We start from the raw sequence: 72,089 nt of genomic DNA on the forward strand, positions 1-72,089 counted from the left end.
AGTGGATATTAGATGTAAATCAAAGGGTAACCAGGCTGCCATCCAGAGCTCCAGAGAAGCTAGGTAACAAGGAAGCCCCAAGGAGGGATGCATGGATCGCCCTGGGAAGGGGAATTAGATGAAATCCCCTGGGTAAACTGGGGGTGAGGCCGTGGTGAAGGAGAGGCAATGGGGAAGGAGAACATGAGGGAACAGGATGGTCATAGAGAATGGAGTGGGAAAGCAATGAAAGAGGGAACTTGATAGAGAGAGTCACTATGGTTTTAGGGAGAAACCTGGTGCTAGGGAAATTCCCATGAATCCACAAGGATGAGCCCAGCTAAGATTCCTAGCAGTAGTGGAGAGGGTTCCTGAAGCGGCCTTCCCCTATTATCAGATTGGTGACTACCCCAACTATCATTATAGAGGCTTCTCCAGTAATTGATGGACTCAGATGTGCCTTCTGTATGTGGAGAGATAGTTGTGAAGTTTGGACTATCTGAGGTAATACTGGCAGTGGGATCAGGATCTATCCTTGGTGCTCAGCCTTGTTTGTTGGTGCCCATTCTCTGTGTTGAGATGTGATGCTATCCTTAATGCAGGGAAGAGGGACTTGGTCCCGTCCCAAATTAATGTGCCCTTACCCTTAGGAGGAGTAGAAGAGATGTGCGCTGCTGTGGGGAGGCATGGGGAGTGTGAGCAGAGGTGGGAGGGAGAACTGTGGTTGGAATGTAAAATGAAATTTTAAAAAACAAATTGATCAATTTAAAAAGCAATAGAACCCACCCCCCAAATCCTCTTAGTCAAGGCTGGTGGGCCATGCCTACAATCTCAGCACTTAGCACGTGGAGAAAATAGAATGCAAGACAAAATAATAAACATTATTCTTTTTATATGATAAATGAAATTCAAATATACAAGAATATTCCTTACATAAATATGATAATAATTCACCACTGTTGCAACACTCCATTTTATTGTTTTTATTGAGCTATACATTTTCTCTGCTCCATCTCTTCCTCCTCTCTCCCCTTCTACCTTCTCCTATGAACCCCACACTCCCAATTTACTCAGGAGATCCTATCTCTTTCACCTTCCTGTGTAGATTCATGTATGTTTCTTTAGGGTCCTTTGATTTATGTCTAAAAGCCACATATAAGTGAATACATATTATATTTTACTCACTGAGTCTGGGTGACCTCAATATGTTTTTTCTAGATCCATCCATTTTCCTACAAATTTCAAGATTCCATCATTTTGTACCAGATTTTCTTTATCCATTCTTCAATCTAGGTTGCATCTAGGTTGTTTCCACGTTCTGACTATGACAAATAATGCTTCTATGAACATAGTTGAGCACATGTCCTTGAGGAATGATTGAGCATTCTTTTGGTATATTCCCTAAAGTGGTATTGCTGGGTCTTGTGGTAGGTTGTTTCCTAATTTTCTGAAAAATCACCATACGGATTTCCAAAGCAGCTATATCAGTTTGCACTCCCACCAGCAATGGAGGAGTGTTCATTTTACCCCACATCTTCTCCAGCATAAGTTGTCATCAGTGTTTTTTATCTTGGCCATTCTTACAGGCATAAGATGGAATCTCAGAGTTGTTTTGATTTGCATTTCTCTGATGACTAAAGATATTGAACATTTCCTTAAATGTCTTTCAGTCATTTTAGATTCCCCTATTGACAGTTCTCTGTTTAGGTCTGTACTCCATTTTTTAGTGGATTATTTGTTCTTTTGATGACCAATTTCTTGAGTTCTTTGTATATTTTGGATATCAGCCCTCTGTTGATGGAGGAAGGTCATTGGCTAATAAAGGCACTGCCCTGGCCCATTTTATTGGCTAGAGGATAGGTGGGAGGAGTAAACAGAACAAAATGCTGGGAGGAAGAGGAAGTGAGGTCAGAGACTCCACAGCTCTCTCGGGAGCAGACGCCTGAGAGAGACGCCATGCCCCGCTCCGGGCATGAAGCTCCGACCCAGGATGGACTAGGCTAGAATCTTCCCGGTAAGACCGGTTCTCACAGATTATTAGAGATGGGTTGATTGGGATGTGAGAATTAGCCTGTAAGTGCTAGAGCTAAAGGGCCAAGCAGTGCTTAAAAGAATACAGTGTCTGTGTAATTATTTTGGGGCATAAGCTAGCCAAGCAGGCGGCCGGGGTGCTGGGAACGCAACCCCGTCGCCCCCACTACTTCAGTTGGCGCCCCACGTGATGGACTAAACCCACTTAAAAAACCTGAGAAGGCTTAAAAATAAGGGAGAGAGAGTTTAACACAGATTTTTGCCGTTTGTTGGTGGCATGCTGTAGAGAGATTTCCTGATTTGGCAACAGTAGCAGAAAAAACGCTGTGTCATTTTAATGCGCGACTTCCTGGGGCTGTGCCGCCATTGTGATCTCTGTCTGGCTCCTGCGGGAGACAGAGCTTTTGAATAGAGCATAAATGGAGTAAAGTGCTACAATTAGTTTGATGGCAACTAGACTCGCTGTGTTCTCGGGTCTGCTCTGCTTGCCAGAGGCAAGCAAGCACCTCATCTAAGAGAGGCTTCCTGACTCAGCTTTAGCTGCAAAGCCTGCAGCTCATTAAGAGGTCCTGCCACTAAATACTTAAAGGATGTTGACGAAAACCTGAACGCATGCTTTTCGGTTTTCAGCCGTAGCAGGAAAAAAGCTGCGCCGTTTAAAAATGCTGGCTTTCTGGGCCATCCTGCCAGGGCAAACTCTGACTGTTTGAGGCAGGCGGGCCGGCTACCAAGAGAGGACATGAGTGTTGTCTGTTGTAGCTCACTTGCTGGCAGGGACCTTCAAATGCCATCATACAGTTGTTGCAGTAAACATGGCTACAGCCTGTATATCAGCCATGAGGCTGAAAAGCTAAGGAATGGACCGGATCTAGCTGGCAAAGCCACACCTTTAATCCTACCCATATTGCTCAGTAATTTAAAGGCTTGTGTGGTCAGAAAAAGAGAGATATACAGTAAAGAGAGATTCAAAGACAAAGAAAATTTCTGAATGGTTTAAAATGTGTTAAAAATATATGCAAACTAAAAGTTGAAGTTCTTAAAATAAAAAACAAAAAAAGGAAGAGAGTTGTTGTGTGTAGTAACACACGCCTTTAATCCCAGTGCCTAGAAGGCAGAGACAAACAGATCTCTGTGAGTTCAAGGTGTAGTAGTGTACACCTTTAATCCCGAATGCCTGGGAGGCAGAGACAGGCGGATCTCTGAGAGTTCAAAGACAGCCTGGTCTACAGAGTTACTTCAGGTCAAAGATACAGAGAACCTGTCTCAAAAAGCAAAAAGTTAAAAATAAAAATAAATGAAATAGAGGTTAAAACAAAGCTGTACAAAGATGGAAAATAAACAGAGAATTTTGATACTGTGTGCTATTATGCTCTCTTTAAATTGTTTGAATGCTGAGGAAAGAGCAAAAGCTACTAAAAGATATTTATTTATAAAAACTGATGAACTAATCCAACATAGATATTATGAATTTGGATCTAAGGATATGATACTTTGGAAAGGAGTTTCTTATTTTGTTTTCACAGAGGATGAGACGCTGTTCATTTCTTCTATTCCGATTTGGTATGATGGACCACGCCCTCCTGAAGGGTTGGTGTGAACACCTTCAGAAAATTGCTTCGCTCAACTGCCAACTGAGATGAAGCTAGCACAAAGGTTATACCGTGAAAGACCTAATTAACGACGCCCCCATTCAGCAGGAAGCAGTTTGGAGAGAAATAACTGCGCCCATATTCCCAAATATGTTTTATAAATGTTCTTTTACATTTAAAGGGGGATATGATATAGATATGAATAATTTGCATTAGTATAGATTTTGCTTTATTGATAGAGATTTAAGGTCAATTTTGTAATATGTATAAGTGTTTCTGATTTTGATTAAGGTATTGTGATTGTGTAGTTCATTTAAATATGTAATGTATAATTAAGAAATATAGGTTGTTAATGGATAATCATCGATAATAGTAAAGCTGTAGTCATGTTAATTAGATTTTCTAGATATATAGAGATATATTTTAGATAGACATTCTTCATGTCTTTCAAAGATTACAGAATAGGACATTTAATGTTTTAATAACTGAGGACTTTTCATGACAATGAGACACTCTGCTCCTGGCAGCACCAATCTACTTCAAGAGGAAGATGGGCATCGAAGAGGCTTGTTATGGAGTTTGATAGCCATTTGGGCAAGAAACTGCTCTTGCCTGGACTATTGCATAAACTGGACACAGAGAACCCACAGAGAGAGGACTACTGAACTTGCCTAAGGTGAGATGATCTTTCGGGGTTCCTGATTCATGAAAGAGTCTGCGAGACATTCTGCAGGACACAACAGATAGTGACTGAACTGACTTTGAATTTTCCTGCTATATGGAAATGTCTGCTGGATACCATGGGCCTGAAGGCTGAAGATGGATGCCCCAACGGTACAGAGGAACTTTGGGTGACTGTCCAGGCAGCGAGATGTCTCTGTCATTTCTATAGTTTAAAAGTTGCTTTTTTCTTGTTTGCTTAGGTAGTATTGTATCTTTCTGGAGTCTTTGATGGAGTTAAGAATAGTTAGTTATAGTTATAGTTTTCCTTAGTTATGATAAAGATTATTGTAACTTTTACTTGATAACTGTTTTGTTATATGTAATTTTGCTATGTTAAAGCCTTTTTTTTTTGTTTAAACCGAAAAAGGGGAAATGATGGATGAAGGTCATTGGCTAATAAAGGCACTGCCCTGGCCCATTTTATTGGCTAGAGGATAGGTGGGAGGAGTAAACAGAACAAAATGCTGGGAGGAAGAGGAAGTGAGGTCAGAGACTCCACAGCTCTCTCGGGAGCAGACGCCTGAGAGAGACGCCATGCCCCGCTCCGGGCATGAAGCTCCGACCCAGGATGGACTAGGCTAGAATCTTCCCGGTAAGACCGGTTCTCACAGATTATTAGAGATGGGTTGATTGGGATGTGAGAATTAGCCTGTAGGTGCTAGAGCTAAAGGGCCAAGCAGTGCTTAAAAGAATACAGTGTCTGTGTAATTATTTTGGGGCATAAGCTAGCCAAGCAGGCGGCCGGGGTGCTGGGAACGCAACCCCGTCGCCCACACTACTTCACTCTGTCTGATGAAATATCAGAAGAATCAGCCACATAATTGTTGGGGGGAGTGAGCTGCTTGTTGTTTAACGGCTGCTTAGCCCCGAAATAATCACTCAGAAACTGTATTATTTAAATCGCTGCTTGGCCCATTAGCTCTAGCTTCTTATTGGCTAACTCTTACATCTTAATTTAACCCATCTTCATTAATCTGTGCATTACCACGAGGTCGTGGCTTACCAGCAAAGTTTCAGCACATCTGTCTCTAGCACCGGCTCCATGGCTTCTCCCTGACTTTCTATTTTCAGCATTCAGTCTAGCTTTCCCTGCCTTCCTAGGTTCTGTCTTGGTATAGCTCCAAAGTACTTTCTTTTTTCATTAATGGTTATCACAGCACACAGAGGGGACTCCCACATCACATAGTCAGACAATGGATAATTTTCTATAGATGCAAAATAGTCTTGCAGCATGTGGCAGAGATTTCACAAATTTCACAAAATCATGACTTCACTAGGTCTTCAAGTACTATATTCAACAGATACAGAGATTGTGGAAACCTTTTCTTATTTCTGATGTCATTGGAATCGCTTTGTGGTTCTCTTAATTTGATGTTGGCTGTTTCCTTGCTGTATATTGCTTTTCTTATGTTTAGATATGGCCCTTGTATCCTTGATCCTGCCATTCCCAGGGTCTCTATCTTCCTTCTGTTTGTGGGCCAAGATGTTAACTGCTTTTAGCTGTTCCTAGTGCCAAGCCTTTTCCCAGATATCATGGACTGTAACCCTCTGAATGTGTGAGTCCAACACATTGTAAAAACTGTCTTTTTTAATTTGCTTTGTTTGTGGTGTTTTATCTCAGCAGAAAAAGAGTAACTAAGACACCCAGGTCCTTCCTGACAGAAAAATGATGCTCGTTCACCAATACTCTCTAGTCTTAAGTCACTCTGCCTTGTCAGGAACTTCCTGACTAGGAGAAGGAACTAGGAGATGCAAAAGGCCTGTCTGACAAAGCTTCCCTTGATTGAGATGAGAGAGGCCTATCCTCATTGAGGTCAGTTTTGTTTTTTATTAAATCACTGTTGGTGTTCATTGAGTTATGATTGTAAAAATACTTACTACTGTTTATTTCCTATAAGCAAAGATGATAAAGCATGTGCTAACTTAATTGGTAACTGTTGAACTCTCCTTGGTGCCCTGCCTGCCTTGAGGACTGTCAATCAAACAGCTAGGCAGACTACTCAAGTCATCACTAACAGTCTTGAACTCTCCACAGATACCTTGAGAAAACTCCCCCAAGTCCACAATTGATTTGTGCTAGTCAGAGGGTATGACCCTAGCCTGGATGATTTGAAACTGTTTGCATCAGATATACTGTTATCACAGGCCTCAGTACAACTGAGAAGGGTCTGGAATAGTTTACCATAAGCCAGAGGGGAGCCCATTTCGTGATGGCCTAAGGTAGTTGCTGTAGTGTCTGTTGCTAAGATACAAGGCTGTGACTGCTTTCAAAGCAAAGTCTCAGTGACTGCGATTGGTTTTAAGAGGCAAGGCTGCCCTGGGACACAGCACAAACCTGAGTGATACTGGTTGATGCTAAGAGTCAAGATTGTGATTGTTTCTGCCAGATGGTTGGAATTGGTCCCCACATCCATTTTATACTGTATAATCAGGTTGTTCAGGCTTGGCTGGAAGAAGCTTTCCTGTGCTGTGTGATCTGGTGTTGCAGCCTTAGACACCAGACAAGGCTTCTCTTGCTTTGTCTTTCCTTACCAGTTTCAGTAGTGTTGCTGATGGGATGGAGAAAACACCAGCAGAACCAAGTAAGGTGAGTCTCACTTGGAATCACAGCTCTCAGCAAGGGAAGCAGCATGGTCGTGTTTAAATGCTCACCTGGGCTATGTGAGGTTGTGTCTCAAAGAAGGAGCATGAGACAGATGTGGGCAAGGGACAGGGAGACAGGGACAGGCAGACAGAGGACACTGGATTGGCAGTGACAGTGGGGAAGGAAGGCCAAGTAGAAGAAGCATCAAATCAACCAGCTGTCTCACAGCTGAAGAGCAACAGCTGAAAAATCTGAAGGGGCCAGGAAAGAAATAAGGGCAGGGGAAGTAGAAAGGAGTCAAGAGAGCAAGGAGGGTCGATACTGAAAGAGAAGAGCTGTAAGGTGACAGGAAAGATAACATGAAAGTCCTAGTGGGTGGAGGGTTCCACTGGGCTATCTATATATTTCAGGGTCAAGGATATTTCTATTATTTATTCATTTATTCATTCATTTATTTTACATCCCAACCACAGTTTCCCCTCCCTCCTCTCCTCTTTTTTCTTCCCACCCTATCTACTCCCCTCACCCATTTTTCCTCCTTGTCTGTTAAGAAAGGGGCAGGCCTCCAAAGGGAGTCAACAAAGCCTGACACATCAACTTGAAGGGGGACCAAGCTCCTCCCCCTGCCTCAAGGCTGGTTAGGGCAACCAGCATGGGGATAGGTTCTGAGTATCAGAGTCTGCATCAGGTATAGGTCCTGATCCCATTGCTAGGGGTCCCGCAAATAGACCAGGCTACACTCTCACACACAAGAGGGGGCCTAGGTCAGTCACATGTGGGCTCCCTAGCTACAGGTCCAGAGTCCTTGAGCTCCCACCAGCTCAGCTGTGCTGTCTCTGTGAGTGACCTTGACCAAAGTGGCTTGAGCAATCCCTCCTCTCTCTCTCTTCAACAGGACTCCTGGGGCTCGGTCCAGTTCTTGGTTGTGGAGAGGGTCAAGAGTCTTAGAAGCTGGGGCTCAGACTTGCAATGCCATCTTGTATTAAGGGTTAAGTAGCACTGAGCCCTGGACCTACAGAAGAGCTGTACCAATGGTTACTATTAGGGATGGAGGAGCCATGGTACTTGGACTGCCTTGAAGCTGTGGTGCAAGTTGGAACAAAGAACTGGGCAATGTGAACATTCTAGGACCAAAAGTTCCGTACTACTTAAAGGGCCGAGGGACCCTGTTTCCATACTAATGTGCATACAGTCATGGCTGGCAGCTGTCAAGTGCAGTGGGAAGGAAAATCTGACATCTATCAGAACTTGAAGGCCTTCCCATCTACCCACAGGGATTTCTATGCAGGTGAAGCAAATGGCATCCAGCCAGCTGATTGGTAGCATCACCACTGTTTGATCAGTGCGCAATCTCTGAACACTAACACTACAAGGGATTTACTTACATGTGAAAATGCATAAGAATAAAAGGTTTACAACTGTGTTCTTTAACGGGGATAGTAACACAAAAGAAAAGAGTGACATGTGTGTGTATTTGTGGGGAATATAAATGAGAGAAATTAAACCCACACACATTCATAAAGAGACTTAAGAACTAAGAAGAGAAGAGAGATTGACCTCATTACTGATACTCAGATCCCATTACTAAATTACCAGACTTCCTTAACTTTTCTGTGTCAGACAATTATAGATTTTTTAAAAAATAACCAAACGTTTTTATACTATGAGGAGAAACACCCCAAAGAAACAAATAGTTCATCTCATCTTTATTATATATTTTAAGACATATTGACATCTGCCCTGGCGATCGCCACTAATCCCAGCACTGAGGAGGCAGAGGTAGGAAGATCTGTATGAGTTTTAAGCCAGCCTGGTCTACGAAGTGAGTTCCAGGACAGACAAGGCTATTCCTCAGAGAACGCCTGCCTCAAGAAACAAAACCATAAACAATTATTTTAATAATCTATATTGATTCCAGAAAAATGAGCACATCCTCTTGAGGTTCTGGGTCTCATTAATAATGTGATTTTAAAATACTAAATGAATATTTGATGACAATAACAGTTTAGATTTATTTATGCTCTTCTATGTGTATGGGTATTTTGCCTGCATGCACACATGTACAGCCCTTGGGTGGATGGTGCTGGAAGAGGAGAGAAGGGAGTGTTTGATTCCCAGAAACTGCATTTAACAGATGTTTATGATCCTATATTTGGATGCTGAGAACTGACCAAGGGTCTTCTGGAAGATCAAGGGCTCATCAGAAAAAGGCTAATAAAACCAACTCTGAGATTCCTTCTTATACATGTCTGAAGGGCCAAGATCAAAAACAGTGATGACATTTTATGCTGGAGAGGATGTGGGGTAAGGGGAATGGTCCTCCATTGCTGGTGGGAGTGCACACCTTCTACAGCAGCTTTGAAAATCAATATGGGGATTTCTCAGAAAATTAGTAAGCAATTTACCTCAAGACACAACAATATCACTTTTGGGTATATACCCAAAGGATGCTCAACCATACCACAAGGACATGTGCTCTATTATGTTCACAGCAGCATTATTTGTCATAGCCAGAACCTGGAAACAACCTAGATGCTCCTCTACCAAAGAATGGAAAATGAGAATGTGGTACATTTTAAAAATGGAGTACTATTTAGGTGTTAAAAAGAATGACATCTTGAAATTTGCAGACAAATGGATGGATCTAGAAAGAAACCATAGTGAGTGAGGTAACCCAGATCCAGAAAGAGAAATATAGTATGTACACATTCATAAATGGGTTTTAGACATAAAGGAAAGAAAAACCAGTCTACAACTCACAATCCCAGAGAACCTAGAGAAAAAAAGAGGACCCTAAGAGAGACATACATAAACCTTCATAGGAAGGTGAAAAAGATAAGATCTTTAAAAAAAAAACTGGGAGCATGCGGGTCAAAGCACAGGATAGAAGGGGAGAGAGGAGGAAGAATACACGGGAACAGAGAAAATGTAGAGGTCAATAAAAACAATAAAAAAGAGAAAAAAAGATAAAGTGCTCTTAATCACTGAGCGTTCTCTCTAGTTGTTGGATGACGATGTCCTTAGAGTTTAAGAGAGAAACCCTGACGCCTTTACAGCCCTTGTTTTTGCAGAGAACTTGGGTGAGTTTCCCAGCATCCAGCAGGGTGCTCACAACCATTCCAATTCCAGGGTATCAGATGTCTTTTCTAGTCTGCTTGGATAGCAGGCACCTGCATGGTACACAGACATCAATGCAGGCAAAATATTTCAGTGCATAAAAAAAAAACACCTAGAAAAGAGAAGTAAAGTGGCCAGAGTCAAGAGGGTGAGAGACTGCAGCTCTGTGGGAGACTGCTGGAGGGGCAGGGGTATGGTAAGGGAAAGCAGATTACCTCCTGGAAGATGAATCAGTATGGCCCCTTTCTCTTTCTAGTGTGGCTTAAGTGGAAGGAGCCCCATTTTGGAGAAGGGATCCTTTGGTCTTCTGGTTGGCTGACCCAACTGAACCAACTCTTCACCAGGGAGAGAGTGGAATGTCTCCATTCAGAGGGACATTTCGTTCTTTTGGAAGAGAGGCAACAACATCCCATTATTGAGGCTTCAAGGCTACTGAAGCCATCCAAGGCTTAGGTGAAGGGACAGAGGGGCTACCCATGGAAGAACAAATAGAGGCTGCTTGTTTGCAACTTGTTAAATCAACAGAGTCAGACATTTGTGTTCTCCAGAGATTAAAGTGAGAAAGCTTTGTGTTGGAGATATGGAGAGATGGCTCAGTGGTTAAGAGCATTGCCTGCTCTTCCAAAGGTCCTGAGTTCAATTCCCAGCAACCACATGGTGGCTCACAACCATCTGTAAAGAGGTCAGGCGTCCTCTTCTGGCCTTCAGGCATACAGACAGAATATTGTATACATAATAAATAAATAAATATTAAAAAAGTGGGAAAGTTTTAAAAAAAAAAAAAAAAAAAAAAAAAAAAGAATGACATCTTGAAATTTGCAGACAAATGGATGGATCTAGAAAGAAACCATAGTGAGTGAGGTAACCCAGATCCAGAAAGAGAAATATAGTATGTACACATTCATAAATGGGTTTTAGACATAAAGGAAAGAAAAACCAGTCTACAACTCACAATCCCAGAGAACCTAGAGAAAAAAAGAGGACCCTAAGAGAGACATACATAAACCTTCATAGGAAGGTGAAAAAGATAAGATCTTTAAAAAAAAACTGGGAGCATGCGGGTCAAAGCACAGGATAGAAGGGGAGAGAGGAGGAAGAATACACGGGAACAGAGAAAATGTAGAGGTCAATAAAAACAATAAAAAAGAGAAAAAAAGATAAAGTGCTCTTAATCACTGAGCGTTCTCTCTAGTTGTTGGATGACGATGTCCTTAGAGTTTAAGAGAGAAACCCTGACGCCTTTACAGCCCTTGTTTTTGCAGAGAACTTGGGTGAGTTTCCCAGCATCCAGCAGGGTGCTCACAACCATTCCAATTCCAGGGTATCAGATGTCTTTTCTAGTCTGCTTGGATAGCAGGCACCTGCATGGTACACAGACATCAATGCAGGCAAAATATTTCAGTGCATAAAAAAAAAACACCTAGAAAAGAGAAGTAAAGTGGCCAGAGTCAAGAGGGTGAGAGACTGCAGCTCTGTGGGAGACTGCTGGAGGGGCAGGGGTATGGTAAGGGAAAGCAGATTACCTCCTGGAAGATGAATCAGTATGGCCCCTTTCTCTTTCTAGTGTGGCTTAAGTGGAAGGAGCCCCATTTTGGAGAAGGGATCCTTTGGTCTTCTGGTTGGCTGACCCAACTGAACCAACTCTTCACCAGGGAGAGAGTGGAATGTCTCCATTCAGAGGGACATTTCGTTCTTTTGGAAGAGAGGCAACAACATCCCATTATTGAGGCTTCAAGGCTACTGAAGCCATCCAAGGCTTAGGTGAAGGGACAGAGGGGCTACCCATGGAAGAACAAATAGAGGCTGCTTGTTTGCAACTTGTTAAATCAACAGAGTCAGACATTTGTGTTCTCCAGAGATTAAAGTGAGAAAGCTTTGTGTTGGAGATATCTTTTAAAGCACCCAAGACTTTGGGAATTTCTTGAGAAGATGAAGTAGGATCCCAGGCAGCTGGAAGCCTGGCATGGAGTGCCATGGACTAGCCGGCATATTAGATGTATTCAAAGGCAAATTGGTTTGTCCTTCAATCTTGAAGATGATGCGAAGAAGTGTTTTGTTCACTCAATCTGTGCGGTGAAAGAATGACCGATCACAGCGCTATTTTCATCCAGGGTCTGGTCATTGCCTCTTGCATACGCAGTTTCCCATTTAAAATAAATTAATATTCTGTCTCTTAGCCCCAAAACTCAAAAGATCTAATCTCCAAAATATATAAAGAACTCAAGAAACTAGACTGTAAAATGCTAATAAACCCAATTATAAAATGGAACACTGAGCTGAAGAGAGAATTCTCGAGAGCGGAATTTCAAATGGCCAAAAGACCCTTAAGGTCATGTTCAACTTCCTTAACGATCAGCTAAATGCAAATCAAGACAACTTTAAGATATCATCTTACACCTGTCAGAATGGCTAAAATCAAAAACACCAATGATAGCCTTTGCTGGAGAGGTTGTGGAGAAAGGGGTACACTCATCCATTGCTGGTGGGAATGCAAACTTGTGCAATCTCTTTGGAAAGCAGTGTGGCGGTTTCTCAGAAAATTCAGGATCAAATTCCTGGACCCAGCAATACCACTCTTGGGAATATACCCAAGACATACCCTATCAAACAACAAAAGTATATGCTCAACTATGTTCATAGCAGCATTGTTTGTAATAGCCAGAACCTGGAAACAACCTAGATGTCCTTCAATGGAAGAATGGGTGAAGAAAGTATAGAATATATACATATTAGAGTACTACTCAGCAGTAAAAAACAAGGGCTTCTTGAATTTTGCATGCAAATGGACAGAAATAAATATTAAACGTGTAGAAAAAGTAATAGAATAAGAAAAACAAGCCATGTAAAGATGTATGAGGCTGCTTGTTTGTCCCGGCCAACCAGAACCAAAATAAGCACATAGAAACTGTATTAATTAAATCACTGCTTGGCCCAGTAGCTCTGGCTTCTTATCGGTTAACTCCTATATTTTAATTTAAACCATTTCTAGTATTCTGTGTTGCCATGTGGCTCTGGCTTACTGAAAAAGTTTCAGCATGCCTTTCCCTGGTGGCGGCTCCATGTCTTCTCTCTTACTCAGCCTCCTTTTCCCCAGCATTCAGTTTAGTTTTCCCTGCCTACCTGTTCTCTAATCTATCACAGGCCCAAAACAACTTCTTTATTAACCAATGATATTCATAGCCTACAGAGGGGAATCCCACACCATATTTGACGACAACTTATGCTGGAGAGATTGTAGGATAAAGGGAACATTCCTGCATTGCTGGTGGAAGTGCAAGCTGGTACAGCCCCTTTGAATATCAGTATGGAAATTTCTCAGAAAATTAGGAAACAACTTTCCTCAAGACCCAGCAATACCATTTTTGGGTATATATCCAAAGGATGCTCAATCGTGCCACGAGGACATGTGCTCCACTATGTTCATAGCAGTATTTTTTTTGTCATAGCCAGAACCTGGGAACAACCTAAATGCCCCTCAAACAAAGAATGGATGAGGAAAATGTGGTACATTTAAACAATGGAGTACTACACAGCAGAGAAAAATAATGACACCTTGAAATTTGTGGGCAAATGGATGGATCTAGATACATCATATTGAGTGGGGCAACACAGATCCAGAAAGACAATTATCATATGTACTCACTCATAAGTGGTTTTTAAACATAAAGCAAAGAAAACCAACCTACAAATCACAATCCCAGAGAACCTAGACAACAATGAGGACCCAAAGAGAGACTTACATAGATCTAATCTACATGGGTAGTAGTAAAAGACAAGATTTCCTGAGTAAATTGGGAGCAGAATAGGGTTGAACATGAGGAAAGAGAAAGGGAGGGGAGTGGAAAAAATGTATAGCTCAATAAAATCGGTAAAAAAGGAAAAAAAATTTGTTTGAGGCTACATTCTTAACCCAATTAAGATTGTTTACAAGATCACATATGGCAACAATACATTGTCCTTATTCTAAAATGGTTTGAGATATTGCCAAGTTTTTTAAAAGTAGTTATTGTTTTCACAGGATGTAAGCAATAATGTGAAAGATAAGAAGAGATTGTAAAATGACCATCTGTGACTCAGAAATTGGGGATTGTTAAGACTAAAATCTAAAAGCTTTTCTACTCACATGATGACATTTATATGATACTCTAGACTGGGATATACCTTTGCATTTGGTGACATTAAAGCCTTCTTGGTCTGAAATATTCATGAGTCAATGAATAATGAACTTTTGAGTAATTTTTCTGTATAGAAGATCATCCCAAGGTTCATCATTGTGATAGCCCCTGATGGGTTCAGAATATAAAAACAACATATGCTTGTTGTTTGACTTTGGATACTTTCTTCTGTTTTGTGACAGGATCATTTGTCGCCATATAATAGGCTGGCCCAGAACTCATGATCCTCTTGCCTCAGTTCCCTCACAGCTTTTGCTAGCATTATATATTATAGACACTTTCACCACACCCAGAGGAAAATATAGGTCCTTAGTCAAATAATGATCTGAATTTTATTCCAACCTTAGACCTTACTTACTTTTTACATTATAGTAGCCTATTTCTTTAAAATTTATTAATTCTGTAATTTAGTTTCTTCGTCTTTGTCCATATTCTGCTACCTTACTTCTACTTTTTACTTCTTAATATTGAGAATTGGACCCAGGACCTTGGACAGCATGAGCCCACAATCTTTCACTGAGACACAACCCTTTCCTGTCTTTCCAGTTTTTCATCTGACTCACTTGCTCCCAAGCACAGGTATATGACTTTCAGAAAAATCAACTAGAAAAGTCAGTAATTTTTAGTTTACTGTCATTTATGATCTTCTAAAACTGTGCCCACTAATAAATAAATTCTAAAACTTATATTAGAATCCTATTTTAGTATGGTAAAGACAGGTTACATTATGATCAAGAATTATGTTTTTGGTTCCAAGTTTTATTTTTTGTTAAGAATCACAAAAAATAAAAGGAAGAAAGAAAAACATAAGTCAAAAATAACAAAAAAAGAAAGAAAATGTCTAAGTAAGAGTGGCCTGTGTTGTTAGATACCTTAGACATACAGGGCCCACCTCTGTCCCCATTTCCTGACTACCTTGAGGTCCCCATGGCTGATGTAGTTAGTGCACTTGACTTTTCCTCTTCATGATAGATTGCTTTGGGTACTTTGTTGAATCTCAGAAGTCCATAGTTGGTAAAGTAATGACTTCTGGCTACATTCGAGCCTTACCCACACACCTTATCTCTTCTTCCAGGTTAGACGACTTTATAACACCCCAGGCTGACTTGAGATCATGTCTGGATTTCTTTATGTTCAGAGCTTCCTGAGAGTTTAAATGTCTAACTCCTGATGTGGCTGTTATTTCTGCTACTAGCCTCTTCCCTCTCTTTTTATCCATAGCAGAGCCACTGACAGTTCTTCAGCATTTCCCAGAAATGTTCAACAACTTGCGTCTGTCTTGGCCTTAGGGCAAATGGAGGTGACAAGTTTCTGGGCAAAGAGGTGAGTGATGAGGTGTTAGAATAACCCTCAGAGCTCATAACCCTTGAGGCTTCAAGGGCAAGGGGAAACGGGGAGGTGGGCCACACGTCCTTCCTTACCTGACAACCACTAAGAAGAATAGAGTATTCTCACAAGCATGAACTCCAACCAGGTGCCATAACATGGGTTCCAATCCAGTTTCCACACCATCTAAGCCCACATACAGTTGGATCTACTCCCTGTGATACTTTCAGGTCCATCTTGCACAGCAGTGGGACTAGGCTAAGTACAAATCCCTGAGCACAGTGCTTTGCTGATGTCATGCTAAGTCTTTTATGCATTGCATCCATTTCTTTTTGTCACACAAGTATAGTAATACCTTCCTGCCATGTGAAGGTGAGGACAGCACATAGCTTGTCTGGTTGTGAGTGGTTCCTTGCCCCTTTTAGGTTAACTGTGGCCCGAATTCATAACTCTTTGTGTGACTCAGATAGCTGATATACTGCCCCTATCTCTTCTATTCCATCCTGTGGTAGATTGCTTCAGATCAGATGTGATCTATAATCTCAAGAGCCCCCTGCCAGGGACCCACTGTCTCCTCCTAAGGAGTATTAACTCAAATTGTAATCATCTTACTACATGTTCTGGGAAGTTAGGTCCCCTAGAAGCTTTCCTGACCAATACCAGGAGAGGTTAACTCCTTTCCTAGGCCAGGAATAGGATTCTTACAGCAGCTACCCCCAACATAGGAGCTATGCCCAGAAGCTTGTACCTCTCAAGGATCCTTTGTCCTATGGCAAGCACTGAGCAACTCCCACTGCAGGGTCACCTGTACAGGAATGGAGGTTGAACCGAAGCCTCCTCTTTTCCTGGAGGTAAGGTATCCCTTGTCCTCCCACCAAGCTCATACTCTTGGGTTTACCCAGAGGTTCTAGACTCCACCAAGGAAATCCCATATTCCCCATCCTAAATCTTTCTTATAGGTTTAAAAGGGAGCCTTTCTCACCTAGTTTTCTGGAATCTTTCATGTTCCAAGGTTTATTCTTGGAAAAGTTGGGAGAGTCGGGGAAGAGATCCCTGGTGGAGATCAACAGGAACTGGCACAAAGAGGGAGAAACCCAGGAGTCCTCCATCCTACTGCCTGTATATTGGGATGGGACCAAGCTCCAAGACAAGGGATTAGTCTCCTTGAAATTCAGAAAGTGGGGGTTGTGGCTTCAAGAGAAAGATACAAAGGAAGATTCTGTCAAGTCTCTCCACGGAATGGGACGTCCAGGTCTACAACAGGGCTACTTTCACAGTAACTCAGAAGAAGCTCAGGCTCCTTCCTCACATGAGAGCTCTTAACAAAGAGCTTGGACCACCTTCAGACTTAATGAAGCGAGGAACAGAAGTGGGTGTCACTTTCAGACATGGGTTCCCTGAGAACAGAATATCTCATGGCTTTTCATAGGCAGATCCTGCGTCTTCCTTGCTCTCAGAACACGGATTCATACACTCCCATCACTATCCTCTCCAAATCCATACCCTTTTCTAATTCAAGGGACTGATAAATTCACTGGAAAGGAATAGAGACTGACAGCTATGAACTGTTTTAAACTCTTCTTGGGCAGGACTGTAAGGATGTAGGCCTTACTCTTCTTAGAAATAAGTCTGGATGTTACACAGAGATACCCTGTCTCAAACAACAACAACTACAACAACAAACCCTCACACAAACAAATAAATAAAAACAAAAAGAGAAAGAAAGAAAAGAAAAGAAATAGAACTAGGTCTGGAGTCTCAAGAAAATAATCACAAAGCCATTTTAGCAAGGCAAGAAGTTTGACTTGCGCAGAATGGCACATAGCCGTGCCCAATCAAAGTCAAGAACACTGAGCAGAATCCCATTTGGTTTTTGGTTTGGTTTTTATCTCTACCACAAAAGGGAGCCTGTGCCTTAGCCTGAGGGGTCAGAGCTGGGCCTGACATGCTTATCCACTTGGGTAACTTAAATGGCTTAGCTGGTAAGTGAAGCACAAATTCTGAGAATACCATGCATCGTGGAACACACATTTTGATTTGAAGAAGTGCTGGCCCGGGGGAAATTTCAATTTTTTTCAAGTGGATTCTCTATTATTAAAAAAAAAAAAAGACTTTGTCTTATTTAACCCTTTAATAAAGACAATTTGCCTTATTCGCATTTCCCACAATCCCACCAAGCTGTGGTTCCAGTTGCAGAAATGATTGTACTACTCAGAGCTGGAAACCTCAGGCTAGGCAATTCTGAGACCTGAGTCCTGAGCTTCTCTTCAAGAAAAAGGAAGCATTTGTGTAACTAACAAGATTTAAGATCCTTACGCATTATTTATTTATTTATTTATTTATTTATTTATTTTGGTTTTTTTGAGACAGGGTTTCTCTGTGGCTTTGGAGCCTGTTCCTGGAACTAGCTCTGTAGTCCAGGCTGGTCTCGAACTCACAGAGATCCGCCTGCCTCTGCCTCCCGAGTGCTGGGATTAAAGGCATGCGCCACCATCGCCCGGCTCGCATTTTTTTATTTTGACGCAGGCTTTCACGCTGCAGCCCAGATATGCCTTGAACTCGTGCAATCTTTCTGCCTCATCCTCCCATAGTCTGATATTACAAACATAAGCCACCACACTTGGTTTAAGGTCAGGGACCATCTTAAATGCAGAATGCCTAGCATACCCAGTCTTTAATGGGGGGTTCAATAAATTCTAGCAAGAAAAATTAACAGAATAATAGTTATAAGAAATCCTTGATATGATATTCAATGTTAACAACTTGGGCCTTTGGTGTTATATATAGTCAGTCATCACAATGTTTCTTAAATTGTTAGCATAATTACTACCATTTTAGAAGTAAGAACACGGAGATTCAGAGAGGTTGAGTAACTTGCTCACAGTCACACTGCTGTGAAGTGGAAGGGCTGAGATTCAAAGTCATGAAATCTGGCTTTAAAACCTGCCCTCTTAAGCTTGCTACCATAACCAGAGCAATGCAAAACTAAAATTATACCTCCACTGCTTTAGGTCTCAGTTACTATGTTCATCATATGTGAATAACAATGCTACATGCTTGCACAGCATTATGAGACATAGTAGCTAGCATGTAAGAAAGTATCTGTCACATAGTGGGCAATAATGTCATCTGCCTTTCCTTTCACACCAATCAGAACAGGGAGGAATGAGGGGACGTGGAATGAAGGCATAGTGGTAGTGGAGCTAAACACCAAAGTTTCAGGGTCAGATGCTTCTGTTCCAGAAACTAGCCACGAACAGCCTGCAGATAGGTGGTCAGCATTGGGAAGACTCGAGTCATGGCCTCAGCCACCATATTCCACAGTCTAAGGTCGGGGAGGTCCATAGGTAATGACCAGGACTGTTGAGTCAAATCAGAGGATCCAACCCTTTATTCAATTTCTATATCGCTTGGAGCTGATCATCTGACTCTGGATACAATTCCTATAGCTGAGGGGGTGGGTGCCTTGCCTGGTGTCCATGAGCTTTCTTTAGCTGACTATGTATGACTCCAAGTCTCAGAGATGGACTTCAGCTCCTTTCAAGGAAGGATTTCCCAGTAGAAGGGAAGGAGTCTGAATCTGATGGTGAGCTCTCCATTTTTTTTTTAAGTGTGTTCAGGTACTGTTAAACACAGGCAGAGGCCCACTGCCCCGGCAACCTCCTAAATCCACCGCAGCTATTTATTCAGGATCCATTGGCTGAGGCAGAGTGGAGGGCAGTGGAAAGCACGGAGGATTGTCCTAGTCTCCAGAAAGGGCAGGAAAGGATTGGAAGGGAAAGCCTCACTACAGGCCTAAGTCTGCATGGTACCAAGAGGAGGTATGTCTCCCATGTTCTGGAAATGATGCAGACTTGAATGTTGACGTCAGAGACCTAGTTACAGACAATTGAGAAGGGGATTAGCAGCACATTGCTCTGTTGAGGTTAGGTAGAGGAGAAAGAACACCAAGAGAAAGGTGCCACTCCTGCCACAGAAAACTCGGTGGAGAAGGGGCATTTAATCCAAGCAGATCTATAACAAGTGCGGCCAAGAGGAGTTGGTAACATGGAAGACAGCACCTGGCATACAACAGGCACTTAGTAAGAATAAAGACTTAGCAGGGACTCCCCTCCCCAGTCTAAGGAGTGCAAATGGAGGGCCTCACAAAAGAACCATGGGGCAGAGTCCAGGAGCAGATACAACATGGCCCATATCTAGCGTGAGCAGACAGATCGGGGTAGAAGAATAACCTACTCATAAACAAAAGCATAGCCTGCTGAAAAGGGCACTGAGAGCCAAGATTAGAAGGCAGAGTCCCAGTATACAGATGGGCCAACTGAGTTCAGCTAATGGAAAAGGACTGGCCCTGGAAATCTCTGCACATGAAGCTAGAGGAAAATGTAGGCCTGGCTACAATGGAGCTAAAATCAAGAGTGAATACACTCAAAATATGCACCAACAACCCAGATAACCTCTTAGTCCCAAAGGGTTCCCAGGCTGTTTGGTGTGGTAAATTGATTCTAGCTGGAAGCCTGACTCTTCCCATTGTCTCCCTCTCCACACCCCTTCTCTCTCTTTCTCCCTCCCTTCCCCCTTCTCCTCTTTCCCCTCCTTTGCTATCTTCCCAGAACCCTGCCCTGCTAAAGGGAGGAAAGCATCAAAAGTAAATGCCTTATTACAAAGCAGCCTCTGTTCATTGCCTTGGCTGTTGTTAGAGGGGCAGGGAAAGGTTCTGCCTCTGTGCATGCTTGTATGGGCTCAGGAAGGTATGGATGAGGCAAAGTTTGGGACTCAGCTATACATATCGGTCTTCTCTTTGTCTCTTCACATTCAGCATGAAACCTAGAAATAAGAAGTGCACAGTGAGATGCACCATGTTCACCAGCACTGTCAGATAAATAGCAACCGTATTTTCAGGTATGATATATTCCACATGTTGCATGAGATATAGATATATATTTATATGCACTTTATCATTTGGCACAGAAACTTAAATAAGTTTCCTCTAATTTGAAGTCCTACAATGATCTTCTCTTTTTAAAACTTTTCTCCACCCCCTTTATTGAAAACAGATTCTTTTCAAGTTCACTATAATCTGAATACAATTTCTCCTGACTCCCTTTCTCTACTCCTCCCAGCTCCACCCAGTCTCTTTCATCCAGGTCCACTTCCTTTCTGTCTCTCATTTTAAAAAACAGGCTTCTAAGTTATAACAACAAACCACAACAAAATAAAATATAATAAAACAAAAATAAAGAATAATGTTTATTATTGTATCTTGCATTCTATTTTCTCCACATGCTAAGTGCTGAGATTGTAGGCATGAACCACCAGTCTTGGCTAAGAGGATTTGGGGAGTGGGTTCAATTGTTTTTTAAATTGATCAATTTCTTTTTAAATTTCATTTTACATTCCAACCACAGTTCTCCCTCCCACCTCTGCTCACACTCCCCATGCCTCCCCACAGCAGCCCACACCTTCTCTACTCCTCCCGAGGGGTAAGGACACATTAATTTGGGGCAGTACCAAGTCCCTCTTTCCTGCATTAAGGATAGCATCACATCTCAACACAGAGAATGGGCACCAACAAACAAGGCTGAGCACCAAGGATAGATCCTGATCCCACTGCCAGTATTACCTCAGATAGTCCAAACTTCACAACTATCTCTCCACATACAGAAGGCCCATCTGAGTCCATCAATTACTGGAGAAGCCTCTATAATGATAGTTGGGGTAGTCACCAATCTGATAATAGGGGAAGGCCGGTTCAGGAACCCTTTCCACTACTGCTAGGAATCTTAGCTGGGCTCATCCTTGTGGATTCTTGGGAATTTCCCTAGCACCAGGTTTCTCCCTAAAACCATAGTGACTCTCTCTATCAAGTTCCCTCTTACATTGCTTTCCCACTCCATTCTCTATGACCATCCTGTTCCCTCATGTTCTCCTTCCCCATTGCCTCTCCTTCACCACGGCCTCACCCCCAGTTTACCCAGGGGATTTCATCTAATTCCCCTTCCCAGGGCGATCCATGCATCCCTCCTTGGGGCTTCCTTGTTACCTAGCTTCTCTGGAGCTCTGGATGGCAGCCTGGTTACCCTTTGGTTTACATCTAATATACACTTAGAAGTGAGTACATACTATGTTTGTCTTTCTGAGTCCTGGTTACCTCACTCAGAAATTTTTTTCTAGTTCCATCATTTAACCTGCAAATATCATGATGTCTTTTTTTCTGAAATAAGAATAATACTCTATTATATAAGTGGACAGCATTTTCTTTATCCATTATTATATAGTGAGACATCTAGGTTGTTTCTAATTTTGGGCTATTGGGAATAGAGTGGAAATGAACATGGAATAGCTAGTGACCTTCTGGGAGGTTGAAGTGTCCTTGGGGTATATGCTCCAAATGCTATATGTGGAATATGAGGTAGTTTGAGTCCCATCTGGAGTACAAGTATTGAAGAGATCAGGATACAAGGAACCTATCTAAACACAATAAAAACAATTTACAGCAAGCCAACAGCCAGCATCAAATTACACGGAGAGAAACTCAAAGTGATTCCACTAAAATTACGAAGAATACAAGGATGTCCACTCTCTCCATATATCTTTTCAATATAGTATTAGTTGACCTAGCCAGAGCAATAAGACAACAAAAGGAGATCAAGGGATACAAATTGGAAAGGAAGAAAAGTCAAACTTTCATTATTTGCAGATGATATGATAGTACATATAAGTGACCACAAACACTCTACCAGAGAACTCCTACAGCAGATAAACACCTTCAGTAATGTGGCAGGATACAAGATCAACACAAAACAATCAGTAGCCCTCCTATATACAAATGATAAAATAAAGAGAAAGAACTCAGTGAAACATCCTTTTTTGCAAGAGCCACAAATATAAATTATCTTGGGGTAGCTATAACTAAACAACTGAAACACCTATATGACAAGAACTTTAAGTCTCTAAAGAAAGAAACTGAAGAAGATATCAGAAAATGGAAAGATCTCCCACGCTCATGGATGCTCTTGCATAGGTAGGACCAACATAATATAAATGGCAATCTTACCAAAAACATTCTAGAGATTCAAAGAAATGCCCATCAAAATCCAAACACAATTGCTCACAGACTAATAGAACAATATTCAACTTCATGTGAAAAAAAAATTACAATAGTTAAAACAATCCTGTACAATAAAGGAACTTCCAGAGGCATCACCATCCCTGAATTAAAACTTCACCATAGCGCTGTAGTGATAAAAAACAGTTTGGTATTGGCATAAAAGCAGACACATGGACCAATGAATTAAATTAAAGCCCCAGGTATTAATTCCTCTGGGCAATGTGCCTTGCCTTCTCTGAGGAGTAGATGAAGTTTGGGGGGACGGGTAAGAAGAGGGAATGGGCTGAGGAGAGGGAATAGAAACTTGGATGGTATGTAAATGAAAAAAATAGATTGTTTTCTTTTTAAAAATACTCACTTTTCTAACTCATCTGAACATACATGAAATATTTATTTAATGATTTTGTATATTGAGACATATACTAGGTGATGTATGAAAAGAGGACATATTTCAGAAAACCTCTCATTTTTGAAACTTACAAAGCATGCGGTGAGATACATAAACATGCAGAAAGTGACAGCACCTTAGGGTTTTGTGAACCAATAGCTACCGCACATTTAGTTATTGCCGTAAATGGAGTGATGGACAGTATTGGCAACGTTAAGAAACAAAATGAGCAGCCTGACCAAGATTATAAAAACTGCCTTTCAAGCCCGGAAACTAAGGCGTCTTTTAAAAGAGAAAGGAGGTATGCTAGAGAGGGTTTCAGGAAGCTACTCATACTCTCAAATATGACCGCATATCAGCAACATATTATTATTAATTCCCCATGATACTGGCATGTTGAACCACCTGCAGGTAAAGTTGAAGTAAAATTGATGGGACTGAGTAATTCAAAGTATCATTCATTGTTAGCTTACCATGCTTCAAAGAATATAAGGTTTGTTCTTATAATTGTTGTTGTTATTATTTTTATTGTTATTATTTTTCCTTTGATTGAAAATAGATTGTTTTCTCATGCAACAAATGTCCCAAGAATCCTATCAAAGCACTAAACTCAACCTGGAATCCAGTATGCTCAAAGGACCTGATGCAGACCCTTAGCAGAGACTCTGAACGTTGGCGCGGTTCCTCTGACTTCACAAGGGCTTTGATGAAGCTGTTACCAGGTGTGGGGATGTAGCTCAGAGGTAGAGCACATGTTTCGCATATATGAGGCCCCGGGTTCGAGCCCCAGCATCTCCAAAACAATACTTTTAACCTTTGATTTTCTTTTTTCAGGATGTTTCTGTACAAGGTGTCCCAGAATTTAAAGTCCCGTGATGAGGTTATATATGCATAGCTAATTATTGGATAAAATTGCTCATTTGTCACCGTGACAGCAATGTTCATCTTTGTGACGACATTTCCATAGATACCACCATGGTCTGGTGAGTACAATGTGGTCGGGCTTTTAGGGATATGCTTTGTTCACAGAGCGGAAAAAAAAAAGAAAAGCTCTGCATTCGTAGTGGGGACAGTTTCTCTAATGGGTATGCTTTCTTGGGTGAAAACAAGGGTGAAGAGTTCTTCCTTTGAGAGGAAGTAAGGGAGGGCTGGGCGGAGCCATTCCTGGTTACTAAGGGGGAGGCAGCATTGCGGTTGTCATAGAAACCGGGGTCATTATGGCGACTCTTTTCAAATGGCGACCGGACGATGTCCTGGAAAGGAGCATTCAGTTCCTGGTGTTTGGACTGAGTTGAGCTTATGGATTCCCGGAGGTGAGCACCAGAATCTTTCTGAGGGTTGGGAGGCAGATGCAGGGATTCAAGACGCAAGTAGGACCACTCCTACCTCGGGGTTTGCAGCCTGTGTTTCTCCGGAAGGAGAGAGACTTGGGACCATTCTGCCTCCTCCTGTGCTGTTCTGTACAGGGCTGTGCTGGAGCCATTGTCCAGGAGGGGAGTTGTCGGAGAGTGAGCAGGAGGGAAATGAGGCCAAATGAGCACTCTGTGATCCCGACTTCCCACTCTGTGCGTGAGATTGCTCGCTGACATTTGAGGTTTTCCGTATGTTTCATAGAAATGTTAGAAATGTTTTATCAGATATATGTATTTCTAACTTTTCTCCTAGCCTCAGACTTATCATCTCAATTCTCATCCATGTCTTTGGAAGAGCAGGAGATTTTCAATTGTAAGATCCCACCTTCTCTAGTTCTTCAATTACGGTTTTTATTCGGTGTCTTGTCTGCGAAATCTTTGCCTGGCACTCAGTGACAGGGATTTTCTTCTTGTGTTCTGTTTGACATTTATAGGCTGATTTTTATATTTTTACGTCTGTAATTTATTTTGAATGGTCTTCACATATGATACGATGTAGGTCCTAGTTTATATTTGTGGGTATGGATATACACTTGCCTCAGTATTGCTTCCTGAAAGGCCATCTTTATGCATCAAATTGCCTTGTTTATTTGTGAAACATCAGTTCTCCAATTATCCAATCATGGTACATATGCCAGTAATCCCAGTGCCTGGGAGGCTGCAGCAGGAGTATGGTCAGTTCTTCTCAGCACACACTACACGCACTACACACAAGCTTGATGCCAGCATCAGGTACAGGAAAAATGTTGACTCGATATAGGCAGTGGTCTGTAAATGTGTGGATGTGAGCGTGGAATGTTGGTTTTGGACTTTTTCTTGCCAACTTTGATTCAAAAGCATGCTCGTCCAATTACTGTAGGTTCAAACAGAGGTCTCCTATCAGGCAATGCTGTTCTCTAACATTTGTCTGTTTCTAAGGTTTACACAAGCTATATATTTAGTCTACAATGTTTAGAGTTATCCACTCAATTTTTAAAAAGAATAAGTGCTATTTTGTTGTTAGTGCATCCAATCTGTAGCTCAGTTTTGAATCAACAGACATCTTACTAATAATGAATTGTTTGAGCTGCGAACATAGTTGTCCTTCATTAAGACAGGTTGTCTCCAATTCAGCAATGTTTGGAAATCTCTCGGCCTATCAGCACTATGGATCTATCTGTCGGGATAATGCACAAATATTTGTACTTTTTGATTCATCTATAACTGCTATTATTTTTTAAACAAATTTATACATATTGTTTTTTCTGTGAACAAATTATTAAATCTTCTGTAAACTGTCAGGAAACAAGTGTCAATGAAACTTACAAAGGATTTTTTTTGTTGAAAGCATGGATTATCCCATGATGAAAACGTTATTTGATGTGTAATACAGTTTGTCGTTAAATTCTTATTGGCATTTACAGGTTATTATTGAGAGTCTGAAACAAATGAGAGAAATGTCCCAGAGACAAATCCATGGCCATCGTCACAGGAATCTCATTCAGACCACATAATTTAGTAGCTCTCACCATCCTGTGTGTGGTCAGAGATGAGTCTGTTGTAACGTGATTGTAGCCCTTGAGCTCTCAGTAAATACCAGGAAGCTAGGAGAGTGAGAATGAGAGGTGTCTGTGTGTGTGTGTACAGGAATTCCTTGGCAGAGGCTGGTCTGCAAAGCCTGGTTGATTGACTCTTAGACCTGCAGTGATATGGAGATGGTGGAAGTCGCAGTCCCAATGACTAATTACAGTTTCCTTTGTGTTCTCTTGAGCCCATGAGTAGCCACTCCTTGGGCCCCCTGTGTTGGACTTACCTAACACCTTGTCACTAACAGATGATGTTGGACCTGACATTTAAAATATCAGAATATGTCTCCTTAACAAAGCTCTAAGCTTCTGCGAGTCAAAGTACTGTGTGTCATCACATAGCAGCTAGTAGCTGAGGTTTCTCTGCTTTACCATAATAGTCTACTTAATATTATCGCCAATGCACTGAAGGAGAGTCTATAGTTTCTTCATTCTGTTATTATAAAAACTTCATGAAACTGTTTCCACATTGTAACATGCAATTTGTACTAACATAAACCTGTCTCAATCATGTTTATTCACAGATATTTGATTCCAGAATGAACTCACTTCTTCCTTCGAGGTGAGAGCTGTGTGTTTACATTGAATATTGTTAGTGTGTATTGTGTATATACTCATGCTTGTGCAAATATGTCCCTGGATATATATTGTGAAAGTTAGTTAATCACTTACTGCTGTGATAGGTTATGTGTTATAATTCTCCTGGTCCTCTTCAATGATGACCTGGTGTGTAGTACACTGCTTACTTATCTCCATATTTCTTTACTCATGTGCTGACTTATATCAGTATGGCTCAACACCCATTTTCCTAAACTGTTTTCATCTATTGCCGTTCTCTATTTCCATGCTCCATTTGTCCCAGTATTGGCTAGAGGAATCCATTTAAGATGGCATCAATGAATACCGCAAATTCACCTTAAGCTTAGGAGCTCACAGCCCTGCTTCAGGGAAAGTTTGCCCCAAATTAACAGGTCTGCTCTGGTAGGGGAGGGTTACCCCAGCCAGGTTGTTACAGCTCTGCTTAGATCCTCAGAAGAGTAACAACTCTGCTCTGCTAAGAGAAACTTTTCCAGGTCTGCTCCCCTCTCCTCCGCTTGACTCCAGTTGAAGTCATTGCTTCTCTGTTCTTCTTAGGCAAAGAAGGTCTTACCCAAGCCTCATTCAAGAGATTCACTGGGAGGGAAGAGTCCAGGAGGTGGCTGACCCTGCAAGAGTGTGAAAGGCAGCTACCAACTGAACAGGTACAGGGTGGTTTCATGCTCAGTGATTAGCTTGTTTTCCTGCTCTGGGATTGGTTCCTTTTATGCTGAGAGATTGGTTAGTTTGTTTCGCTGAATTGGTAAGTGGAAGAGTGTGTTTCTGTGGCTTTGGTTTCAGGGGCAAAGTGTGTTTATTTCACTGGCCTTTTTAAAACGTTGGGCTCTGGTTTCAGGGCCAGTGAATTGATTCTAGTCTCAGGGTCAGTGTATGTTTCTTTTGCTCTGGTTTCAGGATCAGGGTGTGCTGCCTTGGACAGAAAGGGGTGTTGTTTCCCCTAGAAACAGATATGCAGTCCATTGTGGGCCAGCAAGTGAGTGCTGAGAACCCAGCCCAGGTCTTCTGTAAGAACAGCAAGTCCTGTTAACCATGGGACAATCTCTGAAGTCCAAGTCACCAAATATAAAACGTAATTTGTATTTTTCCACTTTTCCCCATAATGACAATAGACATCTTCTTATACTCAGGTAGGTATAAGTTTCATTATTATTTACCAATCCATAAAGTTTCTTTATGTTACTTAGGTTCTCATACCCAACCACTGCCCAACCCTGTCTGCAGAAAAATACAACAATCTGATATTATAGACAAATTTATATATGCTGGAATGTATTAGGATAGAACCAGAGTTTAGAGACATCTGGCCTTCATTCATCTTGAATATATGTTTAAATTTATCTCTTTTGTTGCCCATGATAATTGTTCATTCTTAATATTAAATAGTGTAGCATTGTATAGCTACACGGCAAGTTTTATAATTTAGTTTATTTCATGTGTATATATGCTTGCCTACATATAGGTATGAAGAGCGCATGCATGCCTGTTGCCCATGGAAGCCAAGAGAGGACATTGAATCCCTTGGCACTGGAGTTAACAGTTGAAAACTGCCATGCTGGTTTTGGGAAATGAGTCTTTGCCTGTTGCCTGTTGCTGAGGTTGTTTTCAATTTCAGTGTCTTGTATATAAAGCTGTTGTGAACTGAAATAAATAAGTCTTTAAAAGAAAATATGTCCTCTTTCTCCAGGTTATATATTTGGGTTGTGATGGCCAGATGACAATTAACATATGAAGAAACAGAAAAAGATTTTTCCAAGTTATCATCCTGTTTTCCATGGCCACCAGCAGTGGGTATGGGAGAGTCATCCTCCACAAATTTGCCAGGTCTTTGTATGACAAGTCTTTATTTCTGAGTATTTTATGGGGTTGTCTAGAGTCCCCTCAGAGTCACCTGTTGATGGAGGAAGGTCATTGGCTAATAAAGGAACTGCCTTGGCCCATTTTATTGGTTAGAAGATAGGTGGGAGGAGTAAACAGAACAGAACGCTGGGAGGAAGAGGAAGTGAGCTCAGACTCCACAGCTCTCCTCTCGGGGGCAGACGCCTCAGAGAGACGCCATGCCCCGCTCCTGGGCAGACACACGAGATGAAGCTCCGACCTAGAATCTTCCCGGTAAGACCGGTGCTCACAGATTATTAGAGATGGGTTTATCGGGATAACAGAATTAGCCAGTAAGGGCTAGGGCTAAAGGGCCAAGCAGTGTTTAAATGAATACAGTTTCCGTGTAATTATTTTGGGTAAAGCTAGCCGTGGGGGCGGCCGGGTGCCGGGGACGCAGCCCCAGCGCCCTTATTACTACAACCTGTCTCTCTTCCCTAAGTGTTAAGGATGTTGCTGCTGTATGTTTCTCTTAGTGGAGCATCTACTCACCCTTCTGGTCAAGTTTTATTTCCTGAATTGTCTATTTTCTTAGTGTCTCCTTTAGAAGCTTTCTGTATTCTGGATACAAGAAGACTGTCATCTGATATACAATTTCCCACATTCATTTTCCCAGGTAAGAAAAATATGTTTCTATCATATATTTGGAAGAATAGATATTTTCTCACTTTATGGAATTCGTAACACTCCAGTTCTTCATTTAATGAAAGGGGGTTTGCCATATCTAAGAAGTTTGTTTGTAATTCATGAACCTGAACATCCAATTGTATTCTGCTACAAGATTCATGTTTAGGTTGTAATTTGGACTTCTTTTAGGTTTATTTTCCCTATTTACTGAGGGTCTGCCTGTATGTCTGTGTGTGCCAAATACACATTTGAGTGCAGATGCCCACTGAGACCAGAAGAGACTGTCAGTTCCCCTGGATCTGGAGTTACAGACATCTGTCACCCACCATATGGGTGCTGGAAACTGAAGTCAGGTCCTCTGCAATAGCAAAAGGCACTCTTAACTTTTGAGATGTCTCTCTAGTCCTGTGTAGATCATTTGTTCATTCTCGATTGACTTTTGTATCCTGCGATATACGATTGTCTATATTTATATTTGTGCATGGGGAGGTCTGCTTGTCCCAAAATAAGACAGAAAGACAGGGCATTGAAGGGGATATGAGAGGGAACACACAACCCCTCACCCTGTAATCATTTTTACATTTTTCTGACATTCAAGACACCTCAAGCCAACTGATAGAGCCAAAATTACCTGCAGATATGATGCAACTATTCCTAAAGACATCCGATATAATGTTTAAAAATAACAACAAATAAACTAGAGTCTGAAGATAGGGTTCATTCTTTAATATCACTGGATGTCTTCCAGAGGATCCAGGGTTGATACCCAACACCTACCCGATGGTTCACAACTGTCTGTAACTCCAGTTCCGAGAGATCTCATATAGTCTGGTACTGTCTGTGGGCATTAGGTACTCACGTGGTGCACAGACTTCCCTGTGGAAAAGCATTCAAAAGCAGAAAATAAAAAACGCAGTTATGCTTTCTTAGGGGCAGAATACTTGTAGCCTTGAGATGGATGATGATATCACTCTATTCTATCGCCTAAGTCACATAATCACCTTACAATTTAATTTACTGAAAGAAACTTTAAAAGGAATAAGCACATTTAAAAGCATTGCTTTTTATTTTCATTTTTTACTTTTTAATAACCTATTGAATATTTTTTCCTAATGGAAAAATAGAACCCATTTAAAGAGTAAAAATATTCTTATAGTTAATTTAAAAACCTGAATATAGGCTTTAATGTAATTTAATCTTGAAATTTTCTGAATTACATTCTTTCAGCAATGTAACTTGAGAGCCATAAAAATCCTCCCATTTCTCCGTCTCCCACTGTACCTCCCTCCCTGCCCACCTCACATACCCTTTGCAATGACACCTAATCTCATGTCTCTCTCCAGTCCACTCTCAGGCCATCATGCAGGAGCCATCCTTATTCTGTGTGAGCTTCTATCCACAGGATTAATAAGCTCACAACCTTTGCTTCATCCTGGCGGTTTCTGAAATTCTTTACTGCATCCTAGATTCATCTTTACCAGGGTCAAGGTCATCAAAGCGACAGGGTTATCCTCAGGCTGCTGGTCACTGTGCTGGGCTGTACCTCCCTTCCACTTATGGGGAGTCCCAGAAAAACTCGGTGAAGCACAAATGTCTGCTTCACTGAAGTGTCTTTTAGTCTTTGCTAAAGGTGTCAACTCACACATGTGTGACTCTTCTGTCCCCTTCATATTCTTTTCTGTCTTATTGTCATTTCCAATCAGGCACGCTGTCTACATTTCTCTAGGTTTATAAGGAGTTTGGAAGTCAGGTGTTCATCCTCCAAGTTTGTTCCTTTATAAGGTTGTTTCAAGCTGGGGTTCTTCATATTCACTGTGAGTTTCAGGATAAGCCCATTAGTTTATGAAAAGTCTGTTAGAGTTCTGTTGGTATTGCACTGGATCTATAGGACTGTATGAGGAGAACAGACACCTGTATCTTCCATTGCATGAAGATGATTGTAGCGTGAGTTCTAATTGGTCTTAATAATAAAATCTGGAGTCAGATATTAAGTGGTTGGAGCTATAAGATCAGAACAGCAGAGCACCAGACACTAGTTCTTTCCTCGACAAAATCCTCAGATCAAATGGAGCATCCTGTCTCTACAAGACCTCAGACTGACTGCCTGGATCTGCTATCTCCTCCCACCTTATATTCCTCTCTTTTCCCAGCCACATTCCTTTCATTCTCCATCTCCCTCGTGCTGGGATTAAAGGTGTGTGACACCAAAGCACTTTGATGAAAGATGTGAGTCACCACTGCCTGAATCTGTTTCTTTTTTGGCCGGATCAATCTAATGTAGACCAGGATGGCCTTGAACTCACAGAGTTCTGTTTCTTAAGTGTTGGGAAAGGTGAGTTCCAACACTGCCTGTCTTCTGTGGCTAACTAGTGGCTATCTGCACACACTGATTCTCATGCAAGCTTTATTGTCATGGAAGAAACAAAATATCGCCACAGTCGATGAATCTATACATCTTTACTCTCAGCAATGAGTTGTCCCATTCAGTGTCTAGGCACTACAGAGAGGTGGGCAGATTTTTCCTAATTATTTCATATTTCCTGATGCTATCTCCAGTGACAGGGATTTTAAATTACAGCTTCCACACATTCATTTCACTGTGCTCAGCTGTCTGTGTTAAATTTAGACAGAGTTATTGATGAATCTTTTAGGTTAAAATATTTAATTACATTCTCTATGATGAAAATGTCTTTGATGCTAACATATATTTGCTGTGTTTAAAATTCAGTACTTTGAAGTTGCAAGTGAATTATGAGAAAAGAAACAAATGTCCAACACCCAGTTTGGGGGAAAATTTCAAAGGCAGCCACAGGTCAAAGGTTTGCCCCAATGGCATTTTTGGAATCATAGAGATAGTCCTTTACCTCCCAGCCAGCTCCATCAGGGAGGTGCTGAGATCACGGTGGAGAGAAAGAAGGGGATACATGTGAAGAATTAGGTATGTATGTGTAACTCCAGAAAGGTTTGTATTATGAAGAATACTTAGGTAATTATTTTCAAAATATCTAATATTATTTTTCCCAACACAAAAAGGAAAAGGTTAGTACTCGTGTGTTTTCCCTCTTGTTTTCCCATCCAGTCATGCAGATTTTAGCAGTGTTGCTGTCGACTTGTACAGAGGGGTGTTTTATGTATGGTTCTTTCCATGTTTATTATAACCATGACGCCTGCTAAGTGTTGCTCTGATGCCTACTTCCCTGTGCAGTTACTAGTATACAAGCATTGCTTGTCTTTGAGTAAAGTTTCCCTTTTATCTTTTGTTTATTAATGGATTTACTCATGCGTTTGTGTCTACTCAGAAACACCCATTTCTTAAAGGAGTACTCCTTTGTCATCATTATATACTGTGATGCTTAAATTATCCCATAACATGCCCGTGGGAGTACATTCAAGTGGACCTGCTCTTCATTTGTTATCTGTCTAGAATTCTGGATTATCTGACCACCCCTGGGAAGAAAGCCAAAAGCAAATGCTTCTTGTCAGTGATACTTTGTGTCCTCTGTCTATAAATGTCAGGTCTCTTCTATGAGAAGAACAGCAGGACTGCAGAGAGAACACGCAGAATGTTGACAAGAAGCTGACATGAGCCCTTGTTTCCAGTATGTGAGTCATCATTGCCACCAATGTGAGTGTGTGTGTGTGTGTGTGTGTGTGTGTGTGTGATGTGTACATGGGTGTGTATAAAGGGTCTGTGAAATGAACAAAGAAGAGGAAGATGTCACTGCACATCTTTGACCTGACTGGATGCAGACAGACTACTCCATCCTTATATTCAGTACAGTAGAGTGACAAGATCATGTGGGACTCACCAGGTGAGTCATTTCCTTTTCTCTTCCCATCTGTGTGACCAGCAGCTGGTCTGTGACTCCTTGTAGGAACACATCCTGTTGAGCAGGTCGCAGCAAAGAGCAGCACACTGTGAAACAATGGCATTCATAGACTCCCCAGATGACTGAACCCTGTAGGGGTCCCTTTAAATGACCAGGACTGAAATGGAAGCAATACCCATCAGACCATTTCCCCGAATGGGCCATGCATGACTGCATCACATTTGGAGGGATTGCTTATTAAGATGGTAGAAATCTGGATCCACAACAGACACTGAATCATGCTTATTAAAATGGTAGATATCTGGGTCCACAGCAGACACTGATTCAAACCCTAGGAAGTGAGTGTGGCATAGCCACTTCTTTCTGATGGCTGTCCATGTTAAAACATATTGCTAGTGTGTTTGATATTCTGTCTTCCAGGATATGAAGTCACAGACTGCTTAAGTCCATACCATGTTCTCTTGTTACTGCCTTAAATACCAGTGTGTTGCATGGCATATCAATTAGACAAATCAATTTCTTCGTGTACGTTTATCCAGATATTCACATAGTGGCCTCTTTAGTGAACACCTTGTTCCTGCACTGTGAAGACTAGCACGGGTCCTTGTATATCGTGTTAGATAGGCAAACTGTCAGTAAGCAGAAGAAATCAGTAATCACAGCAATTCCGTGTATTATTGGCGCTTTAAAGATCATAAAGGGGACAGGAAACAGTTGTGATGGGGATTGTCGTATGTGATGTTACCCCCTAAGGTTTCAGAAGTTAGCATGTGATCTGAGTCCTGAATGGCAAATAGAAGCAAGACCGTGCACAAACCAAGTTGTGGGCGTGCTTGCTTCCATGGAGAACAGTGGATCTAAGAGCAGAGAACAAGGCTAGTTGCCAGAACCTTGAAGACAACGTGGACACTGCTTGAGATAGGACAGAAAGGAAAATGTTGTCATTGTCAGCTGTGTATGACATTTGGATTATATGATCTGTGTGGAAGGTGAGTTATGGAATTGTCATGATTTGTTTCCTTTTGGTAGAAGGTGACTTGGCACTGCACAGAGAAAGGCCTGGGGAGGGCGGGATGAGGTAGTGTGTGGAGACAGTGGAGATGGTTCCGAAGACAGGGGAGGGATGGAGGTATGAAAGAGGGATGAAGCCATGCTGCATCAGCATGATCAGCAGGATAGCTGCCCTGTGCAGCCTTGTCTGGGAGAGGGCAGATAGCACCTGGATGCACTGTGCATTTTCCTTGTGGAGACATTGCTCTAACATCTCTGGATTTGTCTGACCACATTTAGACACGGTGCTTCCATTTAATGACATCAGTTATTCCACGTGTATTGACACAGGATAGTTTGAATACCCAATCTAGTCATTGTAAAACTTATCAATTTGATAACGAGTTGCTGATGAATAATTTTCAGATGTAAAGTTTTCTAAGTACAGCTAACTGTAGCATAATTTCCAAAAGAATAAGAATCTAACATTTGTCTCATAAAAAGTGAACACAAAATTCAGTGTATTTTTGAAAATGGCTGTTCTACAGCATGTACTGCTCTTGGCAGGGTTACAGATGAAGGAAGTGAGTAGGTTTTAGGCAGAGTTGAAGTGAAATCAGTCTCTAAATTCTGCAGCAACTGTTTGTCCCTATTTCTTCAGAAGAAGACTGCCTTTAGAAATGCTTATTTTTGACAGCTGGGCATGGAGCAAACATTCACAAGACAGAGGCAGTTGGATGTCTGAGTTCAAGGCCAGCCTGTAATTCCAATTGCATATATCAACATTAGTCTGTCACATATGCAGGAACTTGTGACTGGTATTTAAAGCAGGTATTATCACTAAAGACCCACAAATTAGCACATGAGCAGTGTGATGCTCTCAATTCACAGAGTGGGAAGCACAGCTCAGAGCAGAGGGTCTCACTCTGTTTTCTCCTCACAGAAATTACCAGCCTGTGTTTGGAAAATGGGTTCAGGACATCCTGGCTCAGGGAACCAAAGTTGCTGGGGCTAGGAAGGTCCCACATCTCTCTGACTCTAGAAAAGTGGTTCAACCTGTGACTTGACCCCTTCAGCAAACATCTATCTCCAAAACTATTTCCATTGTGATTCTTACCTGTAACAACTTTACAGCGGTGATGAAGCAACAGAAATAATTTTCTGGTTGGGATCACCACGCATGAGGGACTGTATTAAGAGTCACGTCACAGCATAGGAAGGCTGAGAACCATTGCTGTACAGACATCCAAACGCAGAATCCGGCTTCTCAGATATGTCTGGGATCCCTTCATCATTGTCCCCATACTCCTAGGGAGGCACAGCCCCACACCAGGACACATACACTCACATCTTCGTGCAAGGGAAATCCTGTTCTTCTTTCTCCGTCATTTCTATTTCCACACACTATATTTCCAAATTTTCTTTTTTATGTCTTCAGCACTGAGCTTAAGGATGTGTCTGATTCTTTGACCAACCTTTTTCCTGTTTTGTGATTCTTCTGCAGGGTCTGGGTCATTGGCTGTGCACACACATCCACAGACAGTACAACAACAGCCTCTAGTCCCTTGTTGCTGACCTTTGGGAAGCTGGGCATGTAAGGTAGGTTTGCTGGCAGGAGACTTGCTCTCGGGAACAGGATGTCCTTGCCAGAGGCTGGACTCTAGGATGCTACAGCACTTAGATCTGCCCAGCATCTGACGGCCCGGTCCCAAGCTCTTCACAAATGTGGTGGGAGCACATGTGGGGATTTTTAAAAGTGGTCCCTAGACACTGCTATTGCTCCCCTGGCTGTGCACACATTCCCAGCTATATTCTTGATTTCTCTGGTAGCTGTTCAATGAGAATGCTATACCATGAAAAGAAATCACTGGTGAATTTAAAAAGCCACAGTATGGGGACTGGCGACATAGCTCTCGTGGCAGAATGATTGCCTAGAACGGAAATTGCTCTGTGTTCTTTGACCCTCTCGGCATGTTCACCCTCACCTGTAATACCAGCACTCAAGGCGTAGAGGGAGGAGGAAAGAGACAAAAGAGTCATTACTGTTTATGAGAGTATGGCTCCCAGCCCCCATGGCAGATAGCTCACAACTGCCTTTAACTCTAGCCCCATCAGGAGTCAATGCCTCTGCCAATCATGTGCATACCACAGACAGACAGACAGACATAATTAAAAGTATAACTAAAATCTAAACAAGAAAAATAAGAAGCATCAACTCCAGGTCATTGACCAAGGGGAAAACACAGTGGATTTTAAAATATGAACATTATAAAGGCTAACGGAATCTAACAGTCTACAGTCTGGCAGGGGAGATGACTCAGTGGTTCAGAGTGCATTCTATTGTTGCTGAGGATCCAAGGTAGTTTCCAGCATCCATTTCCAACATCCTTGAAGGACCATACCTCAGCTCCAGGAAGGTATGACCTCTCCTGACCTTTGGAGGCACAGGAATTCATGTGTACATACACATAGGAATATACACAACGTAATTATTATTAAGTTGTGTACATTTTAAAATTATGTACAAATTAAAATAATTGTTGTGAAACAATGAAGAAAAATGGTCAAATGCCAGGCAGTAATGAGAACAGTTTTCATCAGCGTTAGGTGGCAAATGCGTGCACTTCCAGCTATTTGAACACTGGGGTTACACGATCGATCATTAGTGCTAAAAAGTTTCAGAACAGCCTGAATAGCATAGAGAGGCCCTAACTAACAATGAAAACCAAACAAAAACCTAAAATATCTCGTCAATGCTAAATTTCCTAAAATAGCAATCTTAGAATTCATGGTTTTTCAAGAGATGTGGATCATTATAAAATAAATTTTTGCAGGGAAATCAATGATAAAATTACTTATTTCTTGGGAATTCACCCATATACATGTAGAAATGGAATGAAAATGTTACTGGGCCGAGAAGAAAACAGTAGCATTAAGAATGTGTTTACATTAAAATGAATACATGAGCTGGGGCAGTGTGCTAAGCTTGGAAGACCAGCAGCACTCTGAAGGCTGAGGGAGGAAGGGGAAGAGTCCCAGGCTGGGCTGGGCTGCTCTGAGACTCTGCACTAAACACACAAAGTAGTTAGCAGGACTATTATCATTCCATTCACTGTGGGAAAGTTTCAGCTTAGTTCTGTCATGGGAAGCCATCCTCTTTCCCCGGATATGAGGCACATCAATGTACGCCCCTGGCCCAGACATTTTAAAGATTACCATCCCCTAAATGGGAAGGCAACTTCGTCACCACCACATACAGCAAGGCGTATAGAAAATGGTGGCTTGGACTGTACTCAGATTGCTCACTCTCAGGAGATTTCCCTGCAGACAGCCCTGTGCCTTAGGGGTAGGAATCAGCCCAGCGACAGACAGATTTCCTTATGGTACTATATGTGCTTTCCTGTGGTGTTTGAAATTTCGTATCCAGGAAGGAAAGTACTTTAAAGTGTAAACTGAGAAAAATGCTTGCGCTCGGGTGGTAAAAGTGGGGCTGGGGAGACAGCTAAATCAATAAATTGCTGGCCTTGTGGGCATGAGGCCCTGAGTGTCATTCACAGAGAGCATTATCAAGAAAATGAAGTTAAACTACAGCAGGAAAAGTAGTAGGTGTGGTGGGACATGCTTGTGTGTGAAGGTGGAGGCAAGCCTATCCCTGGAGTGTGCTGCCCAGCCAACCCAGCCTGCCTTGCGTGTTCCAGGCCAGTGAGAAACCTTGTCTAAGAAAAACTTCAGGGGGATGGCACCTGAGGTACAACACCGGAGGCTGCCTTCTGTCCCCTGACCACATGCATGTATGCATACAATTGCAGAAGCAAACACATATGCACACGGGCACACAACCACACACTGGATAAACGATGTTTATACCTTCTGTACTTTAGAAGTAGTCATTGTGTTCCGTTTCTGGGCAACGAAGTAGAAGGACAAATGGAATCTATTTTCATGCTCTGTGCATGCCTGTGTGCATATGTGTGTGTGTGTTTGCACACAGAGCTCCACCATCTCTATCTAATGAGGCTGCTTTATGTTAGCCTTAGACTGGGATTGGTCTCCAATCTCGGGTTTACATTTGATATACCTAAGATGTCAAGGTTTATGTGCCAGGAAAATATACTGAAGTGAAAAAACACTGCTTTATCTCCAGAGGTAAGGTCCCTTCAAGTCCAGGTCACAGTCAATGTTCCCTCCCACCCAAACATAGACGCCACTGGGCCCAAGACTCTCACTGATGTAGTCCCCATTATGGCCAGGAGGTGGCATTCAAACTACATGCCTACATTTGTTTTCTTAAAAAGGGCTGATGTTTTATGGAATACAATGCGTTTTCAGTGTATTTGGAAAGCTGGCACACATATAGAGCAGTTCCATTTATGGACTCCAGCAACTGTAGTGCTCCACAACTCACTTCATCCTCCCTGAGTGTAAAGTGGGCAGTGCACACGGGATACAGAGTGGTGCTCTGTAGAGAATATGAAAGTGGTGGTCACCTTGAATCCCCTGACACTGGAATGGATGGATTTCCTAGACTTTCCATCTCCTCTCCAGGAGGCTGTGGTACAGTCTCCAGATCGCTGCCTGCCAGGCAAGTTGTATCCTGGTCAGTCACTGCAATTGTGTTGCACCATGCCTGCTGGGGACTTCCAAGAGCAACCTGGTATTTGTGGTGTGGTAGCCAAGTATGTTTCCATGGTGTTTGTGGTGTGGTTGCCATGTACTTTTCTATGAATATGCTCTGCATATGACTCAGATGTAACATGTATTCACCCTTACGATGTAGAACAAACTTTGGGTCCCTTCTCTATTGCAGGGAGATCTCCAAATTATTTCCTTTACCTCACCATCATTTTGGAGCCACTAATTTGATATTGAAAGAGAAATTATCCCCTGTGCCCTACAAGAAGAGATAACACAGAAGAAAAGAGGCAGGAACTGCAAGTCCCTTGACAGCCACAGGACATTGACTGAGCTACTGTTCTATTGCTGGGAAAAGGCGCTGTGCTGAAGGGAATTTACAGAACAAAGCATTAAATTGGGAGCTTGCTTTCAATGTCAGAGGGTTAGTCCAGTACCATCACTGTGGGCAGCATGGCAGCAGGCAGCCTGGCAGGGCACTGAAGCAGTAACTGAGAGTTTACATCCTGATCACAGGCAGGAGGCAGAGGTCTTTTGAGTCATCAGAACTCACACCCAGTGACACGCCTTGTCCAAAAAGGACACACATCCTAATCTTTCTTAAATTATTCACCATTGAAACATTAACCATAGGAGCTTACGGGGACCATCCTCATTCAAACTACCACTGTCATGTAAGGGATTTCCTCTGCCCCATCAGCAGCTGCAGAGGGAGAATTGGGGCTGGTTGAATACTCATGAGTGCATTGACTAGAATCTGTTCCAAGATGTCAGTCATTAATACAAGAGACTACTGTGGGACATTTGGGCAGAGCAGGAGGCCATTCCAGTTACTTGTAGACAGTAGTCCCCTTTTGGCCCTCTTCATGGACAAACCTGTGTATACTAAAACTGTAAAGACCTTGAGCACACAGGAATTTATGAAACAACATCTGTCTTGGTCACTGTTCTATTGCTGTGAAGAGACACCATGAGCAAGGCCACTCTTATCAAAGAAAGCATTCACGTGCCTTGCTTATAGTTTCTGAGGTTGGTCTGTTACCATCACGGCAGGGAGCATGGTGGCACACAGGCAGACATGGTGTTGGAGAAGTAGCTGAGAGTTCTATTACCTGATCCACAGGGAGAGAGAGGCTGACACTGGGCCTGACATGGGATTTTGAAATTCAAAGCCCACCCCCAGTGGCACACTTCCTCCAATGATGCCACTTCTACTCCAACAAGGACACCACATCATCTAAGCCTTCTCAAAGAGTGCCCCTCCTTGGAGACTAAGCATTCAGATACATGAGCCTATGGGGACCATTCTTATTCAAACCTCCACACCACCTCCAGACTCCAAGAGATTTGAGCTCTGTGTTTGCCAGGCGCATATCCCTGGGATGGTCTATGCTGTAAAGCTTCCCTTTTATCCCACATTGATGCTTCCCCAATTTTCTGCAAAGAGGATGTGGGAAATTTCTCTCTTTTTTAGCATAAGGTGACCTTCTCCCAACTTTGTGCTCCTATAGGGGTAGCATAAACACAACTTGGCCAGTAAGGTTTCCCTTCAAATTCTGCAGTTGCTTCTAAGATACAGTCTGAGTCATTATACCAGGATATCAGATGTGCACATTGCCAGAGTTTTGTGGAACTCATCAATTTCTCAGACATGCACAGACAGGTGTTCTCTTCGGGTGCTTAGCTGACTTGGGGCAAATGAAAACATCGTGCAACTAACTAAAACGGGAAACTCGGAGATTTGAATTGTCAAGATGCTTGAAGAAGCAGCCCCACTGGTAAAAGGAAGTGTCCTTTAGTCATTTCTTGTGAGTGGGCACAAATATCCACAGGGGAATTTCCTTTTGTAAGAAGCAGCTATAGAATGAGATGGTGGCACATGCAGACAGGCTACCACCATAATAAATTCCTAATGCACTGAAGTAAGTTAACTATGTACGCCACCGTTGGGGAGCTGGAGAGATAGATGGTCCATGGCGAGAAAAATAATCTGTTAAAATTGGAGGCAGGTGGCCAGGCGGTGGTGGCGCACACCTTTAATCCCAACACTCGGGAGGTAGAGGCAGGTGGATCTCTGTGAGCTCAAGGCCAGCCTGGTCTACAAGAGCTAGTTCCAGGAGGGCTCCAAAACTACAGAGACACCCCGTCTCAACCCCACCCTCCAGTGGAGGCAGGTAACATCTGATGATTCATGTCAGAATGGCAGGATCACAAGCCGTCTAGACAGTTGGTCTATAGCCATGAGAACTGGGGCGGCTGTCGGGGATTCAAGGATCCATGCATTCGGGGTAACAGAAAAATCAGTAGGCTCTGGTTGGTGGCATCTTCTGGACATAATAGGAAAGCTTTTGAGAAATTACATTTCCAGTGATTATCTCTCAAATGAGCAGAGGGATTTTTACAGAATTGCAATCCTTCACATACTATATGGTACATAGAAGGACCTTACCCTAACCCTAACCTTAACCCTTGGGGAGCTGAGGCAGTAGATGGTCCATTGGTTAGGAGCGATACTTGCTTCCCCAGAGGACCTGAATTCAAATCCCAGCACCGATGACAGGAAGCTCAAACCATGTGCAACTCCAGCCTCCGGGATCCAACACTGCTGGATACTGACATTCACATACATAGCCCTCCTAACCAGGATTAAAGTAAATCTAAAGGCAAAGACAACCAATGAAAATTGGGAAAAGTTTTTCCCTGTCCTGTTATATTTTGAGGAAAAGTTTTGTTTCTGTTCATTAACAACAACAACAAAAAAAAGCATTTAAAAAATTTTGAAAGATGCCATTTCATGGTGATAAAATAATCTGTTAAAAATGGAGTCAGGAGACATCTCCTGATCCATGTGGGAACAGCAGGACTGTTTCCTATCACATACCCCAATCCAGAGCCCCTGCACATACAAACTCACTGTCTCTATTACGCTCCCACACTACTGGTGGGGATTTTCCACTGTAAACATAGTGAGGCCTGCTACCACAAAGCTCAGGGAAGTACATGAATTCCAGAGCTTTCTGACATTTTTTAGAGGGCTGGACTCCAAGCACGCCTGTCACCTGGTGTGGAAGGAATACTGAAGGTTCCTGCCACGTTTCCCCCCTGTTTTTTCTTAATCTCATCTGCTGCTTCCTCTTGTGGAGGTTGTGAGGCAAGAGAGGCTGCTCATCTCAGCAACTGGGAGGACCAGACTCTTCCCATTTCTGCGGCCACCTGGACACTTACCTCACCCTGCAAGAGCAGGGATGGAAGGAACATTGTGAAACACCGCCTCAGGGTCAGGGTTCCCGAAGGAAAGGCTCTAGGGAAACTGGGAACATGGTCACCTCTGCCCTGAGCAGTGTGGACAGCGGGAGAAGAGGGACTGCTTCCTTAAGCAGTAGAAAAATTCATAGCTTTAACAAGAATTTATTGTATATATTTATTGTGCTGGGATGTAGTGTGTTCAAGATCAGAGGACAATTTACAGGAGTTGGCTCTTTTCTTCCACCAAGTAGCTTCCAGGCCTCAAACTCGTTGGGCTGGGCTGTAAGCACCTTTTCCTGGTGAGTCATCATATGGGCCAAGAATTCCACAGTCTTGGTTCTTCCGTGTGCATGTACCAACCCTGCCATAAAAGAATGCATGTATGTTTCCATTTGGCCAAAATGTGCAAGTCACACAATTTTAGTAGATGTTGTCTATATTCTTCTAGTGTTAGAAAGTAGAATTGCTTTTTATTTTCTCTAATTTCCATGTGTGTTCCATAGTTTACATTGATGCCCCAACATATGTCTTGGGGTAATTCTGGACTTCATACTCTAGAAGGGAAAGCTTAATGACTAAGATGTCTCTATGCTACACCCATTTAAATGGAAAATGTGACAGAAGAAAAGCCCATACATTGCTGGAGGAGAAATTCCATGTACTCCCTATGTAGAAAAACTAGGCAGTGTTGACCAACAGTCAGATGTGAAGCTTCCGCAGCTACCGCAGTCCCAGGTTCTAAGGGGAGAGACTCAGACATGATGTACACACGAGAGAACATGCACAAGAATGGTCCCACAGCAAAGCTACACATGTCCAAGTGGTCCCAGATGACCTGACCCCAGAAACCTCAGAAATCCTCTCTGGAATGGAAAGTTGCAGTCTGTATATTAATCTACGGGTTTTTTGGCAGCTACGTACACGCTAACACTCAGATGTATTGCATAATTGTCTAACCATCCCCAGATGTCGGGATCCTAAGGGCACTGAACTCCCTGAGTTCTCTGAGTGAGTGGTCCCCCACACTGCCCTCTGATGCCCCAACCTTGCCTATAGGGAAACTCCATAGTTGCCTTGAAGTCCTGCAACTCACATTTTGATCACCAGATGGCGCGCCTGGCTCTATTTTCTAAAGGCTAGTTTTCCCTGAATAAATTAATATTTTTAATGAAAGAAAAAAATACTTCTCAAAATAGGTAACAAAATAATAAGTACCAATATGCCATGATTCTCTTTGTGTACTGTGAATTCTACAATATTGAGTGAAGGTACACACACAAACACACACACACATATACACACACACACATACATTTCTTCAGCCATGTCATCAATTTATTTCTGTGAATTAGTAGTTTATTGTGTGCCAGGCATCATCATTCTAACCCCACACCTACATGTCTCACACAATTCCTTTTTCCCTCTTTTGATCGGCTCAAGTGGATTACCATGGAAACCATTCAGAGACTGCCTTAAACTGTCTGGTCCACAAAGAAAAACAAATGCTGCCTTGGAAACCAAGGAAAATTTGGCCCATCCTTCCCACAGTGTTCGCTATCAGGTCCCACTCTTCTCCTGGCTATATCTCCCTTACAGAGGGGAGGGAGGATAAACCTTGTGTGGTGTCTGTCTTGGAAGTTATCCTGGGTGAGGAGTAGATTTTTTTTCTGATTCTGCTTCCATTTGATAGTGCAGTTAACATGTATGGATGATCTATTAGAAAGCAATTTGTTTAAGGAGGACATTGAGGTTACACCACGCAAGTGACTTCCCTTTCCCACACTGTGGGCCTAGAACCAGAGCCACAGGACTCCGAGAGGAAGAGGAACCACATCTTCAAAGACAAAGACAGGCAGAGGGTCCAGTCTGAGCATGTAACTCTCCTGATTTCAGGAAATGCTCACCACAGGTTTCTCACATAGCAGTCACCTCCTCTCAGCTCTCCACGTGGGTAGTCTGTGAGCAAAAAGACACTCTTCTCCATTGCTGGAGAGAATGCAACTGTTCTCCAAGCCTATGGATGGATCTTATGCTAGTGAAAACCACAAGCGTGCATTCTGGGACCAGGGATCTTTCTTCTAAGGATCCATCCCAACGAACATGGAAGGGGACACAAAGAATCTGACAGAGCAACAATGTAGAACTCCAAGAGCAGAACTATGAAAAACATCTGTGGGAAGGAAAGAGGGACAGCATGATCTCAGGTGTATCTACCACTCAAATGACTAGGTACGCATGTGCTTAGCCAGGTATGATGGTATGCATCTGTGATGCCAACAGGCTGATGGTAAAAACAAGAGAATAGTCGTTTTGAGGCTATCCTGAGCTACATAGTGAGCTCAAGTTTTACCTGACTTATATACTGAGATTCTATCTCAAAACAAACAAAATAATTTTTAAGAAGGCAACATGAAGTCCATGATTATAAAAAAAAAAAAAATAATTATAGAGTGATCTCCAGGATATATTGTGAATACACAACACAAGGTGAAGAAATGAGGCCAGGGTTATCTGCCTAATGTTTTCCTCAGTTACATGCGGCACATGGAGGTTAATAAATTATATAACCCTATTTAAAATAAATAAAGTCAGCTTTAACAAACAAAATTTAACTGTATTATAAATGTCACACTCAGCACTGCTCAGATTTTCGGTGGCCAACAGCCACAGACAGCTAGTGCTTCCTGGGCTGGGCAGTGCAGATGCAGAGCATTTTCATCAATTCAGAAAGGTGCATTGGGAACAGAGAGTGCACACCTTTATTGTGAGTGGGAGAATTGATAAAAAATGTATGCTTGTGCTTTGAAACACTGGATAGTTGAGCGCCCTCCAAGAAAAGAAAATGATCTCCTATAGAGTGCCCTGGAAGAAACCAGGACAGAGGCTGACATTTATGCTCTCGAAGATGCAGAAGTACTCATTCCATGCACTGATTCCAATCAACTACTTATCACCAACAACTCCATTGCTCAGACTGAGTCCACTAAAAACACTGCCCCCTCAAAGATGCCTGGGGAAAATGGCTGATTCCAGATTTGGGGCCAGGAATGCAACAGAAAAGTGCACAGTGACCTATCGCATCAGGAAGAATTTGGAAAAGACTAAGAAGTCCGTGTTAAAATGGAGATCTTCACTTGAGTGCAGCAAGTCAGACTTATCAGGGAGATGTGGAATATTTTCTCTTACAGACTGAATTAAAGACCAGACGTGATAGTAGTAGCCAAACCTACTATTTTATAATATATATGAATTTAATTGGAGTTACCTGACGAAAGGGATGATGCTTCTCCCAGAAACCATGGATTATTAAAAAGCCCAGTGCCAAGTGTGGAACACCCCCTCCAGCTGTTGGTCAGGGCTGTTCCAGTGATCCCCCAAAACAATGCAGGTATTGTTTTGATCTTGATTCCTATTGTCATTGCTCTTGATTCCTATTGCTTAAGACACCACACACGTTGGCCACAGGGTATGGAGAAATCAAGTTGACACTGACCAGAAACCTTCCTTCCTATTACCTAGTTTTCCTATTACCAGAAGATACTACCAGGCTATTGAGAGGAGGAAAGTTGTCAATGTTCTTATTCCTCTGTGAACTACAATAATGGCCAACATGGCAAGATATACCCATGGGTCAACAGTGGCATGAATATCACAGAGGTAACCAAGTAACTTTATGTTTCAATTTAAGGCCCACTCCACAGGAGGAAACACTTGCCTAGTACTATAAATTTGATCATGATCCCATGGTTGGCGAGTTCAGAGGTCCCAGAGGTGAAACTACAACCCCCACCACCACCACCACCACCACCACCACCATTACCACCACCAACATCACCACCACCACCATTACCACCACCATCACTACCACCACCACCACCATCATCACCACCACTACCACTAACACCACCACCAAAATTACCACCACCACTAACACCACCACCATTACCACCATCACTACCATTACCACCACCATCACCACCACCACCACCATCACCACCATCACCACCATCATCACCACCATCACCACCATCACCACCATCACCACCACCACCACCATCATCACCACCATCACCACCACCACCACCACCACCACCACCACCACCACCATCACCACCACCACCACCACCACCACCACCATCACCACCACCACCACCACCACCACCACCATCACCACCATCACCACCACCACCATCATCACCACCATCACCACCACCACCACCACCACCACCACCACCACCATCACCACCACCATCACCACCACCACCAATACCACCACCACTATCACTACTACTACCTTTACCACTAGTGCCATTACTACTACTCCTCTGGGAGGTGAACATTGTATGACACTTCCAGGTGTCACTAAGGTGAGCAAGTATTGCTGCAGAGATTAGAGAAGCTTCTTCATCAACTGATGTGTGTCATTAAATCACCAAGTTTCACGATAAGGGTCATTGGGTTTCCAAACCATCCAGGGAATGTCTCAAAAACACAAGAAACAACTGATATCAGAAAACAGCACCACTATGTGGACATGGAGCCAGAAAAGCCCAGGAATTTTTGCCCCGCCTCTTCCCCATAAGCCCCATGCACAGTCACTGCCCTGCCAACAGCAGCCATGGCCAAAGGTTCCACTCTCTACACACTGCAGCTGCATGGCTCCCATTGACCATAATGGCTGTTCCAACCCACTCTCGCAACAGTTTCTACTCAGTTCATTCTACACACAATAACATAACAACAACAAGAGTGAAATTGTGACTCTCTCCAAATCTTCCTTTCATAGTCATAATACAACTGAAAGACTATGAGAGTCATCTACCCTTTCCACCTCACACCGACATGACTACACTGTCCGCCAGCCTCTAGGCATGTCCTCTGCTCGTAGACCAAATGAGGTCCATGTGGACAAGCCCACCAACAAGGCTTGTATATCCCTTGTTCTTCTTGTCAATCAGGACTCGAGTCAAATGCTACCTGATGAAACCGACCTTTGGGGGAAACCCCACCTACAACAATCCCCATCACAGCCATTTTATGTCCACCTTGAGTTCTTTAAAGCACAAATAACATATGGAGTTGCTCCAATTACTGCTATCCTCTACTTACTGACAATTTAGCCATCTAACTCTGCTAGTCTTCTCAGTGCAGGAACCCGGTGCTCACAAAAGAGGCCACTATGTGAATATCTGGATAAACATACATGAAGGAATTGATTTATCTATTTGATATGCCATGTAACACACTGGTATTTATGGGATTAACAAGAGGACATTGTATGGAATTAAGCAGTCTGTGATCCATATCCTGAAAGACAGAATGTAAAACCCACTAGCAATACTTTTTTTTAAATTTTTTAATTTATTTATTTATTAAAGATTTCTGTCTCTTCCCCGCCACCGCCTCCCATTTCCCTCCCCCTCCCCCAATTAAGTCCCCCCCTCAGCCCGAAAAGCAATCAGGGTTCCCTGTCCTGTGGGAAGTCCAAGGAACCCCACCTCCATCCAGGTCTAGTAAGTTGAGCATCCAAACTGCCTAGGCTCCCACAAAGTCAGCGTGTGCAGTAGGATCAGAAACCCATTGCCATTGTTCTTGACTTCTCAGTAGTCCTCATTGTCCGCTATGTTCAGAGAGTCCGGTTTTATCCCAGGCTTTTCCAGACCCAGGCCAGCTGGCCTTGGTGAGTTCTCAGTAGAACATCCCCTTTGTCTCAGTGTATGGGTGCACCCCTTGCGGTCCTGAGTTCCTTGCTCGTGCTCTCTCTCCTTCTGCTCCTGATTTGGACCTTGAGATTTATGTCCGGTGCTCCAATGTGGGTCTCTGTCTCTGTCTCCTTTCATCGCCTGCTGAAGGTTAATATTCAGGAGGATGCCTATATGTTTTTCTTTGGGTTCTCCTTATTTAGCTTCTCTAGTATCACTCATTATAGGCTCAATGTCCTTGGTTTAAGGCTAGAAACCAAATATGAGTGAGTACATCCCATGTTCCTCTTTTTGGGTCTGGCTTACCCCACTCAGGATAGTGTTTTCTATTTCCATCCATTTGTATGCAAAATTCAAGAAGTCCTTGGTTCTTACTGCTGAGTAGTACTCTAATATGTATATATTCCATACTTTCTTCATCCATTCTTCCATTGAAGGGCATCTAGGTTGTTTCCAGGTTCTGGCTATCACAAACAATGCTGCTATGAACATCGTAGAGCATATACTTTTGTTGTATGATAAGGCCTCTCTTGGGTATATTCCCAAGAGTGGTATTGCTGGGTCCAGGGGTAAGTTGATCCCGAATTTCCTGAGAAACCGAAACACTGACTTCCATAGTGGTTGCACAAGTTTGCATTCCCACCAGCAATGGATGAGTGTACCCCTTTCTCCACAACCTCTCCAACAAAGGCTATCATTGGTGTTTTTTATTTTAGTCATTCTGACAGGTGTAAGATGGTATCTTAAAGTTGTCTTGATTTGCATTTCCCTGATCACTAAGGAAGTTGAGCATGACCTTAAGTGTCTTTTGGCCATTTGAAGTTCTTCTGTTGAGAATTCTCTGTTCAGCTCAATGCCCCATTTTATAATTGGGTTGGTTAGCCTTTTACGGTCTAGTTTCTTGAGATCTTTATATATTTTGGAGATCAGACCTTTGTCAGTTGCGGGGTTGGTGAAGATCTTCTCCCAGTTAGTGGGTTGCCTTTGTGTCTTAGCGACAGTGTCCTTTGCTTTACAGAAGCTTCTCAGTCTGGACAGCCATCAGAAAGAAGTGGCTATGCCACACCCCACTTCTCAGGTATTGATTCAGTGTCTGTTGTGGACCCAGATATCTAACATTTTAATAAGCATGATTTAGTGTCTGTCGTGGACCCAGATATCTACCATTTTAATAAGCACTCCCTGCAAATGTGATGCAGTAATGCATGGCCCTTTCGGGGAAATGGTCTGATGGGGATGGCGTCCATTTCAGTCCTGGTCATTTAAAGGAACCCATGCAGACTTCTGTCATCTGGGGAGTCTATGAATGCCATTGTTCCACAGTGTGCTGCTCTTTGCTGCTACCTGCTCAACAGGATGTGTTCCTACAAGGCATCACAGATCCCCTGCTGGTCACACGGATGGGAAGAGAAAAGGAAATGACTGACCTGGTAAGTCTCACATGATCTTGCCACTCTTGCTCAGGTAACAGGCTGACCAGACCACACCACACTTGGTTCTTCTCCAGGAGCTGGTTCTTCATGGAGAGTTCACAGTTTCCCCCTGTTCTACTAGAAGGCAGAGAAGGAGGAGAGAAAGCTCATGGAGAGGGGAGGAAGGCAGATGAGAACGCTGATGCACTCTACTGTAGTGAATAAAGGGATGGAGTAGTCTGTCTGCATCCAGTCAAGTCAAAGATGTGCAGTGACATCTTCCTCTTCTTTGTTCATCTCACAGACCCTTCCTATACAGACACACACACACACACACACACACAAACACACACACACTCACACACACACACACACACTCACACACTGGTGGCACTGATGACTCACATACTGGAAACAAGGGCTCATGTCAGCTTCTTGTCAACCTTCTGTGTGTACTCTCTACAGTCTTGTTGTTCTTCTCATAGAAGAGACCTGACATTGACAACCTTGAAAAGGAACAAACTTGGAGGATGAACACCTGACTCCCAAACTCCTTATAAACATAGAGAAATGAAGACAGTGTGCCTGATTGGAAATGACAATAAGACAGAAAAGAATATGAAGGGGACAGAAGAGTCACACATGTGTAGGGGACACCTTTAGCAAAGACACAAAGACACTTTAGTGAAGCAGGCATATGCTGGTCACCGAGTTTTTCTGGGACTGTTGTTGGTTATAGGAGGTACAGCCCAGCATCGTGATCAGCTGCCTAAGGATAACCCTGTCCCTTTGATGACCTTGACCTTGGTAAAGCTGGATCTATGATTAGGATGCAGAAAAGAATTTCAGGAAAAGCCAGAATGAAGCAAAGCTTGTGAGCTTATTAATGCTATGGAAGAAGCTCACATAGTATAGGGATGGCTCAGGAATGAAGGCCTGAGTGAGGACTAGAGAGACTTGAGATTAGGTTGTGTGAGGAGGGCAGGAGAGTGAGAAATGTGAAGATTTTTATGGTTCTCAGAGTTACATTGTTACATTATTACATTGTTTTAAAATTTCATGCTTTGAGTCTTTGAAATGGTTCTGTTTTTCCACTTGAAGAAAATATACAATAGGTTATTAAAAGTAAAAAATAAAAATGCTTTTAAATGTTCTTATCCCTTTTAAAAATCTTTTAGTAAATTAAATTGTAAGGTGAATATGTGATTCTGCCAACATTCTGGTCCTAAGTAAGCATAATTAATTAATTTTTTAATGTTTTTCACAAGGAAGTCTGTGCACCATCTGAGTGAATACCTATTGCTCACAGAGGACACCAGAGTTTGAGATCTCTCAGAACTGGAGTACAGACAGTTGTGAATCATCAGGTAGGTGCTGGGTATCAACCCTGGATCCTCTGGAAGAAATCCAGTGATATTAAAGAATGAACCCTATCCTCGGAACCTAGTTTATTTGCTGTAATTTTTAAATACTATTTGGGATGTCTTTAGTACTACTTGCATTATATCTGTGGGTAATTTCGACTCTATCAGTTGGGTGGAGGCTTCTTGAATGTCAGTTAGAAAAATGTAAAAATGATCACAGGGCCGGGTGGTGTTGGCTCACGCCTTTAATCCCAACACTTGGGAGGCAGAGGCTGGCAGATCTCTGTGAGTTCGAAGCCAGCCTGGTCTACAAGAGCTAGTTCCAGAACAGGAACTAAAAAGCTATGAAGAAACCCTGTCTCGAAAATCAAAAAAAAAATGATCACAGGGTGAGGGGCTGTGTATTCCCCTCTCATATCCCCTTCAATGCCCTGTTTTTCTGTCTTATTATGGGACAAGTGGGCATCCTCATGGACAAATATAAATATAGACAAGTTGTTTATCACCGGACACAAAAGTCAACCAAAATTAACAAATGATCTACATAGGACTAGAGAGACATCTCCGAGGTTAAGAGTGCCTTTGGCTATTGCAGAGGACCTGACTTCAGCTTACAGTACCCATATGGTGGCCCACAGATACCTATAACTCCAGATCCAGGTGAGCTGACAGTCTTTTCTGGTCTCGGCAAGCATCTGCATTCAAATGTGCATACGGCACACACAAACATATAGGCAGATGATGGAGGAAGGTCATTGGCTAATAAAGGCACTGCCCTGGCCCATTTTATTGGTTAGAGGATAGGTGGGAGGAGTAAACAGAACAAAATGCTGGGAGGAAGAGGAAGTGAGCTCAGAGACTTGACAGCTCTCTCGGGAGCAGACGCCTCAGAGAGAGACGACATGCCCCGCTCCCGGGATGAAGCTCCGACCCAGGATGGACATAGGCTAGAATCTTCCTGGTAAGCGCACCTTGGGGTGCCATACACAGATGATTAGAAATGGGCTAAATTAATATGTGAGAATTAGCCTAGAAGAGAATGGGCCAGGCAGTGTTTAAAAGAATACTGTGTCCGTGTAATTATTTTGGGGCATAAGCTAGCCGGGCAGACGGCTGGGGTGTTGGGGACACAGCCCCACCGCTCTTATTACTTCATATGGCACCCACGTGGACAACTGCTTCCACATAAAGCCTGAGACAGCTTGGGAAGTAATTCTAGAACAAAATGAAAGCATTGTGCCTGGTTTCTTGGTAGAAGCAATTTCTCGGTTCTACTCTGCTTGCTAGAGGCAAGCAAGCCCCTCATCTAAGAGAGACTTCCTGACTCAGCTTTAGCTACAAAGCCTGCAGCTCATTAAGAGGTCCTGCCACGAAACACTTAAACGGTGTTGATGCAAAGCTGAACACATGCTTTTCGGTTTTCAGCCATAGCAGGAAAAAAGCTGTGCCGTTTAAAAATGCCGGCTTTCTGGGCTGTCCTGCCAGGGCAAACTCTGACTCTTTTACGCAGATGGTTTGTGCGGTTTGCAAGCACAGGCTGCTGAAGCTCGCTTGCTGGCTACAGCCAGTACCTCAGCCATGAGGCTGGAAAGCTGAGGAATGGGCTGGATCCAGCCGGCAAAGCCACGCCTTTAATCCTACTGATATTGCTTGGTAAATTAAAGACTCGTGTGGTCAGAAAAAGAGAGATATACAGTAAAGAGAGATTCAAAGACAAACAAAATTTCTAAATGGTTTAAAGTGTGTTAAAAATATATGCAGACTAAAATTTAAAGTTCTTAAAAAACAAAAAAAAGGAAGAGAGTTGTTGTGTGTGGTATCACACGCCTTTAATCCCAGTGCCTAGAAGGCAGAGACAAACAGATTTCTGTGAGTTCAAGGTGTACTCGTTTACACCTTTAATCCCGAATGCCTGGGAGGCAGAGACAGGCAGATCTCTGAGAGTTCAAAGACAGCCTGGTCTACAGAGTTACTTCAGGTCAAAGATACAGAGAACCTGTCTCAAAAAGCAAAGAGTTAAAAGTAAAAATAAACAAAATAGACGTTAAAACAAAGCTGTACTGGGGCTGGAGAGATGGCTCAGTGGTTAAGAGCATTGCCTGCTCTTCCAAAGGTCCTGAGTTCAATTCCCGGCAACCACATGGTGGCTCACAACCACCTGTAATGAGGTCTGGTGCCTTCTTCTGGCCTGCAAACATACATACAGACAGAATATTGTATACATAATAAACATTTAAAAAATATTTAAAAAAAAAACAAAGCTGTACAAAGATGGAAAATACACAGAGAATCTTGATACTGTATGCTATTATGCTCTCTTTGAATTATTTGAATGCTGAGGAAGGAGCAACAGCTGCTAAAAGATATTTATTTATAAATACTGCTGAACTAATCCAACATAGATATTTTGAATTGGGATCTAAGGATATGATACTTTGGAAAGGAGTTTCTTATTTTGTTTTCACAGAGGATGAGACGCTGTTCATTTCTTCTATTCCAATATGGTATGATGGACCACGCCCTCCTGAAGGGTTGTTGTGAACATCTTCAAAAAATTGCTTCGCTCAACTGCCAACTGAGATGAAACTAGCACACAGGTTATACCATGAAAGACCTAATTAACGATGCCCCCATTCAGCAGGAAGCAGTGTGGAGACAAAAAACTGCACCCATGTTCCCAAATATGGTTTATAAATGTTCTTTTATATTTAAAGGGGGATATGATATAGATATGAATAATTTACATTAGTATAGATTTTGCTTTATTCATAGAGATTTAAGGTCAATTTTGTTATATGTATAAGTGTTTCTGATTTTGATTAAGGTATTGTGAGTGTGTAGTTCATTTAAATATGTACTATATAATTAAGAAATATAGGTTGTTAATGGATAATCATCGATAATAGTAAAGCTTGTAGTCATGTTAGTTAGATTTTCTAGACATATAGAGATATATTTTAGATAGGCATTCTTCATGTCTTTCAAAGATTACAGAATAGGACATTTAATGTTTTAATAACTGAGGACTTTTCATGACAATGAGACACTCTGCTCCTGGCAGCACCAATCTACTTCAAGAGGAAGATGGGCATCGAAGAGGCTTGTTATGGAGTTTGATAGCCATTTGGGCAAGAAACTGCTCTTGCCTGGACTATTGCATAAACTGGACACAGAGAACCCACAGAGAGAGGACTACTGAACTTGCCTAAGGTGAGATGATCTTTTGGGGTTCCTGATTCATGAAAGAGTCTGCGAGACATTCTGCAGGACACAACAGATAGTGACTGAACTGACTTTGAATTTTCCTGCTTTATGGAAATGTCTGCTGGATACCATGGGCCTGAAGGCTGAAGATGGATGCCCCAACGGTACAAAAGAACTTTGGGTGACTGTCCAGGCAGCGAGATGTCTTTGTCATTTCTAGAGTTTGAAGTTTCTTAGTTCTTGTTTACTTAGGTAATATATCTTTCTGGAGTCTTTGATGGAGTTAAGAATAGTTAGTTATAGTTATAGTTTTCCTTAGTTATGATAAAGATTATTGCAACTTTTACTTGATAACTGTTTTGTTATATGTAATTTTGCTATGTTAAAGTTAAAGCCTTTTTTTGTTTAAACAGAAAAAGGGGAAATGATGGAGGAAGGTCATTGGCTAATAAAGGAACTGCCTTGGCCCATTTTATTGGTTAGAAGATAGGTGGGAGGAGTAAACAGAACAGAACGCTGGGAGGAAGAGGAAGTGAGCTCAGACTCCACAGCTCTCCTCTCGGGAGCAGACACCTGAGAGAGACGACATGCTCCTGGCTCCTGGGCAGACACACGCAATGAAGCTCCGGCCCAGGATGGACATAGGCTAGAATCTTCCCGGTAAGCGCACCTAGGGGCGCAACCTAGGGGCGCAACACAGATTATTAGAAATGGGCTAAATTAATATGTAAGAATTAGCCTAGAAGAGGTTAGATAGAAATGGGCCAGGCAGTGATTTAAATGGATACAGTTTGTGTGTTGTTATTTCGGGTAAATCTAGCCAGTGGTGGGAGCTGGGTGGCGGAATGCAACCCGCAGCACCCCACAACATCTATAGATTTGCTTCTGTTTGTAAACTTCCTTTAGTCCTTTTTAGCAGTATGTCTCATATTGAGAAACACTTATGTTTACTTTTGATGATATCTTTTTATCTCCACTATAACCCTGGAGAATAATATATGTAGACCAAGAGATTCAGATTTGATAATTGCTTCTATTTCAGCACTTTAACAAATATTGTGCTTTATCCCTTGGCACCGTGAGGCAGCAACTGGTACAGAAGTCATGGAGGGGTGCTGCTTACTGGATTGGTCACAGGGCTTGTTCAGACTGGTTTCTTATTGAACCAGGACCACCCTCCATCAGTCACTCTTAAGAAAATGCTGTATGTCCTCCCAATCCAAGAGCAAGGGAGGTCTTTCCATTTTCTGGTGTCTTATAGCTCCAACTACTTAATATCTGACTCCAGATTTTATTATTAAGACCAATTAGAACTCACGCTACAATCATCTGCATGCAATGGAAGATACAGGTGTCTGTTCTCCTCATACAGTCCTATAGATCCAGTGCAATACCAACAGAACTCTAACAGACTTTTCATAAACTAATGGGCTTATCCTGAAATTCACAGTGAATATGGAGAACCCCAGCTTGAAACAACCTTATAAAGGAACAAACTTGGAGGATGAACACCTGACTTCCAAACTCTTTATAAACCTAGAGAAATGTAGACAGCGTGCCTGATTGGAAATGACAATAAGACAGAAAAGAATATGAAGGGGACAGAAGAGTCACACATGTGTGAGGGGACACCTTTAGCAAAGACTCAAAGACACTTCAGTGAAGCAGGCATATGCTCTTCACCGAGGTTTGCTGGGACTCTTGGTGGTGGTAGGGAGGTACAGCCCAGCACAGTGACCAGCAGCCTGAGGATAACCCTGTCCCTTTGATGACCTTGACCCTGGTAAAGATGAATCTAGGATGCAGTAAAGAATTTCAGAAACAGCCAGGATGAAGCAAAGGTTGTGAGCTTATTAATCCTGTGGATAAAAGCTCACACAGAATAAGGATGGCTCCTGCACGATGGCCTGAGAGTGGACTGGAGAGAGACTTGAGATTAGGTGTCATTGCAAAGGGTATGTGAGGTGGGCAGGGAGGGAGGTACAGTGGGAGACGGAGAAATGGGAGGATTTTTATGGCTCTAAAGTTACATTGCTGAAAGAATGTAATTCAGAAAAATTCAATATTAAATTACATTAAAGCCTATATTCAGGTTTTTAAATTAACTATAAGAATATTTTTACTCTTTAAATGGTTCTATTTTTCCATTAGGAAAAAATATTCAATAGGTTATTAAAAAGTAAAAAATGAAAATAAAAAGCAATGCTTTTAAATGTGCTTATTCCTTTTAAAGTTTCTTTCAGTAAATTAAATTGTAAGGTGATTATGTGACTTAGACGATAGAATAGAGTGATATCATCATCCATCTCAAGGCTACAAGTATTCTGCCCCTAAGAAAGCATAACTGCATTTTTTATTTTCTGCTTTTGAATGCTTTTCCACAGGGAAGTCTGTGCACCACGTGAGTACCTAATGCCCACAGACAGTACCAGACTATATGAGATCTCTCGGAACTGGAGTTACAGACAGTTGTGAACCATCGGGTAGGTGTTGGGTATCAACCCTGGATCCTCTGGAAGACATCCAGTGATATTAAAGAATGAACCCTATCTTCAGACTCTAGTTTATTTGTTGTTATTTTTAAACATTATTTGGGATGTCTTTAGGAATAGTTGCATCATATCTGCAGGTAATTTTGGCTCTATCAGTTGGCTTGAGGTGTCTTGAATGTCAGAAAAATGTAAAAATGATTACAGGGTGAGGGGTTGTGTGTTCCCTCTCATATCCCCTTCAATGCCCTGTCTTTCTGTCTTATTTTGGGACAAGCAGACCTCCCCATGCACAAATATAAATATAGACAATCGTATATCGCAGGATACAAAAGTCAATCGAGAATGAACAAATGATCTACACAGGACTAGAGAGACATCTCAAAAGTTAAGAGTGCCTTTTGCTATTGCAGAGGACCTGACTTCAGTTTCCAGCACCCATATGGTGGGTGACAGATGTCTGTAACTCCAGATCCAGGGGAACTGACAGCCTCTTCTGGTCTCAGTGGGCATCTGCACTCAAATGTGTATTTGGCACACACAGACATACAGGCAGACCCTCAGTAAATAGGGAAAATAAACCTAAAAGAAGTCCAAATTACAACCTAAACATGAATCTTGTAGCAGAATACAATTGGATGTTCAGGTTCATGAATTACAAACAAACTTCTTAGATATGGCAAACCCCCTTTCATTAAATGAAGAACTGGAGTGTTACGAATTCCATAAAGTGAGAAAATATCTATTCTTCCAAATATATGATAGAAACATATTTTTCTTACCTGGGAAAATGAATGTGGGAAATTGTATATCAGATGACAGTCTTCTTGTATCCAGAATACAGAAAGCTTCTAAAGGAGACACTAAGAAAATAGACAATTCAGGAAATAAAACTTGACCAGAAGGGTGAGTAGATGCTCCACTAAGAGAAACATACAGCAGCAACATCCTTAACACTTAGGGAAGAGAGACAGGTTGTAGTAATAAGGGCGCTGGGGCTGCGTCCCCGGCACCCGGCCGCCCCCACGGCTAGCTTTACCCAAAATAATTACACGGAAACTGTATTCATTTAAACACTGCTTGGCCCTTTAGCCCTAGCCCTTACTGGCTAATTCTGTTATCCCGATAAACCCATCTCTAATAATCTGTGAGCACCGGTCTTACCGGGAAGATTCTAGGTCGGAGCTTCATCTCGTGTGTCTGCCCAGGAGCGGGGCATGGCGTCTCTCTGAGGCGTCTGCCCCCGAGAGGAGAGCTGTGGAGTCTGAGCTCACTTCCTCTTCCTCCCAGCGTTCTGTTCTGTTTACTCCTCCCACCTATCTTCTAACCAATAAAATGGGCCAAGGCAGTTCCTTTATTAGCCAATGACCTTCCTCCATCAACAGGTGACTCTGAGGGGACTCTAGACAACCCCATAAAATACTCAGAAATAAAGACTTGTCATACAAAGACCTGGCAAATTTGTGGAGGATGACTCTCCCATACCCACTGCTGGTGGCCATGGAAAACAGGATGATAACTTGGAAAAATCTTTTTCTGTTTCTTCATATGTTAATTGTCATCTGGCCATCACAACCCAAATATATAACCTGGAGAAAGAGGACATATTTTCTTTTAAAGACTTATTTATTTCAGTTCACAACAGCTTTATATACAAGACACTGAAATTGAAAACAACCTCAGCAACAGGCAACAGGCAAAGACTCATTTCCCAAAACCAGCATGGCAGTTTTCAACTGTTAACTCCAGTGCCAAGGGATTCAATGTCCTCTCTTGGCTTCCATGGGCAACAGGCATGCATGCGCTCTTCATACCTATATGTAGGCAAGCATATATACACATGAAATAAACTAAATTATAAAACTTGCCGTGTAGCTATACAATGCTACACTATTTAATATTAAGAATGAACAATTATCATGGGCAACAAAAGAGATAAATTTAAACATATATTCAAGATGAATGAAGGCCAGATGTCTCTAAACTCTGGTTCTATCCTAATACATTCCAGCATATATAAATTTGTCTATAATATCAGATTGTTGTATTTTTCTGCAGACAGGGTTGGGCAGTGGTTGGGTATGAGAACCTAAGTAACATAAAGAAACTTTATGGATTGGTAAATAATAATGAAACTTATACCTACCTGAGTATAAGAAGATGTCTATTGTCATTATGGGGAAAAGTGGAAAAATACAAATTACGTTTTATATTTGGTGACTTGGACTTCAGAGATTGTCCCATGGTTAACAGGACTTGCTGTTCTTACAGAAGACCTGGGCTGGGTTCTCAGCACTCACTTGCTGGCCCACAATGGACTGCATATCTGTTTCTAGGGGAAACAACACCCCTTTCTGTCCAAGGCAGCACACCCTGATCCTGAAACCAGAGCAAAAGAAACATACACTGACCCTGAGACTAGAATCAATTCACTGGCCCTGAAACCAGAGCCCAACGTTTTAAAAAGGCCAGTGAAATAAACACACTTTGCCCCTGAAACCAAAGCCACAGAAACACACTCTTCCACTTACCAATTCAGCGAAACAAACTAACCAATCTCTCAGCATAAAAGGAACCAATCCCAGAGCAGGAAAACAAGCTAATCACTGAGCATGAAACCACCCTGTACCTGTTCAGTTGGTAGCTGCCTTTCACACTCTTGCAGGGTCAGCCACCTCCTGGACTCTTCCCTCCCAGTGAATCTCTTGAATGAGGCTTGGGTAAGACCTTCTTTGCCTAAGAAGAACAGAGAAGCAATGACTTCAACTGGAGTCAAGCGGAGGAGAGGGGAGCAGACCTGGAAAAGTTTCTCTTAGCAGAGCAGAGTTGTTACTCTTCTGAGGATCTAAGCAGAGCTGTAACAACCTGGTTGGGGTAACCCTCCCCTACCAGAGCAGACCTGTTAATTTGGGGCAAACTTTCCCTGAAGCAGGGCTGTGAGCTCCTAAGCTTAAGGTGAATTTGCAGTATTCATTGATGCCATCTTAAATGGATTCCTCTAGCCAATACTGGGACAAATGGAGCATGGAAATAGAGAACGGCAATAGATGAAAACAGTTTAGGAAAATGGGTGTTGAGCCATACTGATATAAGTCAGCACATGAGTAAAGAAATATGGAGATAAGTAAGCAGTGTACTACACACCAGGTCATCATTGAAGAGGACCAGGAGAATTATAACACATAACCTATCACAGCAGTAAGTGATTAACTAACATTCACACATATATATCCAGGGAGATATCTGCACAAGCATGAGCATATACACAACACACACTAACAATTGTCAATGTAAACACACAGCTCTCACCTCGAAGGAAGAAGTGAGTTCATTCTGGAATCAAATATCTGTGAATAAACATGATTGAGACAGGTTTATGTTAGTACAAATTGCATGTTACAATGTGGAAACAGTTTCATGAAGTTTTTATAATAACAGAATGAAGAAACTATAGACTCTCCTTCAGTGCATTGGAGATAATATTAAGTAGACTATTATGGTAAAGCAGAGAAACCTCAGCTTCTAGCTGCTATGTGATGACACGCAGTACTTTGACTCGCAGAAGCTTAGAGCTTTGTTAAGGAGACATATTCTGATATTTTAAATGTCAGGTCCAACGTCATCTGTTAGTGACAAGGTGTTAGGTAAGTCCAACACAGGGGGCCCAAGGAGTGGCTACTCATGGGCTCAAGAGAACACAAAGGAAACTGTAATTAGGCATTGGGACTGCGACTTCCACCATCTCCATATCACTGCAGGTCTAAGAGTCAATCAACCAGGCTTTGCAGACCAGCCTCTGCCAAGGAATTCCTGTACACACACACACAGACACCTCTCATTCTCACTCTCCTAGCTTCCTGGTATTTACTGAGAGCTCAAGGGCTACAATCACGTTACAACAGACTCATCTCTGACCACACACAGGATGGTGAGAGCTACTAAATTATGTGGTCTGAATGAGATTCCTGTGACGATGGCCATGGATTTGTCTCTGGGACATTTCTCTCATTTGTTTCAGACTGTCAATAATAACCTGTAAATGCCGATAAGAATTTAACGACAAACTGCATTACACATCAAATAACGTTTTCATCATGGGATAATCCATGCTTTCAACAAAAAATATCCTTTGTAAGTTTCATTGACACTTGTTTCCTGACAGTTTACAGAAGATTTAATAATTTGTTCACAGAAAAAACAATATGTATAAATTTGTTTAAAAAATAATAGCAGTTATAGATGAATCAAAAAGTACAAATATTTGTGCATTATCCCGACAGATAGATCCATAGTGCTGATAGGCCGAGAGATTTCCAAACATTGCTGAATTGGAGACAACCTGTCTTAATGAAGGACAACTATGTTCGCGGCTCAAACAATTCATTATTAGTAAGATGTCTGTTGATTCAAAACTGAGCTACAGATTCGATGCACTAACAACAAAATAGCACTTATTCTTTTTAAAAATTGAGTGGATAACTCTAAACATTGTAGACTAAATATATAGCTTGTGTAAACCTTAGAAACAGACAAATGTTAGAGAACAGCATTGCCTGATAGGAGACCTCTGTTTGAACCTACAGTAATTGGACCAGCATGCTATTGAATCAAAGTTGGCAAGAAAAAGTCCAAAACCAACATTCCACGCTCACATCCACACATTTACAGACCACTGCCTATATCGAGTCAACATTTTTCCTGTACCTGATGCTGGCATCAAGCTTGTGTGTAGTGTGTGTAGTGTGTGCTGAGAAGAACTGACCATACTCCTGCTGCAGCCTCCCAGGCACTGGGATTACTGGCATATGTACCATGATTGGATAATTGGAGAACTGATGTTTCACAAATAAACAAGGCAATTTGATGCATAAAGATGGCCTTTCAGGAAGCAATACTGAGGCAAGTGTATATCCATACCCACAAATATAAACTAGGACCTACATCGTATCATATGTGAAGACCATTCAAAATAAATTACAGACGTAAAAATATAAAAATCAGCCTATAAATGTCAAACAGAACACAAGAAGAAAATCCCTGTCACTGAGTGCCAGGCAAAGATATCGCAGACAAGACACCGAATAAAAACCGTAATTGAAGAACTAGAGAAGGTGGGATCTTACAATTGAAAATCTCCTGCTCTTCCAAAGACATGGATGAGAATTGAGATGATAAGTCTGAGGCTAGGAGAAAAGTTAGAAATACATATATCTGATAAAACATTTCTAACATTTCTATGAAACATACGGAAAACCTCAAATGTCAGCGAGCAATCTCACGCACAGAGTGGGAAGTCGGGATCACAGAGTGCTCATTTGGCCTCATTTCCCTCCTGCTCACTCTCCGACAACTCCCCTCCTGGACAATGGCTCCAGCACAGCCCTGTACAGAACAGCACAGGAGGAGGCAGAATGGTCCCAAGTCTCTCTCATTCCGGAGATATACAGGCTGCAAACCCCGAGGTAGGAGTGGTCCTACTTGGGTCTTGAATCCCTGCATCTGCCTCCCAACCCTCAGAAAGATTCTGGTGCTCACCTCCGGGAATCCATAAGCTCAACTCAGTCCAAACACCAGGAACTGAATGCTCCTTTCCAGGACATCGTCCGGTCGCCATTTGAAAAGAGTCGCCATAATGACCCCGGTTTCTATGACAACCGCAATGCTGCCTCCCCCTTAGTAACCAGGAATGGCTCCGCCCAGCCCTCCCTTACTTCCTCTCAAAGGAAGAACTCTTCACCCTTGTTTTCACCCAAGAAAGCATACCCATTAGAGAAACTGTCCCCACTACGAATGCAGAGCTTTTCTTTTTTTTTCCGCTCTGTGAACAAAGCATATCCCTAAAAGCCCGACCACATTGTACTCACCAGACCATGGTGGTATCTATGGAAATGTCGTCACAAAGATGAACATTGCTGTCACGGTGACAAATGAGCAATTTTATCCAATAATTAGCTATGCATATATAACCTCATCACGGGACTTTAAATTCTGGGACACCTTGTACAGAAACATCCTGAAAAAAGAAAATCAAAGGTTAAAAGTATTGTTTTGGAGATGCTGGGGCTCGAACCCGGGGCCTCATATATGCGAAACATGTGCTCTACCTCTGAGCTACATCCCCACACCTGGTAACAGCTTCATCAAAGCCCTTGTGAAGTCAGAGGAACCGCGCCAACGTTCAGAGTCTCTGCTAAGGGTCTGCATCAGGTCCTTTGAGCATACTGGATTCCAGGTTGAGTTTAGTGCTTTGATAGGATTCTTGGGACATTTGTTGCATGAGAAAACAATCTATTTTCAATCAAAGGAAAAATAATAACAATAAAAATAATAACAACAACAATTATAAGAACAAACCTTATATTCTTTGAAGCATGGTAAGCTAACAATGAATGATACTTTGAATTACTCAGTCCCATCAATTTTACTTCAACTTTACCTGCAGGTGGTTCAACATGCCAGTATCATGGGGAATTAATAATAATATGTTGCTGATATGCGGTCATATTTGAGAGTATGAGTAGCTTCCTGAAACCCTCTCTAGCATACCTCCTTTCTCTTTTAAAAGACGCCTTAGTTTCCGGGCTTGAAAGGCAGTTTTTATAATCTTGGTCAGGCTGCTCATTTTGTTTCTTAACGTTGCCAATACTGTCCATCACTCCATTTACGGCAATAACTAAATGTGCGGTAGCTATTGGTTCACAAAACCCTAAGGTGCTGTCACTTTCTGCATGTTTATGTATCTCACCGCATGCTTTGTAAGTTTCAAAAATGAGAGGTTTTCTGAAATATGTCCTCTTTTCATACATCACCTAGTATATGTCTCAATATACAAAATCATTAAATAAATATTTCATGTATGTTCAGATGAGTTAGAAAAGTGAGTATTTTTAAAAAGAAAACAATCTATTTTTTTCATTTACATACCATCCAAGTTTCTATTCCCTCTCCTCAGCCCATTCCCTCTTCTTACCCGTCCCCCCAAACTTCATCTACTCCTCAGAGAAGGCAAGGCACATTGCCCAGAGGAATTAATACCTGGGGCTTTAATTTAATTCATTGGTCCATGTGTCTGCTTTTATGCCAATACCAAACTGTTTTTTATCACTACAGCGCTATGGTGAAGTTTTAATTCAGGGATGGTGATGCCTCTGGAAGTTCCTTTATTGTACAGGATTGTTTTAACTATTGTAATTTTTTTTTCACATGAAGTTGAATATTGTTCTATTAGTCTGTGAGCAATTGTGTTTGGATTTTGATGGGCATTTCTTTGAATCTCTAGAATGTTTTTGGTAAGATTGCCATTTATATTATGTTGGTCCTACCTATGCAAGAGCATCCATGAGCGTGGGAGATCTTTCCATTTTCTGATATCTTCTTCAGTTTCTTTCTTTAGAGACTTAAAGTTCTTGTCATATAGGTGTTTCAGTTGTTTAGTTATAGCTACCCCAAGATAATTTATATTTGTGGCTCTTGCAAAAAAGGATGTTTCACTGAGTTCTTTCTCTTTATTTTATCATTTGTATATAGGAGGGCTACTGATTGTTTTGTGTTGATCTTGTATCCTGCCACATTACTGAAGGTGTTTATCTGCTGTAGGAGTTCTCTGGTAGAGTGTTTGTGGTCACTTATATGTACTATCATATCATCTGCAAATAATGAAAGTTTGACTTTTCTTCCTTTCCAATTTGTATCCCTTGATCTCCTTTTGTTGTCTTATTGCTCTGGCTAGGTCAACTAATACTATATTGAAAAGATATATGGAGAGAGTGGACATCCTTGTATTCTTCGTAATTTTAGTGGAATCACTTTGAGTTTCTCTCCGTGTAATTTGATGCTGGCTGTTGGCTTGCTGTAAATTGTTTTTATTGTGTTTAGATAGGTTCCTTGTATCCTGATCTCTTCAATACTTGTACTCCAGATGGGACTCAAACTACCTCATATTCCACATATAGCATTTGGAGCATATACCCCAAGGACACTTCAACCTCCCAGAAGGTCACTAGCTATTCCATGTTCATTTCCACTCTATTCCCAATAGCCCAAAATTAGAAACAACCTAGATGTCTCACTATATAATAATGGATAAAGAAAATGCTGTCCACTTATATAATAGAGTATTATTCTTATTTCAGAAAAAAAGACATCATGATATTTGCAGGTTAAATGATGGAACTAGAAAAAAATTTCTGAGTGAGGTAACCAGGACTCAGAAAGACAAACATAGTATGTACTCACTTCTAAGTGTATATTAGATGTAAACCAAAGGGTAACCAGGCTGCCATCCAGAGCTCCAGAGAAGCTAGGTAACAAGGAAGCCCCAAGGAGGGATGCATGGATCGCCCTGGGAAGGGGAATTAGATGAAATCCCCTGGGTAAACTGGGGGTGAGGCCGTGGTGAAGGAGAGGCAATGGGGAAGGAGAACATGAGGGAACAGGATGGTCATAGAGAATGGAGTGGGAAAGCAATGTAAGAGGGAACTTGATAGAGAGAGTCACTATGGTTTTAGGGAGAAACCTGGTGCTAGGGAAATTCCCAAGAATCCACAAGGATGAGCCCAGCTAAGATTCCTAGCAGTAGTGGAAAGGGTTCCTGAACCGGCCTTCCCCTATTATCAGATTGGTGACTACCCCAACTATCATTATAGAGGCTTCTCCAGTAATTGATGGACTCAGATGGGCCTTCTGTATGTGGAGAGATAGTTGTGAAGTTTGGACTATCTGAGGTAATACTGGCAGTGGGATCAGGATCTATCCTTGGTGCTCAGCCTTGTTTGTTGGTGCCCATTCTCTGTGTTGAGATGTGATGCTATCCTTAATGCAGGAAAGAGGGACTTGGTACTGCCCCAAATTAATGTGTCCTTACCCCTCGGGAGGAGTAGAGAAGGTGTGGGCTGCTGTGGGGAGGCATGGGGAGTGTGAGCAGAGGTGGGAGGGAGAACTGTGGTTGGAATGTAAAATGAAATTTAAAAAGAAATTGATCAATTTAAAAAACAATTGAACCCACTCCCCAAATCCTCTTAGCCAAGACTGGTGGTTCATGCCTACAATCTCAGCACTTAGCATGTGGAGAAAATAGAATGCAAGATACAATAATAAACATTATTCTTTATTTTTGTTTTATTATATTTTATTTTGTTGTGGTTTGTTGTTATAACTTAGAAGCCTGTTTTTTAAAATGAGAGACAGAAAGGAAGTGGACCTGGATGAAAGAGACTGGGTGGAGCTGGGAGGAGTAGAGAAAGGGAGTCAGGAGAAATTGTATTCAGATTATAGTGAACTTGAAAAGAATCTGTTTTCAATAAAGGGGGTGGAGAAAAGTTTTAAAAAGAGAAGATCATTGTAGGACTTCAAATTAGAGGAAACTTATTTAAGTTTCTGTGCCAAATGATAAAGTGCATATAAATATATATCTATATCTCATGCAACATGTGGAATATATCATACCTGAAAATACGGTTGCTATTTATCTGACAGTGCTGGTGAACATGGTGCATCTCACTGTGCACTTCTTATTTCTAGGTTTCATGCTGAATGTGAAGAGACAAAGAGAAGACCGATATGTATAGCTGAGTCCCAAACTTTGCCTCATCCATACCTTCCTGAGCCCATACAAGCATGCACAGAGGCAGAACCTTTCCCTGCCCCTCTAACAACAGCCAAGGCAATGAACAGAGGCTGCTTTGTAATAAGGCATTTACTTTTGATGCTTTCCTCCCTTTAGCAGGGCAGGGTTCTGGGAAGATAGCAAAGGAGGGGAAAGAGGAGAAGGGGGAAGGGAGGGAGAAAGAGAGAGAAGGGGTGTGGAGAGGGAGACAATGGGAAGAGTCAGGCTTCCAGCTAGAATCAATTTACCACACCAAACAGCCTGGGAACCCTTTGGGACTAAGAGGTTATCTGGGTTGTTGGTGCATATTTTGAGTGTATTCACTCTTGATTTTAGCTCCATTGTAGCCAGGCCTACATTTTCCTCTAGCTTCATGTGCAGAGATTTCCAGGGCCAGTCCTTTTCCATTAGCTGAACTCAGTTGGCCCATCTGTATACTGGGACTCTGCCTTCTAATCTTGGCTCTCAGTGCCCTTTTCAGCAGGCTATGCTTTTGTTTATGAGTAGGTTATTCTTCTACCCCGATCTGTCTGCTCACGCTAGATATGGGCCATGTTGTATCTGCTCCTGGACTCTGCCCCATGGTTCTTTTGTGAGGCCCTCCATTTGCACTCCTTAGACTGGGGAGGGGAGTCCCTGCTAAGTCTTTATTCTTACTAAGTGCCTGTTGTATGCCAGGTGCTGTCTTCCATGTTACCAACTCCTCTTGGCCGCACTTGTTATAGATCTGCTTGGATTAAATGCCCCTTCTCCACCGAGTTTTCTGTGGCAGGAGTGGCACCTTTCTCTTGGTGTTCTTTCTCCTCTACCTAACCTCAACAGAGCAATGTGCTGCTAATCCCCTTCTCAATTGTCTGTAACTAGGTCTCTGACGTCAACATTCAAGTCTGCATCATTTCCAGAACATGGGAGACATACCTCCTCTTGGTACCATGCAGACTTAGGCCTGTAGTGAGGCTTTCCCTTCCAATCCTTTCCTGCCCTTTCTGGAGACTAGGACAATCCTCCGTGCTTTCCACTGCCCTCCACTCTGCCTCAGCCAATGGATCCTGAATAAATAGCTGCGGTGGATTTAGGAGGTTGCCGGGGCAGTGGGCCTCTGCCTGTGTTTAACAGTACCTGAACACACTTAAAAAAAAAATGGAGAGCTCACCATCAGATTCAGACTCCTTCCCTTCTACTGGGAAATCCTTCCTTGAAAGGAGCTGAAGTCCATCTCTGAGACTTGGAGTCATACATAGTCAGCTAAAGAAAGCTCATGGACACCAGGCAAGGCACCCACCCCCTCAGCTATAGGAATTGTATCCAGAGTCAGATGATCAGCTCCAAGCGATATAGAAATTGAATAAAGGGTTGGATCCTCTGATTTGACTCAACAGTCCTGGTCATTACCTATGGACCTCCCCGACCTTAGACTGTGGAATATGGTGGCTGAGGCCATGACTCGAGTCTTCCCAATGCTGACCACCTATCTGCAGGCTGTTCGTGGCTAGTTTCTGGAACAGAAGCATCTGACCCTGAAACTTTGGTGTTTAGCTCCACTACCACTATGCCTTCATTCCACGTCCCCTCATTCCTCCCTGTTCTGATTGGTGTGAAAGGAAAGGCAGATGACATTATTGCCCACTATGTGACAGATACTTTCTTACATGCTAGCTACTATGTCTCATAATGCTGTGCAAGCATGTAGCATTGTTATTCACATATGATGAACATAGTAACTGAGACCTAAAGCAGTGGAGGTATAATTTTAGTTTTGCATTGCTCTGGTTATGGTAGCAAGCTTAAGAGGGCAGGTTTTAAAGCCAGATTTCATGACTTTGAATCTCAGCCCTTCCACTTCACAGCAGTGTGACTGTGAGCAAGTTACTCAACCTCTCTGAATCTCCGTGTTCTTACTTCTAAAATGGTAGTAATTATGCTAACAATTTAAGAAACATTGTGATGACTAACTATATATAACACCAAAGGCCCAAGTTGTTAACATTGAATATCATATCAAGGATTTCTTATAACTATTATTCTGTTAATTTTTCTTGCTAGAATTTATTGAACCCCCCATTAAAGACTGGGTATGCTAGGCATTCTGCATTTAAGATGGTCCCTGACCTTAAACCAAGTGTGGTGGCTTATGTTTGTAATATCAGACTATGGGAGGATGAGGCAGAAAGATTGCACGAGTTCAAGGCATATCTGGGCTGCAGCGTGAAAGCCTGCGTCAAAATAAAAAAATGCGAGCCGGGCGATGGTGGCGCATGCCTTTAATCCCAGCACTCGGGAGGCAGAGGCAGGCGGATCTCTGTGAGTTCGAGACCAGCCTGGACTACAGAGCTAGTTCCAGGAACAGGCTCCAAAGCCACAGAGAAACCCTGTCTCAAAAAAACCAAAATAAATAAATAAATAAATAAATAAATAATGCGTAAGGATCTTAAATCTTGTTAGTTACACAAATGCTTCCTTTTTCTTGAAGAGAAGCTCAGGACTCAGGTCTCAGAATTGCCTAGCCTGAGGTTTCCAGCTCTGAGTAGTACAATCATTTCTGCAACTGGAACCACAGCTTGGTGGGATTGTGGGAAATGCGAATAAGGCAAATTGTCTTTATTAAAGGGTTAAATAAGACAAAGTCTTTTTTTTTTAATAATAGAGAATCCACTTGAAAAAAATTGAAATTTCCCCCGGGCCAGCACTTCTTCAAATCAAAATGTGTGTTCCACGATGCATGGTATTCTCAGAATTTGTGCTTCACTTACCAGCTAAGCCATTTAAGTTACCCAAGTGGATAAGCATGTCAGGCCCAGCTCTGACCCCTCAGGCTAAGGCACAGGCTCCCTTTTGTGGTAGAGATAAAAACCAAACCAAAAACCAAATGGGATTCTGCTCAGTGTTCTTGACTTTGATTGGGCACGGCTATGTGCCATTCTGCGCAAGTCAAACTTCTTGCCTTGCTAAAATGGCTTTGTGATTATTTTCTTGAGACTCCAGACCTAGTTCTATTTCTTTTCTTTTCTTTCTTTCTCTTTTTGTTTTTATTTATTTGTTTGTGTGAGGGTTTGTTGTTGTAGTTGTTGTTGTTTGAGACAGGGTATCTCTGTGTAACATCCAGACTTATTTCTAAGAAGAGTAAGGCCTACATCCTTACAGTCCTGCCCAAGAAGAGTTTAAAACAGTTCATAGCTGTCAGTCTCTATTCCTTTCCAGTGAATTTATCAGTCCCTTGAATTAGAAAAGGGTATGGATTTGGAGAGGATAGTGATGGGAGTGTATGAATCCGTGTTCTGAGAGCAAGGAAGACGCAGGATCTGCCTATGAAAAGCCATGAGATATTCTGTTCTCAGGGAACCCATGTCTGAAAGTGACACCCACTTCTGTTCCTCGCTTCATTAAGTCTGAAGGTGGTCCAAGCTCTTTGTTAAGAGCTCTCATGTGAGGAAGGAGCCTGAGCTTCTTCTGAGTTACTGTGAAAGTAGCCCTGTTGTAGACCTGGACGTCCCATTCCGTGGAGAGACTTGACAGAATCTTCCTTTGTATCTTTCTCTTGAAGCCACAACCCCCACTTTCTGAATTTCAAGGAGACTAATCCCTTGTCTTGGAGCTTGGTCCCATCCCAATATACAGGCAGTAGGATGGAGAACTCCTGGGTTTCTCCCTCTTTGTGCCAGTTCCTGTTGATCTCCACCAGGGATCTCTTCCCCGACTCTCCCAACTTTTCCAAGAATAAACCTTGGAACATGAAAGATTCCAGAAAACTAGGTGAGAAAGGCTCCCATTTAAACCTATAAGAAAGATTTAGGATGGGGAATATGGGATTTCCTTGGTGGAGTCTAGAACCTCTGGGTAAACCCAAGAGTATGAGCTTGGTGGGAGGACAAGGGATACCTTACCTCCAGGAAAAGAGGAGGCTTAGGTTCAACCTCCATTCCTGTACAGGTGACCCTGCAGTGGGAGTTGCTCAGTGCTTGCCATAGGACAAAGGATCCTTGAGAGGTACAAGCTTCTGGGCATAGCTCCTATGTTGGGGGTAGCTGCTGTAAGAATCCTATTCCTGGCCTAGGAAAGGAGTTAACCTCTCCTGGTATTGGTCAGGAAAGCTTCTAGGGGACCTAACTTCCCAGAACATGTAGTAAGATGATTACAATTTGAGTTAATACTCCTTAGGAGGAGACAGTGGGTCCCTGGCAGGGGGCTCTTGAGATTATAGATCACATCTGATCTGAAGCAATCTACCACAGGATGGAATAGAAGAGATAGGGGCAGTATATCAGCTATCTGAGTCACCCAAAGAGTTATGAATTTGGGCCACAGTTAACCTAAAAGGGGCAAGGAACCACTCACAACCAGACAAGCTATGTGCTGTCCTCACCTTCACATGGCAGGAAGGTATTACTATACTTGTGTGACAAAAAGAAATGGATGCAATGCATAAAAGACTTAGCATGACATCAGCAAAGCACTGTGCTCAGGGATTTGTACTTAGCCTAGTCCCACTGCTGTGCAAGATGGACCTGAAAGTATCACAGGGAGTAGATCCAACTGTGTGTGGGCTTAGATGGTGTGGAAACTGGATTGGAACCCATGTTATGGCACCTGGTTGGAGCTCATGCTTGTGAGAATACTCTTTTCTTCTTGGTGGTTGTCAGGTAAGGAAGGACATGTGGCCCACCTCCCCGTTCCCCTTGCCCTTGAAGCCTCAAGGGTTATGAGCTCTGAGGGTTATTCTAACACCTCATCACTCACCTCTTTGCCCAGAAACTTGTCACCTCATTTGCCCTGAGGCCAAGACAGATGCAAGTTGTTGAACATTTCTGGGAATTGCTCAAGAACTGTCAGTGGCTCTGCTATGGATAAAAAGGGAGGGAAGAGGCTAGTAGCAGAAATAACAGCCACATCAGGAGTTAGACATTTAAAGTCTCAGGAAGCGCTGAACATAAAGAAATCCAGACATGATCTCAAGTCAGCCTGGGGTGTTATAAAGTCGTCTAACCTGGAAGAAGAGATAAGGTGTGTGGGTAAGGCTCGAATGTAGCCAGAAGTCATTACTTTACCAACTATGGACTTCTGAGATTCAACAAAGTACCCAAAGCAATCTATCATGAAGAGGAAAAGTCAAGTGCACTAACTACATCAGCCATGGGGACCTCAAGGTAGTCAGGAAATGGGGACAGAGGTGAGCCCTGTATGTCTAAGGTATCTAACAACACAGGCCACTCTCTTACTTAGACATTTTCTTTCTTTTTTTGTTATTTTTGACTTATGTTTTTCTTTCTTCCTTTTATTTTTTGTGATTCTTAACAAAAAATAAAACGTGGAACCAAAAACATAATTCTTGATCATAATGTAACCTGTCTTTACCATACTAAAATAGGATTCTAATATAAGTTTTAGAATTTATTTATTAGTGGGCACAGTTTTAGAAGATCATAAATGACAGTAAACTAAAAATTACTGACTTTTCTAGTTGATTTTTCTGAAAGTCATATACCTGTGCTTGGGAGCAAGTGAGTCAGATGAAAAACTGGAAAGACAGGAAAGGGTTGTGTCTCAGTGAAAGATTGTGGGCTCATGCTGTCCAAGGTCCTGGGTCCAATTCTCAATATTAAGAAGTAAAAAGTAGAAATAAGGTAGCAGAATATGGACAAAGACGAAGAAACTAAATTACAGAATTAATAAATTTTAAAGAAATAGGCTACTATAATGTAAAAAGTAAGTAAGGTCTAAGGTTGGAATAAAATTCAGATCATTATTTGACTAAGGACCTATATTTTCCTCTGGGTGTGGTGAAAAGTGTCTATAATATATAATGCTAGCAAAAGCTGTGAGGGAACTGAGGCAAGAGGATCATGAGTTCTGGGCCAGCCTATTATATGGCGACAAATGATCCTGTCACAAAACAGAAGAAAGTATCCAAAGTCAAACAACAAGCATATGTTGTTTTTATATTCTGAACCCATCAGGGGCTATCACAATGATGAACCTTGGGATGATCTTCTATACAGAAAAATTACTCAAAAGTTCATTATTCATTGACTCATGAATATTTCAGACCAAGAAGGCTTTAATGTCACCAAATGCAAAGGTATATCCCAGTCTAGAGTATCATTTAAATGTCATCATGTGAGTAGGAAAGCTTTTAGATTTTAGTCTTAACAATCCCCAATTTCTGAGTCACAGATGGTCATTTTACAATCTCTTCTTATCTTTCACATTATTGCTTACATCCTGTGAAAACAATAACTACTTTTAAAAAACTTGGCAATATCTCAAACCATTTTAGAATAAGGACAATGTATTGTTGCCATATGTGATCTTGTAAACAATCTTAATTGGGTTAAGAATGTAGCCTCAAACAAATTTTTTTCCTTTTTTACCGATTTTATTGAGCTATACATTTTTTCCACTCCCCTCCCTTTCTCTTTCCTCATGTTCAACCCTATTCTGCTCCCAATTTACTCAGGAAATCTTGTCTTTTACTACTACCCATGTAGATTAGATCTATGTAAGTCTCTCTTTGGGTCCTCATTGT

The 72,089-nt window shown here is 42.1% G+C and overlaps 3 long non-coding RNA genes and 2 other non-coding genes across 5 annotated transcripts; 3 read left to right on the forward strand and 2 right to left on the reverse strand.

Moving 5' to 3' along the window:
• Positions 1-23,746: 23,746 nt before the first annotated feature.
• Positions 23,747-23,818, forward strand: Trnaa-cgc. Its single transcript has one exon. It is a non-coding gene; the product is annotated as a tRNA-Ala (tRNA).
• A 457-nt stretch (positions 23,819-24,275) lies between these two features.
• On the forward strand, positions 24,276-27,520 carry LOC121437026. Its single transcript, XR_005972918.1, has 4 exons — positions 24,276-24,333; positions 26,522-26,559; positions 27,132-27,238; positions 27,489-27,520. It is a non-coding gene; the product is annotated as an uncharacterized LOC121437026 (long non-coding RNA).
• Positions 27,521-32,665: 5,145 nt separating this feature from the next.
• Positions 32,666-50,222, forward strand: LOC121437234. The gene is made up of 4 exons (XR_005972937.1): positions 32,666-32,721; positions 35,421-35,515; positions 48,515-48,574; positions 50,177-50,222. It is a non-coding gene; the product is annotated as an uncharacterized LOC121437234 (long non-coding RNA).
• Positions 50,223-58,312: 8,090 nt separating this feature from the next.
• On the reverse strand, positions 58,313-61,558 carry LOC121437042. Its single transcript, XR_005972928.1, has 4 exons — positions 61,501-61,558; positions 59,275-59,312; positions 58,595-58,701; positions 58,313-58,344 (listed from the first exon to the last, which is right to left on the reverse strand). It is a non-coding gene; the product is annotated as an uncharacterized LOC121437042 (long non-coding RNA).
• A 456-nt stretch (positions 61,559-62,014) lies between these two features.
• Positions 62,015-62,086, reverse strand: Trnaa-cgc. The gene has a single exon. It is a non-coding gene; the product is annotated as a tRNA-Ala (tRNA).
• Positions 62,087-72,089: the final 10,003 nt, after the last annotated feature.

The sequence above is a fragment of the Microtus oregoni genome, unplaced genomic scaffold, assembly GCF_018167655.1.
Source record: "Microtus oregoni isolate MIOR12 unplaced genomic scaffold, Mior012 000050F_ref0000143, whole genome shotgun sequence".
In the NCBI taxonomy this organism is placed as follows: Eukaryota; Metazoa; Chordata; class Mammalia; order Rodentia; family Cricetidae; genus Microtus; species Microtus oregoni.